Consider the following 72,089-nt stretch of genomic DNA (forward strand, 5'->3'; position numbering starts at 1 on the left):
GAAAATGCAAAATTCTCAATATTATATAAGGCAATACACTTTTCATTGGACGGATGCTTTTAAAATGCCGTGACCTTTCAAATTACAATATATAAAATTCCCTATAAATGTATAGTTTCTACACATGGAAAAACAAAAGGGTCTTTGAATTTGAGTACTGAATGATTGTTTTGACTAACTCACTAGCATGTATATTATCCACTCTTTAATCAATACTTAACAGGTTATTTTAAAATGTAAAATATAGCTTAGCAAATATCATAGAATATCTTGATACATTTAAGAGATGCAAACTGTGAATCTGTTACTGTTAATATTTATTGTATCTATATGGGAAATAACAAATAAAAAAATGCAAAAATAACTGGGGAGACAAATCAGTGAGTAAAGGAAATTGCTACACAAGCAAGAGGACCTGAGTTTAAATCCCTGTCAACCAAATAAAACTTCAAGTGTGGATTGAGAACCCTTAACCTGAGAGCGAGGAATGGGCTGTGAAACAGGGACAAGATGATCATCAGAGCTAAGATGATCATACATGCTGGCTAGTTGCAGTTCCAACTTCATTGTAAGACCTTGCCTCAAGGGAATGAAACAGCAGGCAAACAGCACGGCATTGAATGTCTTCTGCTGGCTTCCGTAACACACACACACACACACACACACACACACACACACACACACATCTAAGCATATACCATCCACGCAAAAGAAAAAAAAAAGAACAATGCAATAGACACAGAAATCATTCATCTTATTTTTAACCAATTTTTATTGCTTTAACATTTATTTATTTATTTTTGAGATAGGGTTCATCAATGTCGTACTGAATATCCCGGAGCTCACAATGTAGACCAGCATGACCTCTAACTCACTGAGCTCCTCCTGCCTCTCCCTCGCACACACATGATTAAAGGCATGTACCACCATGCCAAAGCCTGAATTTATTTATTTTAAAAGTCAATGTAAAGAACCAAACTGATAAAAAAGATTGATACATTTATAAATAACCACTATCAACAGTTTGATAGACTTAATGACATAAAAAACGAAGAAGTAAAACTACTGAAATAACAACAACAACAAAACAAAAACAGAGTCTATGTAAAAGGACATTTGCTTCCTAAAGAATCTTTTCTTGAAATTATCTTTTCAAATTTGAGAGTATAAAAGGAATGAAAAAGTTAAAAATCCCACTTTGGAAATGCAGTACAAGTTGCTGAAGTTATGATTCGGTGACAGAAATAAATGCATCTAAAAGTGTGTGAGTATAATTATGTGCCACAGGTAGTAAATGTCATCTTATGTTTCAGTGATTTTATGGATATCAAGCTCATCTGTATGCTATTTCTAATAGCAGTTTTATGACCAAACTAATAAATATAGGAAACTGTTCTGATTTTAATAATACATGGTTTCTTATGGTGGTAGTTTATTTTGGCTAATGTAAAATGATAAATCTGAAGGCTAAGGTTAAAGCAAGCCTTGAAAATAATTTAAAATATGGAATGAAATACTTGTCCTAGATCTTCCTAAAGTCATTGTTGCATTTTTTGAAAGTATACTTTGGGGGTTTCTTTTCCACTTCAAAGTTAAAGCCATTAAACTTACTGTTCCGTGTAATAAATTAATAAACAAGAATAGATTAGCCAAATGATATGGAGCATTACCTTCCTGCCGTTCCTCTCACTCTCATCTTGTTCATTGTTGTTTCTCTCTTGGGAAGTAGTGGAAAGTTCTATTTAAATTTAGATTGAATAAAGTGCTCAGTAAGACATTTCAGGATCCCAAAAGGGTGGTGTGTGGTACAGAAAGAAAAAAAAAAAGTAATGATTTTTTTCTCCTGAAATGCACTGGCCTGTGAGTAGCTTTGTTGAGTATGGCTGCCAGTTAACACCGGCAGTGACTGATCTCCTGCCAGAGCTGAGAAAGCAACCCAGAAATGATTGCACTAAACATCAACTTTCTCTTGTGTCTCAGCGAACTCGAAGATTGACCTTCGTTGTGAGTCCCTAACTTTTACTTGAAGAGAGTAATCACATTTGTTATTTGTCAAATGGTGAAAAATCATCATCAGCAATTACTAAGTCCCTTTTCTTGTGCTGAAAGTTCTTCCTGGTACTCTAGTCTCACTGTGACTTCTACTTGAACGCATTTAGCCACAATGAGAAGGTCAACCCTTGCAGTCTACAGCTGGGCTAAGTTGAATGAATAGCCAATAGACCATCAGGCCAAGGCAATAAATATCAACTCAGAAAGCTCCCAGTTCATCAGCACAGGTTGTATATTGGAGGTAGGCATAAATATGAGCACCTGACGTAGCACTGATATCAAATAAAATAATAATTCTACTCTGTCACTTTGCTCTCTACAGGATGTGGCCCATGAAGCAGCAGAACTTGCACACCCTGTTGAAGTTAGAATCATTTGGTTTGTGTTAATAAAATGTCTCAAAAATCTTCAAAAGTTAACCTTCTAGGAAACATTTAAGCTGGTAATATTCATGTGTAGTTTAAACGACTGCCATGAGGTTCTTTATGCTTACCTCTCTGTGTTCATAGATACGCAAAGTCTCTTCCAACCATGTTCCAGCTTCCTTATGACAATCATTGGGATTATGTCATACCTAAGAAACAAATTTACATCAACGCATAGGGGGAAAAAAGAGTTTGAAGTTTGAACAATGATGATGGTGTTTTCACACACACAGTATATTTTCATCAAGTAAGAATATTTATTTACTTATTTATTTATTTTTACTTTTTTCATAAGCAAATGCAAGCAAAAGAATCACTGGCCCACAGAAATAATATCCTTCTTCTTCTTCTTTTTTTAATTAGGTGAAAACCCAGCAACTTTATAATTCAATTGTATTCAAGGGCTACTCGGTCTTATAAAAGATATCTTATGAAAGATAGTCCCAAAGAAAGTCTCACTTTCTTCTGCTAGTTACAAAAATGCTCTCAGTCACTTGTTCAGTGAATATTTATGGACCACCTAAAGCAGAGAGGAATCATTCTTAGTACTGAGGGAAGGAAAGTAGCAAATAAACACTCAGCCTTCAGGCAGTTTACATTCTAGAGCAGCGGTTCCCAGTGCTCCTAATTCAAATAGAGCAGCAATGACTACGGTTGAGCAAGTGTCTGTGTGGCGGGGTGGAGCTGCCTTTGGCTCTATGTCCAAAAATTGTAGAGCTGGGTCTTGAGGTAGATGGGTCCTCACCTTTCTGAGGGGCCACCGTAACAGCTCTGCAAGTTTGCATTCCCACCAACCATGCATGAGTGTTCCCTCTTCACACTATTATAACCAGCAGGAGCTGTCACTTATTGATAGTAGGGATTTTGATGAGTGTAAGATGAAATCTCAAAGTAGTTTTAGTTTGCATTTCTCATTTTACGTTGAGGTATTTTATTCATTCATAGTTATTTTTTAATTAATTATTTTTTATTAATTACAATGTACTCATTTTGTATCCCAGCTGTAACCCCCTCCTTCATCCCCTCCCATTCTCATCCTTCTTCCTTCTTCTCCCATACCCCTCCTCCAATCCACTGATGGGGAGCTCCTCCTCCCCTTCCCTCTGACTCTAGCCTATCAGAGCTCATCAGGACTGGCTGCATTGTCTTCCTCTGCAGCCTGGTAAAGCTGCGGCCCCCTCAAGGGAAGGTGATCAAAGAGACAGCCACTGAGTTTATGTCAGAGACAGCCTCTGCTCTCCTTAAGTATGGATTTATTTGTAATCTTCCACTGTAGAACTGAATTTGACTAAAAAGATTTGTTGAAAATGCTGTCTATTTTCCAGTGTGTATTTCTGGGTTTCTCAAAACACAGGCCTTCATAGGTGTTTGGATTCATTTCTGGGTATTCAATTCAATTACAGCATCACCATGTCTTTGTGCCAATACCATGCTCTTTTTATTATTACAACTCTGTAGTACAACTTAAAATCAGAGATAGTGAAATCTCCCACAGGTCATTTATTTTTCAAGATTGTTTTAGCTATTCTGGGCCTTTTCTGTTTCTATATGAAGCTGAACAATTGTCCTTTCAAGGTCTGTGAAGAACTGTGTTGGAATTTTGATGGGGATTGTATTTAATCTGTAGGTTGATTTTGGAAGAATGAACATTTTAACTATGTTAATGCTACTGATTCATGAGCATGAAGAGATCTTAACATCTTCTGATATCTTCTTAAATATCATTATGGCCAACCTTTGGGCAGAGTACAGGGTATCTTATAAAAGAAGTGGGAAACAGTAAGATCTGGAGAGGACAGGAACTCCACAAGGAGAGCAACAGAACCAAAAAATCTGAGCACAGGTGTCTTTCCTGAGACTGATACTACAACCAAGGACCATACATGTAGATAACCTAAGACCCCTGCACAGATGTAGCCCATAGTAATAGGAACAGGGAATGTCTCCGACATGAACTGATTGGCCTGCTTTTTAATTACCTCTCACTGATGGGGGAGCAGCCTTACCAGGCCACAGAGGAAGACAATGCAGCCATTTCTGATGAGACCTAATGGACTAGGATCCGAAGGAAGGAAAAGAAGACCTCTCCTAACAGCGGACTTGGGGAAGGGTATGCATGAGGGAGGGATTGGGATGGGAAGGGGGGGAACCACAGGGGTATACAAAGTCAATAAAATATAATTAATAAAGAATTAAAAATATATCATTATTCAATGTCTTGAAGTTTTCATCATACAAGTCTTTTACTTGCTTGATTAGCGTTACTCCAAGCTATTTTTGTATTATTTGACATTATTGTGAAAGGTTATTTGAGGTTAGCATAAATAATTAATATTATCTGCAGTTATTGTTTTGCTGATTTCTTTCTCAGTCCATTTGTCATTTATATGTAGGAGGGCTACTGATTTTTGAGTTAATTTTATATTAAGATACTTTAGTATAAGTGTTTATCAGATGTACAAATTTTCCAGTGGAATTTTATGGTCACATATATATTATCATATCATCTGCAAATAAAGATTCTTTGATTTCTTCCTTTCCAATTTACATTCTCTTGATCTTCAGTTTTTCTAATGGAGTATTACTCAGCTGTTAAAAGAAATGAAATCACTAAATTTCATAAATGGATAGAACTAAGAAATAATGATCCTGAGTGAGGTATCCCAGACTCAGAATGACAAACATGGTATGTATTCATTTATATGTGGATATTAGCTATTAAGTCAATGATAACCAGGCTACTATCCTTAGAATTAAGAGATCAGGTACAGAGCAAGGTATTATAGGTGACAGACTTATTTAGGAATGGGAAATAGACTAGAGAGTTATGTATGGAGAGCTGGAATGGAAGAAACAAGTAGGGAAGGGAAGGCCCACTCTGTGAAATGTAATTCATTTCACTGCTTATGTGACCAAGAACCAGAGACAAAGTACCTACATATCAAGGATAAAAACAAGTACTACTGTTAAAAACAAAAACAATAATAACAACTATAAAAACATAGTAATAAGCCAGGCATGGTGGTGTGCACCTTTAATCCCAGCACTCATGAGGCAGAGGCAGGTGCATCTCTGCAAGTTTGAGGCCAGCCTGGTCTTCAAAGCAGGTCAAGGACAACCAGTGCTGTTACAAAGAGAAATCTTGTCTTGAAAAAGCAAAAAACAACCAAAACAAACAAACAAACAAACAAAAACATAGCAATAAAATGACTCCTATACTCATAGATCAGTGCCTTGTTTAGTATCATCAGGGAAGTTTTTGTTTGTTTGTTTGTTTGTTTTTGTTTTATAGCAGATGGGAAGAAATACAGAGACCCATAGCTGGACATTGTACAGGCAGTGAAACACATTGGAACACTCAAACAATAATGGGATGTATTAATCAATATCCACCCCCCACTCTCATTGGGATTCAGGGAAGACATGGCAAGAAGAGTTAAGAGCCAGAGGCAATGGAGAACACCAAGAAAGCAAGGTCCTCTAAATAAATATGGATGAAGGTCATATAAACTCACAGAGGCTGAGGACGCATGTACAGGGATTACACAGGTCTGCATTCTGCTTGCACATTATGACATCCACTTTATTGTTATGAGATTCCTGAGAAGGTGAATGGATGGGTCTCTGACTCTTGTGAATTCTTGGGCTCTTTTTCTTCTCATTGTATGTCTTGTCCAATTCAGATACATTAGTTTTTGTCTGATCTTATTGAATGTTTTATATAATACATAATTATATGTCATACTATATTATTATATATTATTCTTTAGAAGCTTGTCTGTTTTTAAATAAGACACAGAAATGAAATGGATCTGGATAAAGGGAGAGATGTACATGAACAGGGAATAAAGGTAGGGGTAAACAGGAAATATTATGTGATAAAAAATTCTATTTTCTATTAAAGAAAGAGATGTCCATAAATATACAGGAGGCATACAGAACACCAAATAGACTAGACCAGAAAAGAAACACATCACGTCACATCATAGTCAAAACACTAAATCTACAGAACAAAGAAAATATATTAAAAGCAGCAAGGGAAAAAGCCCAAGTAACATATGAAGGTAGACCTAACAGAATTACACCGGACTTCTCATCAGAAACTATAAAAGCCAAAAGGGCCTGTGCAGGTGTCAGGCAGACTCTAAGAGACCACAAATGTCAACCCAGACTACTATACCCTGCAAAGCTTTCAATCAACATAGATGGAGAAAACAAAATATTCCATGACAAAACTGAATTTATGCAACATCTACACAGCAAACCAGCCCTACAGAAGATACTAGAAGGAAAACTCCAATACAATGAAAAAAACTTCACCGAAGAAAACAGCATACAGATAAAATCCTAACAAAAATTAAAAGAAAACAAACAATAAAGCATAGTAAGACCACCGACTCCAATATAACAGGAACTAACATTCATTGGTCACTATTATCTATCAATATCGATGGACTCAACTCTCCAATATAAAGACACAGACTAACAGAATGGGTGCAGAAACAGGATCCAACATTCTGCTGCATCCAAGAAACGCACCCCTGCAACAAAGACAAACACTACCTCAGAGTAAAGGGTTGGCAAAATGTCTTTCAAGCAAAACGGACCCAGAAAGCAAGCTGGGATAGCTATCCTAATATCTAATAAAATAGACTTTCAACCAAAATTAATCAAAAAAGATGAGGAGGGACGCTACATTCTCATCAAAGAAAAAAATCCACCAAGAGGACATCACAATTCTGAACATCTATGCCCAAATACAAGAGCGCCTACATTCATAAATGAAACATTACTAAAACTTAAATCACACATTGATCACAACACCTTAATAGTGGGAGACTTCAACACCCCACTTTCACCAAGAGACAGATCATCTAGACAGAAGCTTAATAAAAAAATAAAGGCACTTACAAAGGTCCTAAATCAATTGGACCTAATAGATGTCTACAAAACTTTCCACCCAAACTCAAAAGAGTATACGTTTTTTTCAGCACCTCATAAAACCTTCTCCAAAATAGATCATATAGTTGGTCACAAGACGGATACAAGAAGATTGAAATAATCCCATATATTCTATCTGACTACCATGGACCAAACCATTCAATGGAAAAAAGACAGCATCTGCAACAAATGGTGCTGGTCCAACTGGATGTCTACATGCAGAAAAATGAAAATAGATCCATATTTATCACCCTGTACAAAACTAAAGTCCAAGTGGATCAAACACCTCAACATAAAAACAGATACTCTAAATCTATTAGAAGAAAAAGTGGGGAACAGACTAGAACTCATTGGCACAAGAAACAATTTCCTGAACAGAACACCAATAGCACAGGCTCTGAGAAGCAACGATCAATAAATAGGGACCTCATGAATTGAAAAGCTTCTGTAAAGCAAAAGAAACTGTTGTCAGAACAAAATGACAGCCTACAGACTGGGAAAGGATCCTCACCAACCCTATATCTGACAGAGGGCTGATATCCAGTATATATAAAGAACTAAAGAAGTTAAAAAGCAATAAATCAAGTAATCCCATTAAAAATGGGGTATGGAAATAAACAAAGAATTCTCTGTAGAAGAATATAGAATGGCAGAGAACGCTTAAATAGATGCTCAACATCCTTAGCCATCAGGGAGATGCAAATCAAAATGACCCTGAGGTTTCACCTTACACCAATCAAAACGACTAAGATCAAAAACTCAAGTGACAACACGTGCTGGAGAGGTTGTGGAGAAAGGGGAACCCTCCTTCATTGCTGGTGGGAATGTAAACTAATACAACCACTTTGGAAGTCAATCTGGCAATTTCTCAGACAATTAGGAATAGCGCTTCCTCAAGACACAGCTATACCACTGCTAGGTATATACCCAAAAGGTGTTCCAGTACACAGCAAGGACATTTGCTCAACCATGTTTGTAACAGCTTTATTTGTAATAGCCAGAACATGGAAACAACCCAGATGTCCATCAACGGAGGAATGGATACAGAAAGTGTGGTATTTTTACACAATGGAATACTACTCAGCAATCAAAAACAAGGAAATTATGAATTTTGCAGGCAACTGGTGGGATCTAGAAAAGATCACTCTGATTGAAGTATCCCAGAAGTAGAAAGACAAACATGGTATATACTCGCTTATACAGACCTATAAGATAGGATAAACATAAAGAAATCTGTACACTTAAAGAAGATAAACAAGAAAGCAGACACGGGGTAAGATGATCAATCCTCACTTAGAAAGAAAAATGGGATGTGCACTGGACATATGATAAGAGTTTACCACAGAGGGCCTCTGAAAGACTCTACCTAGCAGTGTATCAAAGCAGATGCTAAGACTCATAACCAAACCTTCGGCAGAATGCAGGGAATCATATAAAAGAAGGGGGAGTTAGTATGACATGGAAAAGATAGGAGCTCCACAAGAACCAAATATATCTGGGCACAGGGGTCTTTTCTGAGACTGACACTCCACCAAGGACCATGTATGGATGTAACCTAGAACCTCTACTCGGGTAAAGCCCGTGGTAGATCAGTAACGAATTGGTTTCCCATAGTAAGGGTAACAGGGACTATCTCTGACAGGAACTCAAGGGCTGGCTCTTTGACCTCTCCACCCCCTTGAGGGAGGGGCAGTACTGCTGGGTCACAGAGGAGGACTTTGCAGCCAGTCCTGAAGATACCTGATAAAACAGGGTCACATAAAGGAGAGGAGGTCCTCCCCAATCAGTGGACTTGGAAAGGCGCAGGGAGGAGATGAGGGAGGGAGGGTGGGATTGGGAGGGAATGAGGGAGCGGGATACAGCTGGGATACAGAGTTAATAAAATGCAACTAATAATAAAAAATAAATTAAATTAAATTAAAAATTTTTCATAAATGGCCTCATAAAAAGGAATTAATATGGACAATTGATATAAGAATATGTGACAACTCCAGAACTCAGGATAAAAATTAATATTAAACCTCCCCAGCAAGCAGGAACACCTGAGTTCAGATCCACGGGGCCTGTTTAAGAGCCCAGCATGGTGACATTGCATCTGAAGCCCCAATGGAAACAGAACAAAGGTTCTTGGAGCTTGCGTACCAGTTAGACTAGCCAAGTGAAGAGCTGCCGGCTTCATGATAACCCCACCTCGTGAAATAAGATATAAAGTGACAGAGAAAAACAGCTGAAATACTCTAGCCTTCTCAGGCCCCTCCACACAGGTGTGTGCATTCATGCCTGCACACATTCCCACATACAAAAACCCACCACACACATATAGCACACACTAAAACAATGTAAATAAATAAAAATAAAATTTTATAATTTGCATACAATAGTAGTACATACACATGAAATTGATTAACACGTAGATCATCACTAAGTATGTTGAATGTTGAATAATTGAAATGTCGTGCACTATGTATGATTGTGACCTAGTAGAATCACTCTGGAAAACATTTGCCTAACGCAGAATATGTACTCCAACTTCAGACTAGCAAGTTCATGGTCACGGCATTTCTCCAAAGTCATGGATGTGTGGTCTTAGCATATACGCATGAATCTCCATGTTCATACTCTCTTTTCAAAGAATTGAAAACGTGTCTCTCCATAGTAGAATGAATGAAATTTGATACTTTCAGGTAATTGAATACTAAACAACAGCGTTTAGAACCATGTCTCATGAGTCATTGATGGTGTGAGCCATGTTTTTATGATTTCTAATATAAAGGGAGCTTTTTAAAGTTTTGAAGCATTGAAAAATGTATCTACCTGCACAGAATATGCTGTGCAGACTTGTAGGTGCACCACCAACCTAAAGGACTTTGTCTCTTCAAAGATAACACAGATTAGCCGTTGTTAATACAACAGTAATACGTTATCAAGGCAAACAACAATATAGATGAATAATATAGATACAGTGTTGTGAGAAAGGCAACAGAAATTTAAGACAGAAGGCATTTAGGACTGTTCAATTTTGTGCATATGTGTGTATTCAGTATGTGCGTATACATATGTGTATATACATACCCAGCGATAATTAAAGAAGAAATTATGAATATGAGGAAAGACTAGGGAGAGATGAAAGAAGTTAGAACAAGGAAGGGGGTGTCTATAGTGTAAAAAGTCAAGGAATTGCTTCTCTTGCTGGTGGGTGATCAGAAAAGTATAATGCAACAGAGATTCTGGGATGTGGACTAATATGATACTGCATTCACCTAACAAGAATTCTTCCACTATAAAGCTGGTGAGATAGCTCAGTGGGTAAAGACACTTGCTGCTCAGCCTAGTGATTCCAATATGACCCTCATTTCCAGGACAATCATGGCCCCATAACCATTCAACTTCTGGGACACACAGAGTTGAAAAAAAGAACCGATACCTCCCAGTGGTTCTCTGACCAACATGCAAAAGTAAACACACACACAAATAATTTTTAATTTAAAATTTTAAAAATAATGTACTGTTATCTATGTATAGGCATATTTTTTACAATATGGAACTTAAAAAAATGAAGTAAATTATCATAAAACTTAGCCAAGACATACATCATAGAATTATTTTAAATAGATAATAATAAAAATAATTTTCCAATTACAAATCTTTTCAAATACAATTTACCCATAAAAAGATACTTTTACCCATACTATGTAATCTATACAACCATAAAACAGTTTGTAAAGGACTGTTTACCATTATAAAAAGATGGAAACAGAAACATAACAGGTTAAAAAAATAAACCCTCCAGTTCCAGGAATAAATTATCTCTTTCGTAGTTCTTGGCCAGTGAGGTCCTATAGAGCCCTGAGCATTATTGGATATGTATGATGTACCTGCCTAACCTGTAACCTTGATAATAGGTCCCTCTTACAGGAGACATCACAGATTTAAGCCATCCACCACATAAAATATGAAGCTGCTACTCACCTGGAAGCATTATCCCTACTGGTTATCTTTCACAGTACCAGGATGCATTATGCAAGCAACCAAAAGAGAAAAGTAATCACTAATCTTATGTTGTGGCTGTGTATCGTGCAATCTACAACAATGACGAACCCCGCCATGTTACTATCGATGCAATAGTAGCATGAATGTCATGGTGGGTCATGAACCAGATTCAGATATGATGTAAGACCTGCTCTGCAAGTTGCAAACCATATCTGGAACTGATATTGTTGTGGCCAAAAATCTGTGACTAAAGGTTGTTCTTTCTAGAGAAAAGCCTGCTGCTATCACTGCTAGTGATGCTGACCTCAAGTGGTTCTTATACTCTCTCTGCCTCGCTTCTGCAATGTGATAGAATCTCAGTCAAGGTGGAGCACACAGCAGTCACTTGTTTTAAGATTCTTGAAAAGCCATGAACTACTGAATTAATTCATTTGCTGCAAAGGGAAGTGAACATTCTATAATAACATAAACATACACCGAGTCTTCAGCTGACAGGAATAATCGCAGAACTGGTGCTATTTTTTTTTTTGAGATTGTTAGTGTACTCTGTTTATTATTGTTGTTTGTTCTATTGCTTGTTTGCATTTTTCATACAGCCTTATGTTTGTTGGCTTCCTTCCATACATCATGTTTCTTTCTTCTGTCAGTACCTTATGTTTGTTTGTTTGTTTGTTCTGTTCACACACTCTTAAATACAATTTGATTTCCAAAGAACAAAGAGTACTTTTAAATTTGCACTGCATTAAGTATTCCTGGAAAAGTTTGCAGTGAATGCTTTAATTTGTGCTGATCTCATACTGAAAGGGCTTGGGGAGACACTTAGAAAATGCTGCTAGTATCCACAGCTGTAGGGGTGCTCTATAAATATAGCGCTGCTGGTCTCTCGGCATACAATCCCAGCCTCAAAGAGATCTGAGGCTTTACCGTATCAAAGGTATCACACTGACATTGTCACCACTATTCATTTATAAGTATCATACGCCCCTGGGGGTGATGGATGACTTCCCTCTCTTGCTGATAAAAAGAAGTTGACATTGCTTTATTATCTCCTCAAGGTTAAAAATCAATGATTTACCTGTGAAAACATCTGTTTGTGAGTGTGTCTCTGCTCCTCTCAGGGGCCGTATTTACATGCTGAGTTTTAAGCATGTCAAAATGTGAAGCTTAAGTTTCATGTGGCCCATTTTCTTTTTAAAGATGCCAGAATGGTTCTCTATGAGGAAGAGATGTCAGCCTATATTCATGCATTTGATCCAGTTGTAATGAGAATGAGTAAGATTTCCTCTCCTAAAAATTAAAGACTAGCATCTCACAGCTAGAGGACTGGAGATAGTAGTCCTGATTTTAGATATTAGTATTGCTGTCATATGATGAGTGTGGAGTAAATGGCAGTCAAGGGGATTCACACACAGAAAACTTCATTGTGCGCAGGCAGCAAATGAAGTCCTGAATGAATGTGTATCTCTTGATTCAACGTCTCAGACTTACGGAGTGGCAAAGCTTTTTTTCTGAATGAGGGACAGAGAGATGGCAAAGTTTTCCTCTGGTGACTTCAAGTGTTGATAGTGTGTGCAGAAAATGTCTACGGTAGTTTTCCCTCTGAAGATGTTATGGCATGAAGAGTGCACTTTTATGGAACAGCTCACTTGCTGTGGCTTCTTTATTGAGAGCCTAGCCCACCAATTCCATTTTTTCTGTTTCTGTGTCTCAGTGTGTCTCCCTTTTCTTCCTTCCTTCACAGCCTGCAATTAGGTCAGTTTCTGGAACTGTGCAAGCATGTAGCAGTTGTGGGTATTTTTGAAGAAACCTATGGAAAAAATGAATAATATCTCATGGAAAGATTTGAAATCTTTTCATATTGAGATTATTAATTTCTACTCCCTCAAAATAACATAAAATAATGTACTGGACATGTGTGGTGTCTTAATGAAAGTTATTCAGTGCAAGAGAGGATATCTATGCTTAAGAACCCACTGTCACCAAAGTCACACAGAGGACAAAAGCCAACGAATGGGTATTTTGTGCATAATCTTCATGATGTCATGAATTTTCAGAATAAGCACTAGAAATTCGGTAGGGAAAGACCAAATACTTCTCCACTTAAAGTTAGCTTTTTACCAAGGCTTTTGACTTTGGAATTTCCATCTTCCACACTACCCCACCCCTAGACCTTGGTATCCTCTTTGGCTAGCCTACACCCACATCTACTATCAACAAACCCTGAAACATCTGAGAAAATGCCTAGAAGCAAAATTCCTCTCTCCATCTTACTGCTAACAAATCACTCCATCTTCTTGTAAATTACTGCTGGCACCTAGAATCATACCGTTAAAATATGGTTTCATACCAAAAGAACTGCACTTCAATCCTATTCCTCCAATGACTTCCTGTCTCATTTGGGGAAAAGTTTATGTTCTTACTCTGCCACTCTGCCACTATTTCTGTTTAAATGTTCACTCTCTTCTCTGTGGTTATATACATAATCTGAAGAGGTGATTTGGATTTTGTTTTGGCACTTCTTCTGAGGCTTAGCTCTATAGAAGGTGTCACACGATACTGAGAGAATTAACCATGTTTAAAGACCATCACCTCATCAATATGCTCCACTACAAAGAAGAAGAATCATAGCAAAATACCTGGGAAAGTCGAACAGAAACTGCAGTTGTTTAGGGCCATTTGTCTTTGCAAACAGACAGAAGGTACTTGTTCATGTTTAATGTAGCTTTCTTATCACTCAGATTGTTTACAAAATCAGCAGTTTATTTTTCAGGCATACTTGTATTTAATACTAGATTAAAATATTTTTAGAACACTCTGAAGTACCTTTAACCCTTGCCTAGAAATTTTTAGGATGGTGTCCCTTGGCTCATTTGCTTATCATTCCATCTCCAAAATTTGCAGATTTTCTCTTTAGACATGTTATTTAGTCTCAAGATGTTTCTGTTTCTTCTTCAAAAATACTATGAATAATAGAAATTTCACTGCACTAAGGACTTTGAAATGAGTTAGATGTGTGGAACATATACTTGAAAGACAGCAACAAACATTATCTGCTACTACCATATTACTAACTGAATTTATTTCCACCCAGATTTGCAAATTTAAGTACGCGAGGCAAGAAAGCAGGTGAGTTTATTGGCAGCTAGAGTGTTCTATAAGCCCATTTTGGATTTGAATATTTGTGACTTATCTAATTATTCAGTAAAGACAAAGAAACCTTCAGCAGCATACAACCATCTGCTTAATTAGTTCAGCAGCAAGTTTTCCATGTTAATGTGGCTTGGATGAGAGGATAGGCTGTCATTTGGGGTTTTTTAAGCTCACCCTTATCCAAGGTTTTAAATAAAGGGAGATTTCTCTCCTTGTAAAAGGGAGCAAAAGTGAGAACATAGAGTATGCAGGCTCAAATAGGACATGATTGGTGAAATCTGGAAGCCTGTTTAGCATAGAGGATCTGTCATTCCCCTTGAAAGGCAAGAGAGGATGAGGACTCACCACTTGTGCTCACCAGTCATCATTGTTCATGCCCTACCCTTACATGGTAGAAACAGGTTTGGTATGTTCATGTGAATTGGGTAAAAGCAGGATCATGGGGTGAAAGGAATTCCCCAAACAGAATCATAGACCAAGGTGATAAGAAATTCCGCTTCATACTGGTAGTCAGGATAAAGAGATTTGTTCAGTGTAATGACAGCTACTGTTGGCATTTGGGACAAGGTTCTGAGAGGAGGAAGCAAGGCCAGAGTATAAGTGGCATTTGTAAATTTCCATATGAGTCAGAAATTGAAAATTATTCCTACAACTTGCTCCTGAAATATGTTATAGAAAAGGGTATTTAAAGGTAATTTGGATTTTAAAATTCCCCTAAGAAATTACCAGGGAGTCAATTACAATTGTAGAATGAAATAGAAAATAAACAGAAAGAGTGAAACACTAATGCAAGCTTCCAAAGACATTTAGTGCTATTCCAACTCCTCACATAATGATAAATTTTATTGCCCCATAACTCTTATTTATTAAATTTTTTTTTTGCGTTTCAACAGCTCCAATGAGATGCAACTTTTTTTGTTTTTATGTTGGTCCAGGGAGCAGTAGAGGCCACTATACTCATATAACATATTAAGCATGCCATCACTTGCACATCAAACTCTAATAAATTTCTCTATTTTTGAGATTTAAAACAAATGCAAGGCCCTGAAAGGTTAGAGCAAATTCGGATCTTAAAGTTTCAAGGGGGAGCCTATTGCTGTGTAACTTGTGAAGAGTTTTAACTAGGAATGAGCAATATTATCATGTTAACTTTTTGAGATTCGTGTCTATTAATGAAACTCTGAAAGCAGACTCTGCAATTTTATGAGTTAGAAAAACCAGAATAGCGATGATGTATGTCAGGTGTAGTGCAAGCTTAAAGAAAAACAAACAAACAAAAACAAACAAAAAAACCTAGTTATTATAATTTGGAGTCAACTAATTTATGATTCCCATATTTGGAGCTATAGGTCAATTTTTTTCTTCCATAAAGAACTAGATTTTTAAAAAAACAGTTAAAGTGTGATAGAAATGCATGTTTGTTTTCCAAACATTAAAGCATAGAATTGTGGAAAGGATTGTGGAACACAATCCTGCCTAATCAAACAAATAGAGGTAAGAATTAAGTTCAAAATAAATTGGACATTGTGGCTCCCAAATATACTTTGAAATATAATCTTGTACAAGTGAATCTGTACATGCTCAACATAACCAATTCAATCAGTAAAATCTTCATTGCTGAGAGGTTTCCTTGCACTGTTTGTATGTTTTTGTACAAAGACCACAACAGGAAAATTTTCACTTCTAAACATCTAAGGACATATTATCTATGGGCTCTGATCAGTACAATAAATCTCCAGAAGATATTCTTGAATATCTTGACATAGAGGATGCAACACCTCTCATTTAACTTCCGCACTAACTTTTGAGAGCCATTCTTAGGTATCCTTTGCTTATTGTCAGTTTGACAGTCTTAGGAAGCACCCACAGAAGAGTCATGTAGTGTTTGTCCTCTGACTATTCATTCCATTTAGCACAATGTGTTCTATTTTTCTCTATGGTATCAAAACAAAACAAAATAAAACAAACAAACAAACAAAAAACCAACCCTCTTTTAAAAAACAAATGATAATCAATTGTATGTAAATAACAATTTTTTCTGTATATATTAACCACATACTCATTTACATACTTGGGTTTTTTATGTATTGGTTATTAGGGATAATACTGATACTGAGATGAAAATGCAGAATGCAAAATATACATATGAAGAGTCATGTATCACAACACGATATCTAGTATCATCCTCAATTATGATAATGTGTTTTACCTCTAAATCCATGAACAAAATTCCCCATTCACGTATTAGGTAAAGGAAAGCCAGAGCAATTATGCAGGAAGAGAGATAAACAAAAAACAAAACAAAGCAAAGAAAAAAAAACTTTCAAATTAAAAACCTTTTTAAAAAAAATTGAATCTGATTGGCATGTAAAATAAGTTTATATATGCTTATGAATAATGAATACCCAACAGTCAAATGCAAATAATTCCATTTTAATGCCAGAAAAAAATGAGAATATGTAGGATTTAATTTAACCAGAAAGGTAAATACTTGTACACTGAAAGTTATAAATATTGATGAAAGAAATCAAAGGAAAAATAAATGAAATGACAAACATTCATGGATTGATAAATTACTCAAAGTAATTGACTGATTTAAGACTTTTTATTTATTGTTTTTTTGAAGTCGAAATTGAAACAAAATTTATTTATTTATTTATTTATTTTCTTCTCAATGCAGTTTATTCAGGAACCTTGAACAATCTTCTGACCCTGGGGAAAGCCAGCCCACAGCTTAAATAGCCTCTGGGTAGCCAACCCCAGCGTGCCTCGTGGGCAATGCAGGTAGGTCCACATACATGGAAGCAAACCAGATCCTCGGCCTTAGCCAAATGTGGAGTTGTTCCTGACAGAGAGCACTCACCATCGGGAAGGTGGAAGGCGGAAACCAGCTCCTTCTTTAAGGCGCTGCATTCCGCAGCTCTCTACAGTTCCCCCTTTTTGTTTTAGACGCATCAGGCAAGAGTAGAGGTCTGATCTCTGATATTAGAAATAAATTGGGACTTTGTACTGATGTTCATTTAGGTGTCATCCACCCAAAGAGCATCAGACCCGTCCGATACCTTTTTCTCACAGGCAGGACCTGGGGCATCAACCGGCATGCAATCAGACATGCTCTTCTTTGGGTCGAAAGCAGCTGACCCTGAGTGCAGTGCTTAGCCTCGCATCCTGAGCGTAACATTTTAGCTTTTTATGGTAGCCAACCATGCTTGGGGAGACTGTCCTGCTTCAATGGCTGTAAAGGCCTCAACCCTCCTCCACTGCTTGTGGGAATGTAAACTTGTACAGCCACTCTGGAAATCAATCTGGCGCTTTCTCAGACAACTAGGAATAGCGCTTCCTCAAGATCCAGCCATACCACTCCTGGGCATATATCCAAAAGAGGCTCAAGTACACAAAAAGGACATTTGCTCAACCATGTTTGTAGCAGCTTTATTTGTAATAGCCAGAAGCTGGAAACAACCCAGATGCCCCTCAACTGAAGAACGGATGCAGAAATTGTGGTACATCTACACAATGGAATATTACTCAGCAATGAAAAATAAGGAAATCATGAAATTTGCAGGTAAATGGTGGGACCTGAAAAGGATCATCCTGAGTGAGTTGTGCCAGAAGCAAAAAGACAAACACGGTATATACTCACTTATATAGACATACAACATAGGACAAACCCACTAAAATCTGTGCATCTAAAGAAACTAAGCAAGAGAGAGGACCCTAACTAAAATGCTCAACCCCCATCCTGAAAGGCAAAGAGGATGGACATTCGAAGAAGAAGAAAACAGGAAACAACCTAGGAACCTACCACAGAGGGCCTCTGAAAGCCCTACAGACTATCAAAGCAGATGCTGAGCCTGATGGGCAACTGTTGGGCAGAGTGAATGGAATTTTCTGTAAGAAGTGGAAAATAGTAAGAGCTGTAGAGGACAGGGCCCCCACAAAGAGAGCAACAGAACAAGAAAATTTGAACACAGGGAACTTCCCAGAGACTCATACTCCAACCAAGGACTATTCATGGAGATAACCTAGAACCCCTGCACAGATGTAGCCCATGGCAGCTCAGTCTCCAAGTGGGTTACATAGTAATGTGAAGAGGGACTGCCTCTGACATAATCTGATTGGCCTGCTCTTTGATCACCTCCCCCTGGAGGGGAGCAGCCTTACCAGGCCATAGTAGAGGACAATGCAGCCACTTTTGATGTGAACTGATGGACTAAGATCAGAAAGGAGAGGAGAACCTCCCCTATCAGTGGACTTGGGGAGTGTGGCATGCATGCAGAAAGGGGAGGGAGGGTAGGATCGGGAGGGGAGGAGGAAGGGGCTTATGGGGGGATGCAGAATGAATAAAGTGTAATTGACAAAAAATTTAAAAAAAAAGAAAAGATAATTTAAGAACCTTAAATGACTTTCAAAAGTGGAGGAAAACATGGAGTTAGTCAATTTACATGGAGCACGTCTCACCCCTGGGGGCAATGGTCTCCTGAACCTACTCAGACCTCAGACCTCGGACACCACCACTGCTAGTTCTAGAACTGATGCAGGATGTTCCAACGAGGGGGTTAAGGCTTCTCATAATATATCCTCTAAGTCCACACCTGTTTGTTTATAACCCCCATTTTTATTCATTGATAGCCAGATAGAGCCAAGTAATTGTGGTAATGATACTTGCTTTTTTGCCAAGTGCTGGAATGCTAGTGAATTTAGGTATGCCCTGGTTACTCGCATGCCTCACTGGGTGCCTGTGCCCATTGATGCCCCTCACGCTATGACTCTCTTCAGACAGAAAAGGGATCTTGGAACTACAGCCACCATTGTTACTACCATCTCATTGGCGGCTGTTGGAGCTACCACTGGGGCATTAGCCATGAGTCGTACTGTGCAGACTGCTCAGACCCTGAATAATCTTTTAGCCAATGTAGCTCATGCCTTAGATGTACAAAAAGGAATTAATGCTCAACTAAAAGGAGGCTTGATGGTGTTCAATCAGAGGATTGACCTCGTGCAGGAGCAAATTGATACCCTTTGGCAAATCACTCAACTTGGCTGTCAATGAGAGTATGCTGGACTTTGAGTCGCTAGCATACAACATGAGAATTTTTCCCGTGCTGCAAATCTGTCTAAACAATTGTCTAGCTATATTTTAGGTAATTGGACTGGAGAATTCGATACTACGATGGAGCAGCTGAGAGTGGCCATTGTCACAGTAAATTCTACCAGAGTGGACGCAGGACTAGCCACAGGATTATCATCATGGATTGCTGCAGCCATGAATCATCTGAAGGAATGGGCGGGCATGGGAGCGTTAGCAGGCTGTCTGGTGTTGGTCTCTTTGGTTTGCCTGTGGTATAGATTTAAGTCTTTTTAAAGCTTTTCAAAGGTATAACTTTAGAAACATCAAAGCACTTTTAGCATTCATATGGAATCAGCAAATATATAACATATAAACACAATCTTATTAAAGAAGAGCAAAGCTGGAGTCATCAAAATCCCTCATTTAAGGGGTGTTTCATTACACATTATATAAAATAATTTAATGTCTATCACACGTCATTTAAGCTATTTATGTTTTTAGACACTTATTTTTTCCACTTATGATCTCATTTTTTTCAGTCTTAGTAGTTCTACAAATATTAAAAAAGATATATTTACAAGAAAATACCTTGAATCCCAAACTGAGAAGACTCCCTTTCTTTTCCACACAATGTGTTATGTTTGATCACCTCCCCCTGAGGGGAAAGCAGCCTTACCAGAGCATAGAAGAAGACATTGCAGGCAGTCCTGATGAGACCTGATAGGCTAGGGTCAGAGGGAAGAGGAGGAGGACCTCCCTTATCAGCGTACAATGGCAGGGTTAGGGAGAGAAGAAGGAAAAAGGGTGGGATTGGGAGGAGACAGGGAGGGGGCCACAGCTGGGAAACAAAGTGAATAAACTGTAATTAATTAATGAATAAATAAAAGAAGGATTAGCTGAAGGATCACCAATGGCAGAAGATCCCATTTAAATGACAAGGCATTTAAATCAGAGAACAAATACTGATACTTTGTATTATTAAAACATAAGCTTTGTTTCTATGAGATGAAGAACCAATGAGAGCTCCTGGAAACCTGCCCTTGCAGACTGCAATTACTTATGCAATTGTTTGTCACTTATTTTAATCTTTTGGCAGACACACACTACACTGGGATATAGTAAATTCTAAAATTTAAATATAAAAGACATTGAAACCCAGTACTATTAAATACCTGTGGCTAAAAGAGGAAGTAGTGTGAGAAATATTTAAAAGTAACATGTTAATTGAAAGGCAATATGCAGTTTTATACAGCCTGGTGACAATAACCACTAAAAGAATTACATAAAAATGAGAAATTTGGGGCTGCAGACATGGCTCAGCAGTTAAGAGCAATTTCTGCTCTTGCAGACTACACAAGCTCAGCTTTCAGCACCCACATCAAGAAACTCACAACTGCCTGTGTGTAACAACTGCAGTTCCAAGGGAGCCAACAAATTCTGCACTGTGCAGAAACCCACATACACCTAGACCACACAAAATTACACAATCACACACACACATAAACATGAAAATAATAAAATATTTTCTAGCCAAGGAAAAATTTTAACTTTAAAATGTAAACGATTATCAATGATTGCACTAACATGCTGAAACCTAAATCTTTTCATTTTAACAGTCCTTCAATTTTAAAATATTCACAAGAGTATACTTAGTGTCTAAGTCTAAATATACACTGTTAAGATTCAATATTGAAATATTCAATATTGAAAAGTTCAAATGTACTTCTCATAAAATTCAATATTCTGTTTGGCACTGATAGACTCTCCTGTTTTGTTTTTGTTTCATGTCAAATCAAATCAACATGCATAAACTAAATTTAAATACAGAAAAGGGCAATACAAAACAGCCTTCCTCAAACTTTTGTGTAGATAAGCCATTGGTACAGTTAGTGTCTTTCCATTGACCTGCAAGTGATAAAATACATAGGTAATAAATACTGATAACTTGCTTCATCAAGGACTAAAGGAAAATTTAAGATTTTCCTTCTAGGAAATAAAAATTGTGGAGTTTCTCTAGAGAGAAAAATGTATTTTCGTTAATAGAGAAGCAGAGGTGACACTGAGTATGTCAAAGTAATGGGTTTAAAGACAATACTGAAAACTGACAAAATCAAGAATTTATTTCTAACATAGTATTTTTATTATAGCCCAAACTGGAAGGGGGGGCTTTCAAAAGTTTCAAGATATAATTGTCATCTGAATTATTTAACCACCAGGAACATGAAGAATGAAAAATACTTGTGTCTTTAATTAAAAGCTAATTATTTTACTTAAGTCCTATTTCCATTATTGACACTTAATATAAGTGTATTCATCAGACTCTGACTATAGGTGACATCAAGTTCTGATTATGGTCTTAAACTTACTTTTTTTTTTTTTTTTTTTTGTCTTACCTGAGCCAATCTCTGTGATTATGCCACCCACACAGGATGAACAAAATTGTTCTTGGGTGCAAGTGGCAAGTTATATATAAGAACAGGAAACAAAAGAGTCCAAGAATACTCTTGAATTTACAAAACCTATGTGTTTTTGCAAATTGATTTCCATTTACAAATTGCCATCATATCTGCATTTGTGCCTTTATGTGGGTTATTTTTAAATTCCTTTGCGATCAACTAGGCATCTTAATATTTAAAGTTTGCTTAGGAAAAATTCCTATAATTAACTAGTTCAAATTCCCTACTGAGGTAATTAAAATTATCTTCATCAATTGTGTTTGATGTTCATTTAGTCACTGTGACTGGCTCTCTTTGAGCAAAGGGGAGATTGTAAAAGCTTGTCACTTCCTATGACACACGTTATGATGAGTATATGTCCTGTATACATCTGAATATTATTGTTTAAGCTTCCATAGTTTATAACATTTTTAAACAAAATCTGAATTTATATATCCATTAACAATTTTATTTTCTTTGGGGACTGTTTCCTGAAATTGAATTTTTCCTTGGAGCTTAATCTAGTCTGTTCTAAAGCCACATTATTAATTAGTTACAGTAGAGATATAATGCATACACAAGACTCATCAGCAGTTTATATATATATATATATATATATATTAGCAATGCCCAAGCTGTATCTGCATATACAAACAGGGGAGGAGATTCCTGCTCTCTCTGTTTCAACTTAAATCAGTTACATTTTCACTTTTTTTTTCTTTTAAAAAAAATTCTTCAGCACTTGGAGGATTCTTTTCTTACAAAATCTTAAAATTCTGAAAAATGTAATACACAGACTTACAATTTTCACCTGTTAACCTGTGATTCACAAAAAATACAGTGGGTTTTATGGTAATTACTTACCTTATTTTTGTGTATTTTTAAATTTTTAATTAATTATTATTTATTACAATTCATTGTGTTCCAGCCATAGTCATCTCTCTCATGTCCTCCCAGTCCTACTCTTCCTTCCTCTTTTCCCTTTATGGCTCCTCTCCCTAGTCCACTGATAGGGGAGGTCCTCCTCCCCTACAATCTGATCCTAGCCTATCAGGTCTCATTAGGACTGTCTACATTGTCTTCCTCTGTGGCCTAGTAAGGCTGCCCTCTCTTACCCCAGGGGTAGATGATCAAAGAGCTAGCCACTGAGTCCATGTCAGAGATATCTCCTTCTCCACTTACTAGGAAACCCACATGGTGAATGAGCTGCCCATGGCCTATACCTAAGCAGGGATATAGATCCTCTCCATGCATAGTCCCTGCTTGGAGAATCAGTCTCTGCAGAACCGCCCAGAGCCCATATATTTTAGCTCTGTTGTTTTCCTTGTAAAGCTCCTGTCCCCTACAGGTCTTTCTATCTCCCACTTCTTTCATAAGATTCCCTGCCCTCTGCCCAAAGTTTGGCCAGTAGCTTCAGCATCTGTTGGATACTCTGCTAGGTAGACTCTTTCAGAGGCCCTCTGTGGTAGGTTCCTGTCCTACAGAATTCCTTTTTTTTTTTCCTCATTGGAAACCCATGCAGGTAAAATAAATTGTCCTAAAATATCACAGGTAGTAATGAGTTAATTTGAAGATAGGAATATTGAATGGAAGAGTTGTGTCCACCTTGTTGTTCACATGGTCCATAGTGTCTACCAAACAAATCAGCACCAGGTAGACACATAGTATAAGGTATATGGGCATAATTACCTGTAAGCTATAGAACAACACTGTGGTATGTCCATATTAGAAATAGTAAAAGCCAAGATGACCAAAAACTACAGTAGGAATATCACTGGTTCTCCAATAGCTAAAAATCTATTTATTGAGACAACAGCTTCTAAGTTGAAAACACTTTTATTGGAGGAATTTATGTAGCCAGTGACAATCTTATACACCTTCCAATGACTTAACAATGATTGAGAGTTTATCATAAAACTTTATACCTGATATAAAAATTCTACCTGAAGAACATCTTTTCTGTTATCATATATTCAGTAATATTAACTGTAATTAGCTGAAAGTACAGAGAAAGGAGACGAGGACAGGTGCCCCTTGTGCTTGGAGACTATGAACTTCTTGGGATAAATGAGGAAAGGCTTGGGGTAAAGCATTGTCCAAATCAGTGGCCGAGAAGCATGGTTGTGGAAAAGGATTTCTGTTGGAAAACAAGCCACAGAGTAATACCTGGGCCAAAATGACAGTCCCTACATGAATACATGAATAATTCATAGGAAGGATTCGCCATGCTTGTTTTGGCACAATTTTCTAATGCTTTCAGGCCTTGACCATTAAACTTGCTGTCATGCCATACTAGAATATTGCCAGTGTTTCTCTACACAAAGACCAATCATTCCCTAGAAAGTCACCCACAACTGCACTCCTCACCTAACTTAGTAACATTCAAAATAAATTTTCTACCCTCTGCTTCAAGGCTCTATTTTAGTTATTTCCCATAGTAAATGTACCTTGAGCAATACTCATGTAAGTGATCAGAACAGTTTGGGTGTAATTTACAGTGTATTCCCATTCTTAGAAAGAATCAGTCTTGCACAGACAGACAGGTAATTGTTGCAAATATAAACATGAAGAAACTTAAACATCACACAGATAGGGGTATTTCTTCATCTTTCATCAAATTATAGCACCTATAATGTTTTCAGGTACCTGGATGGGTCACAAACATAATTTTATTCTTAAAAATTAGTCCACAGAGTCTTGTGAAACCTCAGCCAACTAAAAACAGGTCACAGTAGATCATAAACCAACTGAAAAAGGTCATTGAGGGACTGTCATTAAAGGATAGTTATAAAGTGCAGAACAGAATGAAGGTAAACATCAATATATTGCTTAGACATGAATATGTGTTTATTTCTGAGATACAAAAAATAAAATTAAGTTATATAAAATTATGGGGAAATCACACTTCAAAAATTGCAATAATTTAAGGATCAAAGAAGTAAAAGCTGAAGTGATAAAATAGATCTAACATATTTGAGATAATAATTTGTGTTCAATTGCATTAAAATAGTAGAATCTCTTCTAAATATTTTTAATTCAGAAATAAAGTGAATCTTCACATAACATTTTTCTCCAAACCAGAATTTAAACAACAAATAAAAATGTTTAGATTATATAAAAATGTGCTTTTAAACATCCTGAAAGTATGTTCATGATAAATTGTGAAACGCATTAGAAAAATGTCATTTGTTATTAAAAATATTTTAATCCATTAAACTCAATAGAACAAACTGAACAGTTGATCCTTTCCTCAGCAGAAAGCCTTAGCAGGATTACAGAAAGTCTCTCCTGTCATTTAGATATTCATTTATGATGGATAATTAGTCATTAGTTTTTAATCAAGGTTGAAAGACAGACATATATAAAAGTGAAGTCTGAATGAAAGCCAACTTCCAGATGAAACGTTGAATATAAAAAGTGTTAACCAGCAATAAAAAAAAGACCTTGTCATGCTTGGTTCAATAAAATGTTTATGACACAATTATTGGCTCTTCTCACATACTGCAAGAAAAAAAATATGGCTGTAGTTTCAAGAAGATTTTGACATTGAGTCCTCATCAAAATCTAAAAAATTTACAAAGAATGTTAAGTTTACAAACTGAAAGTTAATAAAACCTTTACATTAACATAATAAATCTTAGAAGAGAAACTTCACACTGAGGTTAGGTTACAATTTAAGAAAATGTGTTTATTAAAGTAAAATGTTTATCTACACAAATAACAAAAGTGATCACACAATCAAAGTGATATTGAATTCAGTTATTTCTTATGAGCAGATGGGATAGCTTTTCTTTTTCACTTTAACAGTCTTTTTATCATCATCATCATCGTTAGTAGTATTTACAGTTTATTAACTTTGTATCCCTGTTGTAGCCCCTCCTTTTTCTTCTCCCAGTCGACTCTCCCTCCCTCTTCCTCCCTTATCCCTCTTCCCTAGTGACTGATAGGTAAAGGCCTCCTCCCCTATTGTCTGACCCTAGCCTATCATGTCCCATCAGATCTGCATGGATCCTTTTCCTTTGTAGGATGACTAGGTTGCCCCACCAGGAAGAAGTGATCAAGGAGCAGGCAACTGAGTTCATGTCAGAGACTCTTTTCTCCCCTTGTTAGAGCACTCAGATGAAGACTGAGCTTTCTATTGGCTAAATCTGAGCAGGGGGTCTATGTCCTCTCTATGCAAGATCTTTTGTTGATGCATCAGTCTCTACAGTCCCGACTTGGGCCCAAAATTTTTGGCTTTGTTGGTTTCCTTGTATGCCTCCTGCCCCTTCAGGGTCCTTTTATTTTCTCCTTTCATAAGACTCCCTGACCTCTGTGGAAAGTTTGGCTGTGAGTCTCTGCATCTAAGCTCCTGCTGGCTAGAGTCTTTCAGAGGACATCTGTGGTAGGCTTCCCTCCTGTTCCCTCTCTTCAACTGCTTCCAGTGTCTATCCCGTTTTCCTGTCTAAGTTAACTATCCTCCCTAAGGTCCTCCTTGTAGTTTAGCTTCTTTTGGTCTGTAGATTGTAGTATGGTTATCCTATTTTATATGGCTAATAACCACTCATAACTGAGATTATACCACATGTGTCTTTCTGCTTCTGGGTTACCTCTCTTAGGGTGATCTTTTCTAGCTTCATCCTTTAGCCTGCAGATTTCATGTTTTCCTTGTTTTCAATTGCTGAGTAGTATTTCATTGTGCAAAAATGTACCACAATTTCTGTATCCATTCCTCCATCTAGGTTGTTTCCAGCTTCTGGCTATTACAAATAAAGATGCAATGAACATGGTTCAGCAAATGGCCTTGTTGTATGGTTTAGCATCTTTCAGATATATGCCCAACTGTCATATAGTTAGTAGTTGAAGTGGAGCTATTCCCTATTCTCTTTTCAGAGAAAGAGCTAGATTAATTTCCAAAGTGGTTGTACAAGTTTACATTCCCACCAGCAGTGGAGGAGAGGTCCACTTTCTTCACATCCTCTCCAGCATGTGTTGTGACTTGAGTTTTTGATCGTAGCCATTCTGCTGAGTGTGAGTTGGAATCTCAGAGTTGTTTTGGTTTACATTTTCCTGATGACTAAGGATATTGAGCATTTTTTTTTAATTTTTATTAATTTATTTTTTATTAATTACAATTTATTCACTTTGTATCCCAGTTGTAACTCCCTCCCCTCCCAATCCTACCCTTCCTCCCTTTTCTCCTCCCTTACCTCTCCCCCAGTCCTCTGATAGAGGTGGTCCTCCTCCCTTCCACCTGACCCTAACCTATCAGGTCTCATCAAGACTGGCTGTATTGTCTTCCTCTGTGGCCTGGTAAGGCTGCTTCTCCCTCAGGGGGAAGAGAACAAAGAACCAGCCATGAACTTCATGTCAGGGACAGCCCCTGTTCCCCTCACTAGGGAGCATTCTTGGACACTGAGCTGCCATGGGCTACATCTGTGCAGGGGTTTTAGGTTATCTCCATGCATGGTCCTTGTTTGGAATATCAGTCTCAGAAAAGACCCCTGAGCATTTATTTGTTTCTCCTCCACTGGATATTCCTTTGTTGAGAATTCTTTGTTTAGCTCTGTATCCCTTTTTAAAAAATTATTATTATTCATGAGCATGGAAGATCTTTCCATATTCTGCTATCTTCTTCAATTTCCTTCTTCAGAGACTTGAAGTTGTGTTTTTTTTTTTTTTTTCCTACCAGTCTTTCACTTGTTTGGTTAGAATTACACCAAGGTACTTTATGTTATGTGTGGCTATTGTGAAGGATGTTGTTTCTAGTATAATTCATTCTATAATTTTGCTTTGAATTTTGTTTCAACTCCTAATGTAATTACAGCATAGGTTAAAGACATATTATAATTAAAATAATTCAGAGACCTGGATAGTACAAACTTTATCAAGTCAGTCTTCATTGCCACCTTTAACATTGATGAACCTGACCTTCTTAAAACCTATATAAGATTTCATAATGATATTTGACTTTCTAAACATTTTTTAAATAATTCACTGTTGTCACTGATCCTGTAAGAATCTCCAATAGTATAATACGCTCAACTCTACACTCTACATGCACTTACTATTTCTTTTGTCTTCTTCATGTCTTAGAAAACAAATGGAAAATTTTTGAGCCTTCTTAAAAGAGGTACTTGATCTTGACTGCTCACACCAATGGTCGTGTTAGGATTCAATCACCACTGTGCCTTATTTATTTAGGATCAGGAAAGCCTTTTCTGGAAAGACTTACGTTGTTAATGAGGTCTGTATCCTGAGCTGTTCTCATCTCATGAGTAGTGTCTATGAAACATATGAAGCTAGTCTATAACTCAATCAGTACTGAAATACTTGTAATTTTCTTCCTTAAAATAAAGTACAAGATTTTATATTCTTCATTATGCTAGAGTTCATCACACAAGATTATATAAAGGATAGAACTGTATCTTTCTAATCCTGGAAAATAATGTCAGTGTTATCATTGATATTAAAAGATCAAAAGTATCTAGATTTATCTGCAAGGATACTGAAAGAAAGCCACAATCTAAACATCTTTCACTATAAAAGTTTTTTTTTCTCTTGTGATAGATCTAGATGAATGGACTAGATTAATAGTGAATCAGAAGCACTGGGCAGTGGTAGTGCATATGTTTGATCTCAATGGGAGACGGAGATAGGCGGATCTCTATAATTTGGAGGCCAGAACGGCCTACAGAGTGAGTTCTAGGACAGCCAGGACTACACCAAGAATCCCTGTCTTGACAAACTGAAAAAACAAACAAACAAGCAAGCAAAAGAAAGCCTCCCAGAAATTTACAAATTACATTGACTTTTGTCTTCATTAGCTCAAACCCAGGTGTTGAGATCTAATGATATAAGAGGAGGAGGGACAATAGAAAAAGAAGATGACAGAGAAGTGGTTCAAAATGATGGTTGTTCATCTCTGATCATCAGAATATGGGGTTAAGCAGTTGAGTAATGTCTTATTTGACAAAATAAGCCTGATCATTGTCTTACAATTTGTTCTTAAGAAAGGGACTCAGTTGACCCAGCACTCTGATCTTTAACCCTACAATAAATTCAAGAATTCACAGATGTGTTATTAAAAAGGAAGCTAGAGGAAGTGGACCACCAAATGGTAAGATACAAAAGAAAATAGTCAGGTGCAGTACTTGAATACATGCTACTCAAGAGTACAAACAGGTAACGAAATGTGGACATTTGTTATTAGTATAAATAGAAAAGAAAAGGCTACAATTAACTGGACCCTTTGAGCGCACTCCAGAAGGGTAACTGTTCCAATTAAAGACATGCTGTGCATCGTTCTCTTGCACTGTAGTTGTATGTCATGCCATAGGACACAAAGTTTAATTTTGTTTTGTGTTTTTTCAGTAAGTCATAATTAAAACAATTTTCTTCCTCTATTTACTTTAGTTACACCAATTCATCTAATAGCAACTACTGCTTAGAAACCTCCTGCTGATTTGCTGAAATCTGTACTCCTTTAATTAATCAATTTATTCACTTTACATCCACTCATAGGCCCTCCCTCCTCTACTCCCATTCCTATCCTCTCTTTACTTCCTACTTTTCCCCCTCCCCTACATCTCAGATAAGAGGAACAACCCCTCTACCAACTCAGATCACATGAAGTCACATCAGAACTTTATACATCTTCCCCTGTGACCTGGTGAGGCAGTCCTACCAGGGGGAAATGATTGAAAATTGGTAAAAGATTCCTTGTCAGAGACAGCCCTCTCTTTCCTTTCTAGGGGACCCACAAAGCATTGTGTACATATGTATAACTGGCCTAGGTTGAGTCCATGCATGGTCCTTGGCTGTTGCTCCAAAAGTCCCCTGGACCCAGGTTAGTTTGCTCTGTTGATCTTTTTCTAGAGCTTCTGTTTCCTCTGGGTCTTTTGATCTTTCCTCCTTTCTTCCACAAGGCTCCCTGTGCTCTGTACAATGTTTGGCACTTTCTTAGAAAATTGGGAATAGCTCTACCTCAAGACCCAGCTATACCTCTCCTGAGTATATGCCGAAAAGATGCTCCACCGTACAATAAGGACATTCTCTAAACTATGTTAATTGCAGCTTTATTTGTAATAGCCAGAATCCAGAAATAACCTAGATGTCCTTCAACTGAAGAACGGATAAATAAATTGTGGTACATTTACACAATGAAATATTATTGAACTATTAAAAAAAAAAGGAAATCATGAAATTTGCAGGCAAATCAATGGAACTAGAAAAGATCATCCTGAGTAAGGTAACTCAGACCCAGAATGACAAACACAGTATGTATTCACAGATAAGCAGATATTAGCCACATAGTAAGTTATAAACATACTACAATTCATAGATCCAAAGAAAGATAAGTAACAAGGAGGACTCAAGGGAGGATACTTGAATTACCACTCAGAAGTGGAAATAGAATAGATAGCAGTGGTTGAAGAGAGGGAACAGGGTTGGAAAATGAATGTGGAGAGAAATGGAGGTATAGATCATTATGGGAAGAGGGGGCGGGAGGACACAGAGCTTACAAAGAGAAGAAAAACCATGGGTGGGGCCATATATGAAATAAGCTGAAGACCTACAAGAGGTTAGGCTCCTGGGAGGATGTGGAGGTGACTCGAGCTGAGACTCTTGTAGCAGGTGTCACAGAGACAGAAAAAGCCACCCACTACTTAGGCTGGACTCGTAGTGGAGGAAGGGAAACATCAACCCAACCACAAAAACTTTGACCCAAAATTTACCCTGCCTACAAGATGTGCAGGGATAAGATATAGCAGAGATTGAGGGAATGTCTAATCAATGCCTGGCCTAACCTGACACCCACCCAATGGGAGACAGCCAAACCCTGACACTACTAACAATATTATCAAACACATTAACAATATGCTTGTAGATAGGAGACTAGCACAGCCATCCTCTGAGAGGCTCCAGCCAACAACAGATTAACACAGATGCCGAGAAATCAGTATTCTCAATGAATGTTGTTTCTCTCTTCTATGCTAGTTAACTGGCTACATCCTAGCACTTTATTGGTATTGCCTTTCAGCTTTGATTTTCGTCTTAGGAAGACCCCATAGGAGGCATTGAACACGAACTGAAACTTCATCTCCATTTCAGGTCCTCCGCCATAGCTTATCGGGCTTCAGCACTTCCTAGGGCTTTTAATTTGGTTTAACACATCACAGTGACACATTACACTTTAAGTCTGCCAAAAGACATATGGGATACACATTTATTTATTTCTTACTCCTTCTCTGACTATAGTTAATAGGGAACAACTCTAATTGAGAATAGCTCTTTGATCCCTTGTAGCATATTGCTTTGATAGAGTTTATAATAGCTGTTAAAAAGGAAGCTGTAAAGACACAGATCTTAATAAAAACAGCTCATATGGTTAAACATTAGGTCAGTTCTTCATTGACTGTTAATAATTGTTTTTCCCATAAAGTTATTCTTGGATCTGAGATTTAACAGGATGCAGTCAATTTATTTTATAAAAATTCTAGTTATGAAGACATTTGATACTGTCATTATTACTGATATAATGAATAAAAGATACAACCCAACTGTAAACACTAATAAAGAATTTTTGTGCCATGTGCCAAAAGAAAAAAAGCTTACTTTTTCAAATTGTTGGAAATGGGTAGAGCTTATGTATGAGGTTTACCTTTAACTGTCAAATGTGCAGAATCTATAATCAGTAGGGAAGCCTTTCAATGAGAGATTCTCCTAATTTGGTTGACCTGTGGTCATATCTGTGAAGGATTATCTTAAGTTAATTGATTTGGGAAGACCCAGTCTACTGTGAGCAGCAGCATCCTCTAGGCAGGGAATCCTGAACTGTGCAAAATTTCTAGCTGAGAAGAAATCTAGCTAGGCCAGCCAAGCACACAGATCAGAATGCATGCATTTGTATCCCTTGGCTATTGATTGCCTATGTATGAGAATAGCTGAAGTACTTGCCTTGATAAAATAGGCTGCAACCTGAATTTGCAAAGAGAAAGAAACCCCTTCTTATTGTAAGTTGACTTATTCATAGCCCCATATAATAACAACAGAAATGTTATAGGACACTAAGTAACTAGCATTAGGGTTTGCATTTGAAATATTCACCAGTGGTTCATGTCCTGAAGCTGTTTGGTTCTGAAATGGTAAAAAAAAAAAAAAAAAGAGAGAGGTTAGAAATTTCAAGACATTAGGTTTTATTTATTTATTTTTTATTTTAATTATTTTTATTAATTACAGTTTATTCACTTTGTATCCCCCCTGTACCTCACTCTCTCCTCACCTTCCAGTCTCTCCCTCCCTCTTCCCCACCCATGTCCCTCTCCCAGTCCACTGATAGGGGAGGTCCTCCTCCCCTTCCCTCTGACCCTAGTCTATTAGGTTTCATCAGGAGTGGCTTCATCTTCTTCTTCTGTGACCTGGTAAGGCTGCTCCCCCCTCAGGGGGAGGTGATCAAAGAGCAGGCCAATCAGTTCCTGTCAGAGACAGTCTCTGTCCCCATTACTATGGAGACCACTTGGATACTGAACTGTCATAGGCTACCTCTGTGCAGCGGTTCCAGGCCATCTCCATGAGTGGTCCTTGGCTGGAGTATCAGTTTCAGAAAAGACCCCTGTGCCCAGACTTTTAGGATCTGTCGTTGTCCTTGTGGAGCCCCTGTCCTCTCCAGGTCTTACAATCTCCCACTTCTTTCATAGGATTCCCTGTCTACCTCGATACCCTGCAGGGTAGAGCCTTTCAGGATAATCATACTAAAATTTGCACAAAGGAAGCTACTAAGGAAGGAGGACTCTGGCTAAGATGCTCAATCCCCATTTAGAAAGGCAAAGAGGCTGGACAATGGAGGAGGGAGAAAACAGAACAGGACAGGAGCCTACAACAGGGAGCCTCCGAAATGAGGTTTCATTGAGAAGTTTGTATTAGTGATGGTTAGTCCCTGAACCCTTCTCCTCTCCTGGTATCTTTCTCAGTCCCTTCTCTTTTTGCTCCTCTTGTGGGCAGCCATGAGGTGAAGAGCTTTCATGTTATCACTGATGCACCAGAAATATCAGTGTTATGTGATCATGCACAATAATGGCTGAAAAGGGGTGCCAATCTTTCCTCCCTAAAGTTGACTATCTTAGCTATTTTGACACTGTGACAGAAAGCTGACAGAAATATAAAAATTGTTAGCATGAACAAATAAAATGTTTGTTCAAGGATTTCATAATAGACATTAGTTTGGAGTTGTATAAGCTGGTGATTTGGTATATGCTGCTGCTGACCTTTTATTTAATGATAAAGCTATAGTCCATAAAGTAGAGATAACACAATTAATGTAGGTAAAAACTGTGGCCCTCTGTCTGCAGTACAACAGATAACTAGGTAATCAACCTGAGGATGAGATCAATGCAATAGCAACAGGGCATGTGTGGGCTGAATATCAGTCTCTAGGTATATAGCAATTGCTACAATGACAAAGACTGTCATTTTTATCAAGAATGGAAAAACAAGCTGGCATTTCCTATCACTTCCTCAACAAAGAAGACACTGTAAGGTTTTGTTTTCCTCACAGTTGTTGCTAGGTCCAGAATCTTATTTCCTCTCCAGATAGCCAGAAACAACTTTGATTCACAAGTAAACACAATTTTATATTTTAGATAGACATTTAAGTTCTGTAGCAAGAACATGTAGAGACATTACTTCATTAACAATGGGTCCAAAACACACCACAGTATGTAGTAGTTGTTCTCCAAATACATGACTACCTCCATCCTAAACTTTTAAAGAATAGAATAGTTCAATTCTATATATTTTATTATTTTAAGATTGTTGTTTCTACATAATAAAATAGTAAACTTGTCACAGAAAGATGGCACTTAACTTATGTCTTCCTTTTCTCACATATTAATTGGTAAGAGACTTCTCAAAAAGTACTTGCCCCACACTTAGATTACAATAATAGATTCTGGTCTCTATTCTCACTCAGTATCAACCCCACCCTTCTCATACTTCTGAGTTTGGTCACAGTCATTGCTCTTTATTTGTTGGCTCATTTTTGTTTATTGAACTTTTTGTTATTCTTTACATAGCACCTATAATAAACATAGGTTCTAACATGGTACTTGAACCTCAGGTTAAAACTATATGCATTATCCATTTAAGAAAGCTATGCTTCTCTCAAAGGCATTTATTGAATTTCAATCTTCAAATGTGTAAGTCTGTGTCAAAAAACCTTTATAATTTAACATATTCTTCAACTTATGTATTTAAAAATATATCCCCACACATAGATTTTTTTCATGTAATAATGAATGGCTGTTTATCAAATATGAAAACTTGTGGAGGAGCCATGCTAATCCCTGTATCTGTCTGCTTTTAGTATATGGGCTGCTGTAGCAAACATGAAAATAAAGATATATGATTAAGCTTTATAGAAATTTACTAGATTGTAAGTTAATGTTACACACACAAACATAGATATAAATGCACATAGGCACACACAGATGTGCACAAGTATGATCAGAGATACTCTGCATGGGTGGACTACTGCTCCCAAAAGGCATGGGTTATTTCAAGGAAATGTAAGTTCTATGTAGTGAATACCTCCATACAAGCTATTGGGAGGGCAATAGGACCCCTGAGGTACAGTAGACAAACAGCCTATTGCAAGACGCTATTCTGAATACACTAAACCCTTCAGTTTTAGAACATAGGAAACTCCATCTCTAATTGAGGAGGAAAGTCTCTTCCTTCTACCTAGCTTCCAGAGTGCTGAAAGGTGCTATGCAAGCAGTTGGGGGAGAAAAGACACATGTGATTTGCAGTGGGTTGAATAATAATGACTCCCGTATGTTAAGTATTTGAATGCTCTGTCATTAGGTAGTGGTGCTTCTTAATGGCGTTGTTGGAGGAAGTGTGTTCTGGGGAATGAGCTTTAAAGGCCCAGGACACCCAGTGTTTCGCTCTCTTCCTGGTGCCTAAAGACCTGGTTATAGAACTCTCAACTTCTCTAACCTTGTCTGCCTACATAGTGCCATATTCCCAACCATGATGGTGGTGGACAGAACTGTCAGCAAGTTAAATTAAATGCTTTCCTTTGTAAGAGTTGCTGTGTTCATGTTTTGTTTTTTTTTTTCACAGCAATAGAATACTGATTAAGACAGCGTCCAACTCAGCACTGGTTCCAGCATACTACATTTTCTTTCTTTCTCTCCTTGCATACTGCAGTCTTGGTCTGCAGAGCAAGTTGCACGCTTCTATGAAATAAATGGGAGCTGTTATGGAAGTAACCAGATTGGATTTACTTAGGCCTGCTTCACAGGAGGGATTTCATGTCTGGTACTATATTGTCAAAAGTCCATCAGTAGGCTCATAGGCTGTAAGTGAGAACCTACTCTTACCAATTTACTAAATGCTCATGTTATCAAGTTCGAGTCTTAGCATTTGCTTTTATGCACATAGATGTATGCCTCTCATAACCTTGTGCTAAGAAGCTTTTTTTGCCATTGTGTAGTAGTCAGTGCAGAGACTCATTACAGTTTAAACTTAGTTACCACAAATGCTCAGCCATAAACGTTTCATCTGTATCAAAGTTCTCCCACAATTAAAGGCTCAGGGAGGAATGTCCCAGAGATGTGGGTAGAAATAATTTAAGAGAAAAAGATGTTGAAGAGAGCTGTCCACTGTTGTCTTTTATACATGACATGAGCAAGTTACACATCAACTCTCAATATCTGTTGTTGATTGCATCAGACCTGCACTAGATGCAGTTAAGCAATTCCAGCAATGTTAGGATAAACTTCTAAAGACCCACACTAACTTAACTTAAGGGCTACTGGCAATGGAGAGTTGCTGAGGGATGGAGATTAACCTTTCTTTGGGAATGTGGACATCGAAATGGCATGTTCTGTGGATGGTCTCACACCAGTCCTTGCATGGTTAGCACTAATTGAATTCAAGTGACTATTGATAACATTTTTAAAGAGGATCTGAAGAAAGAAGGGAGACAGATTACTGGGTCCTGAGGTTCTTAGAAGTAACCCAGTTATCCTACCACATATGCCTGGAATATTACAACATAGAAGGAACGCAAGGACAATACCTTAAAATAGCCTTTATGAATATGATAGAGGTTTTAAAGGGGAACTTCATAAATCCCTTAAAGGAATCTAGAAAAAAAAAAACACAAACAGTATAAGGAAATAAGTAAAATTGTTCAAGACCTTAATTGGAAATAGAATCAGTTAAAAAAAAAAGTAAGGTAATTCTGAAAGTGAAAAATTTAGGAACTTTAGCAGGAAGTACAGAAGCAAGGTTCACCAGCAGAATACTACCAGGCAACAGAGGAAGACAATGTACCCAGTCCTGATGAGACTTGATAGGCTAGGGTCAGATGGAAAGGGAGGAGACCTCCCCTATCAGTGCACTGGGGAAGGGGCATAGGTAGAGAAGAGGGAGGAAAGAGGATATTGGGAGGGAAAGAGGAGGGGGGCTACAGCTGGGATACAAAATGAATAAATTGTAATTAATAAAAAATTGATTTAAAAAAGAAAAAGAGATGGAAGAGAGAATCTCAAGCACTGAAGATACAATAGAAGAAATGGATATATTGTTCAAAGTGAATCTTAAATCTAAAATTTCCTGACATAAAACATCCAGGAAATCTGGGGCAATATGAAAGGACCACACACAAGAATAATAGGAGTGGTGAAAAGAAACAAAACACGGCTTAAAAAGCCCAGAAAATGTTTTCTTTTTTTATTTTTTTCTTATCAGTTACATTTTATTATTATTATTATTATTATTATTATTATTTGTTAACTCTGTACCCCAGCCGTGTCCCGATCCCTCATTCCCTCCCAGTCCCTCCCTCCCTCCCTCATCTCCACCGTGCCCCTTTCCAAGTCCACTGATAGGGGGGACCTCCTCCCCATTCATCTGATCCTGTTTTATCAGGTATCTTCAGGACTGGCTGCAAAGCCCTCCTCTGTGGCCTAACAGGACTGCTCCTCCCTTTGGGGGTGGGGAGACCAAAGAGCCAGTCATTGAGTTCCTGTTAGAAATAGTCCTTGTTCCCCTCACTTTGGGAAACCAGTTGGTTACTGAGCTACCACAGGCTACATCTGAGCGGAGGTTCTAGGTTATATCCATACATGGTCCTTGGTTGAATGTCAGTCTCAGAAAAGACCCTGTGCCCAGATATATTTGGTCCTTGTGGAGCTCTTCAACAAATGGTGCTGGACCAACTGGATGTCTACATGCAGAAAAATGAAAATAGATCCATATTTATCACCCTGCACAAAACTAAAGTCAAAGTGGATCAAGGACCTCAACATAAAACCAGATACCCTAAATCAATTGGAAAAAAAAAAGTGGGGAACAGCCCAGAAAATGTTTTCAACAAAAAGATAGAAGAGATTTTCCTAACCCAAAGAGGTAGATCCCTATAAAGGTACAAAAAGCAAATAGAACACCAAATACACCAAATAGATTGGACCCAAAAAGGAAGTCCTCTGAATACATAATGATCAAAATATTAATCATACAGAAAAAAGAAAGAATATTAAAAGCTGAAAGAGGAAAAGAGCAACTAATATATACAAGCAGAACTATTAGAATTATGCCTGACTTCTCAGTGAAGACTCCAAAAGCAACAAGGTTCTGGACAGATATGCTGCAGATTCTAAGAAACCACACAAGCCAGCCCGGATTACTATACCCTGCAAAATTTTCAATCACCTTTGACGGAAGAAGTAAGATATTACATGATAAAGTCAAATTTAAACAATATCTGTCTAAAAATCCAGCCCTATAAAAGGTACTGAAGGAAAAACTCCAACCTAATGAGGTTACCTACACACATGAAAACACAGTAAATAAATGTCCTCATGTCAGGAAAATTAAAACAAGGAACACACCACCACCACCACCACCATTACTATAACCACAAACAACATATCTTAATATCAGTTATCTCAGTTCCCAAATATAAAGACACAGAATAATAGAATGGATGTGAACACAGTATTCATCCTGCTGTTGCATCCATAAAACACACCTCAACATCAAGAACAGATATTACTTCAGTGACAAAGGGTTGGAAAAGATATCCCAAGCAAATGGACAAAAGTAAACTTTAAATAAAAACTAAAATTAATCAAAAGAGATAGAGAAGGTCACTTTATAGCCATTGTAGGAAAAATCAACCAAGAAGATATTCCAGTTCTTAACATCTATGTCTCAAATACAATGGCACCCAAGTTTGTAAAAGGAACACTACTTCATTGACTCTCACCTACTGACAGTGGGAGACTTCAGTCCCCCACTCTCACCAATGGACAGGACATCCACACAAAAAATAAACCAAGAACTACTGAAGCTAACACATATTACAAAACAAATGGACCTAAGAGATTTTTACAGAACATTTCACACAAATTCAAAAGATATACATTCTACTCTATTCCTTATGGAACTTTCTCTAAACTTGACCACATACTCAGATACAACAAGTCTCAAGAGATAAAAACCCAGTGCATCCTATCAAACCACTATGGATTAAAGCTGGATATTACAGGACAGACATGAGAAGGAGAAAACGGGAAACAGGACAGAAGCCTACCATGGAGGGCCTCTGAAAAACTCTACCTAGCATTATATCAAAGCAGATACTGAGACTCATAAACAAACTTTGGGCAGAGTGCAGGGAATCTTAGGAAAGAAGGGGGAGATAGTAAGACCTGGAGAGGACAGGAGCTCCACAAGGATAGCAACAGAATAAAAAAAAATCCGCCTTCCACCTTCCCGATGGTACTCTCTGTCACGAACAACTCCACATTTGGCTAAGGCCGAGGATCTGGCTTGCTTCCATGTATGTGGACCTATCTGCATTGCCCACATGGCACGCTGGGGTTGGCTACCCAGAGGCTATTTAAGCTGTGGGCTGGCTTTCCCCAGGGTCAGACAATTGTTCAAGGTTCCTGAATAAACTGCATTGAAAAAAATAAATAAATAAATAAAAAATCTGGGCACGGGAGTCTTTTCTGAGATTGATACTCCAACCAAGGAACATTCATAGAGATAAGCTAGAATCCCTGCACAGATGTAGCCCATGGCAGCTAGGTATCCAAATGGTTTCCCTAGTAAGGGGAACAGGGACAGTTTCTGACATAAACTCAGCGGCTAGCTCTTTAACTGTCTCCCCCAGATGGGGGAGCAGCTTTACCAGGCCACAGAGGAGGACAATGCAGCCAGTTCTGATAATACTGCATAAGCTAGGGTCAGAAGGAAGGGGAAGAGGACCTCCCCTGTTCATGGACTTGGAGAAGGACATAGGAGGAGATGAGGGAGGATACAGTTGGGAGGGGCAAAGGAAGGGGGCTACAGCTGGGATACAATAAACTGTAATAATATAAATATAAAAAATAATTAAAAAAGCTGGATATTAAAAACAGAAACAACAAAAAGCTTGCAAAGTCATATAAACAGAACAAATACTGAATGAAAATTGCATCAAAACAGAAATAAAGAAAGACATTAAAGACTTTCAAAAATTCAATGAAAATGAATGCACAGCATTCCCAAACTTATGGGCTACAATGAAAGTGGTGATAAGAGGAAAGGTCATTTCACTCTGTACTTATATAAAATAAACAAAGCTATCTCATACTAGAAGCTTAACAGAAAATCTGAAAACTAGAACAAAAAGAAATCAGCTCTCCTAAGGAAAGTAAATTGCAAGAAATAGAAACAAAAAGAACAATACAAAAAAAGCTATAAGATAAGGGCATGGTTCTTTGAGAAATTGAACGAGATAAACAAACTTTTATCCAAACTAACTAAAAGGTAGAGAAGGAATATACAAATTAAAAATAAAATTATTTAGAAAATGGGACATAACAGTAACCAAAGAAATCCAGACAATTATCAGAACATACTTTAAAAACCTAAACACCATCAAACTGGAAAATCTAAAAGAAACAGATAATTTTCTCAAAAGGTACCCCTTACAAAAGTTCAATCAATATCAGTTAAAGAATTGAAATATCCTCTAAAGAAATATAAGCAGTCACGAAAAGTTTCCAGGATTCTACCAAATTTTCAAAAAAGAATTATTACCAACATTGCTCAAATTATTCCACAAAGTAGTAACAGAAAGAACATGGCCCAATTCACTTTACGAGGCCACAGTTATCATGGTACCAAAACCATATGAAGACTCAACAAAGAAAGAATATTAAAGACCAATTTTTCTTATTATTATATACTCAAAATACTCAATAAAATATTTGCAAACTGAATATAAGAACACATACTAAAAGTCATTCACCAGGACCAAGTAGTCTTTATCCCAGAGATGCAAGATAGCTCAATATATGAAAAATCAGTAAGTATAATCCACCATATAAACAAACTGCATGATCATCTCATTAGATGCAGAAAATGTTTTCACAAAATCCAGCACACCCTCATGATAAAACTCCCTGAGAGAACAGGAATACAAAGGATGTACCTAAATATAATAAAAGCAATTTACAGCAAGCCAGTAGCCAACATCAAATAAAATAGAGAGAAACTCAAATCCACTAAAATCACGGACAAGACAATTTTTCACTCTCCATATTTATTAAATATAGTACTTAAAGTTTTACCTAGAGCAATAAGGCAGCTGAAGGAGATCAGAGAATACAAATTTTAATGGAAGAAGTTAAAATATCAAAAATGTATAAATAACTCAAGAAACTAGATATGAAAAAGCAAATAATGCAAATAAAAATGGAGAAAACATACCTAAACTGAAAATTATTAATAGAGGAATCTCAGGTAGCTAAGAAACAATCAAAGGTTCAACATCCTTAGCCATCAGAAATGCAAATAAAAAGTACTTTAAGATTCCATATGTCAGAATGTCTAAGATCAATAACATAAGTAACAGCTCATGCTGAAATGGATGTAGAGCAAGGAGAACAGTCCTTCATTGCTGATGGAAGCTCCAACTTATACAGCTTCTATGGAAATCAATATGATGGTTTTTCAGGAAAATAGGAATCGATCTACCTCAAGACCCTGCTATATCGCTTTTGAGCATATACCCAAGGGATATTCCTGACTACCACAATGACACTTGCTCAGTGATGTTCATTGCAGATTTACTCATAGTTCACAGCCAAACCTGGAAACATCCTAGAAGTTTCTCAGTAGAATGGCTAAAGGAAATATTGTATATTTGTTCATTTCATAGCCAGAAACTGGAAACAACTTCGATGTCCCTCAATAGAAAAGTAATTAAAGAAAATGTGGCATATTTACACAATGGCATAGTACCCAACTGTTAAAAGAAATGAGATCATGAAATTAGGATGCAAGTGGAAAGAACTGGGAAATAAAATCACCCTGAGTGAAGTATTCCAGAGCCAGAATGATAGGGACAGTATGTGCTCAGTTATAAGGGGATATTAGCTGTTAAGTAAATGAAACCCTTGCTACTACATTCCATAGTCTCAGAGAGGTTAGGTACAGAGGAAGGGTCTATGCAGTATGCACATATCTCCCTGGAAGGGGCAAAAAGAAGGGATTTTCAGGGCAGACTGGGGGTGAGTGTGGACAAAAGTGGGGTAATGCGGTGGGGAAGAATGGGGTGGAGTGTAAAAGTGAGTGGAGAGACAGCTGGGGTTGGTTTGGGGGATAGTTAGAAGGTGGTGTGGAAGTCTACTGCAATTGAAACTTTCTGGAATCTTTGAAGGTGTTCCTAAAGATCTCTAGTAATGGGGGAAACAGAGTCTTAATTTGCCATCTCTTGTAGCTAGGTAAAGCTTCTAATGCTAGGACTATGTTACAGTCAATTGAGTTTTTGGACAAAAGGATCCCATGGAAATTCAGCACACAGACCTGGCTGTTACTAAGACAAAAGTTTGCTCTCAACAAGCTGACAAAGGGGCCGATTGCCAAAAACATCCACATAACTTTTTTTATGTCTTTCTCTTCTTTTCTTTTTTATAATTTATTCATTGTTTATCCCAATTGTAGCCCCCTCACTCAACTGCTCCCAGTTCCATCCTTTCTCCCTCTTCCCCCTGTCTCTTTACCCTAGTCCACAAACGGGGAGTTCTCCTTCCCTTCTATCTACTCCTATCTACTTTTCAGTTTAGGTATCAATTGTGATCAGGATTGCCTTCTTCTGTGGCCTGGCAAGTCTGAAACACCAGGGGCAAGTGATAAAAGATCTGACAACTGAGTCCATGACAGAAGGAATGCCTTCTCCTCTCATTCAGGGAGCCACATGGCTACATCAGAGCAGGGGCTCTAGGTCCTCTTCATGAATGGTTGGTTGTATCAGTCTCTACAGGACCTCATGGGATCAGATATGTTAGCTTTGTTGGTCTCTTTGTGGGTCTCCTGTACCCTCTGTGTCCTTCTACCCAACCCTCTTCTTCCAGAAAACTCTCTTTCAGCTCTGTCCGAAGATTGACTGTGAGTCTCAGCATCTGCTTCTATACCCTGTTGGGTGGAGCCTTTCAGAGGACCCTCTATAAAACCTCAACATACTTGGTCTTCAGGAAATGCAAATCAAGACGACTCTGAAATTTCATCTTACATGTCCATCTTATGTGGATCAGAATGGCCAAGTTCAAAACCTCAAGTGACAACATATGCTGAAGAGGAAGTGGAGAAAGGGGAAGCCCCCTCTATTGATGATGGGAGTGCAAACTTGTACACTTTGAGAATCAATCAGGCACTTTCTCAGAAAATTGGGAATATCATTACCTTAAGATCCAGGTATACCATTCCTGGGCATGTACCCAAAAGATTCTCCACCATTCAACAAGGACATTTGCTCAGTCATGATCATAGCAGCTTTATTCTTAATAGACAGAATCTGGAAACAACCTAGATGTCCCTCAACGGAGGAATGGAGACAGAAATTGTGGTACATTTTTAACACCATGGAATACTACTCAGCTATTTAAAACAAGGAAATCATGAAATTTGCAGGCAAATGGTGAGAACTAGAAAAGATTGTCCTGAGTGAGGTAACCCAGAAACAGAAAGAAACACTTGCTATATACTCACTTATAAGAGGATATTAGCCATATAATATAGAATAACCATAATAAAATCTACAGACCTAAAGAAGCTAAAGAAGGAAGACCCTAGGGAGGATGCTTAAATCTCTTTGAGAATGGCAAACAGGTATGTGCCTTTTATCCCTGATCTCTCCAAGACTTGAAACATGAGTGGGTGTTGGACTTTGTCAAATGCTTTTTTGGCATCTAAGGAGATGATCATGTGGGTTTTCTCCTTCAGTTTGATTATGTGGTGGATTACATTGATGGATTTCCGTATATTGAACCACCCTTGCATGCCTGGGATGAAGCCTACTTGGTCATGGTGGATGATATCTTTGATGTGTTCTTGCATTAGGTTTGCAAGGATTTTATTAAATATTTTTGCATCAATGTTCATAAGAGAGATAGGACTGAAGTTCTCTTTTTTTTTGTTGGGTGTTTGTGTGGTTTAGGTGTCAAGGTGACTGTGGCTTCATAGAATGAGTTTGGTAACGTTCCTTCTGTTTCTATTTCGTGGAATAGTTTGGAGAGAATTGGAGTTAGCATTTCTTTGAAGGTCTGGTAGAATTCTGCACTGAATCCATCTGTTCCAGGGCATTTTTTGGAAGGAAAACTGTTGATGACTGCTTCTATTTCCTTGGGGGATATAGTACTATTCGATCTTTCTAACAGATCTTGACTTAGTTTTGGTAGAAGAACTCTATATAGAAAATTGTCCATTTCTTTTAGATTTTTGAATTTTGTGGCATATAGGCTTTTGTAGTACGACCTAATGCTTGTTTGGATTTCCTCAGTGTCTGTAGTTATGTCCCCTTTTCGTTTCTGATTTTGATGATTTGGATAGTCATGCTTGTGACTTCATGGTGTCCTCACGCCTACCTGCTAGTCTCTTTGGTGAAGGAAGATATTCTGCAGGCTACCAAAACAAACATAGACAACAACTTAGCCTCAAAACCTTTGATCTACAATCAGTCCTGCCTGTAAAATGTGCAAGGGAAATGGAGGCACAGACTTGTGGAAGTAGCCAATCAATGTCTAACTTGACCTAAGGCCTAATCCACAAGAACTAACTCGTACCTGAATAATGAGACTACAGAGCCCAGACAGCTAGAATAAAACCAAACACTACCTGTATTAAAAAAAAAAGTCAATGAAATGATTACTCGTGATATTATGCTTTTCTCATAGATAGGTGCTTTATCTAGTCATCATCAGAGAGGTTTTCTCCTGCATCAGGGAGGGACGAATACAGAGACCCACAGCCAGATAGCATGAGGACAGACAGTCTAAATTATGGGTCTCCATCAAATCATCTCCCTCTGAGTTCATGGACTCCTGAAGAGAAGAAAGAAGAATTTTTTAAGCCAATATTTACTGGAGATAGTAGAGACCCAGAGAACGAGACCCTGTGATCCACAAAGGAAGGAGTATATGAACTGACGGAGACTGAAGCACCTAGGACAGGATGCACAGGAGTTTGCAACATGTCCACTGCACATGTAATAGCTACTTGTTTCATACTATTATGGAACTCCTGAATGTGAAAGCAAGTGGGTCTCTGACTCATTTGCTTCCTCTTGGAACCCTTTTCCTCCTGTTGGGTTGCTATGTTCAACTTTGATATGATAGGGCTTTTGTTTTTCATCCTATTATATTTTATTTTGTCATGTTTGGTTGTTATCTCTTAGAAGGCCATTCTTTTCTAATGAGAGACAGAAAAAGAATGAATCTGAAAAGTAGGAGAGATAAGAAAAAGTGGGAGTAGTAGAAGGAGGGAAAACTATAATCAGGATATTTTGTATAAGAAAAGAGTCTATCTTTTAAAAAAGAAAAAAGAAAGAAAATGAAAATCTAATTTATGACACTGGGATACAAATATTAATCACAAAATACTTTAAATAGTCCTAGATTGTGAAAAACTTGAGTAACTGTCTTTGTCACCAGAAGTTTGTGAACTCATTACAACTGTTCAATAAAATTGATAAAGTATATATATACATATATATGTATAATAGATGCATATGTAGTATATTTTACATATATGTTATATAGCATATATATGTTGTGTATGAGCAACCTGTTATTAGATCTACATTTGAACATCAAAATAAAAGTGTTGGGGGTTCATCTAATGCTAATTACTGCACTCAAGATCTGGTTACTGCCCACCGGATACTAGCATCTTTGTTTATGCAAACCTGCCTAAAACATTATACCTGATTGGGCAGTGCAGAATGGGGTAGGCGTGGCTAGGTTCCCGGGATTCTGAGGACAGAAGAGTAATGAGAATCACTGGACTGACTGATGGGAAGAGAGGAAGAAGGAGGACACATGATGGGTTAGCTTGGAGAAGAAATCTTGTGGAGCCGAGAGGAAGGACTCCAGTAATGGTGGCGAAAGGCCCAGATGAAGAATAAAAGCAAGTATTTAAAAGACTATGGCTGGAAGATAAGATGGTTAAGAAGGATGGTGTCTGGGAGATGGGTGGTAAAATGATTTAGACAGGGAAGATAGGAATATCTGCCTGACCTTAAGGTAAAAAAAGTCAATTACAAAATCTAACAGGTGTCTGTGTCTTATTATTTGTAATATCAGATTAAATAATAATGCCGTGGTAATCTTAGGGCTAATAATAATAAACATAATGTAGACCAACACTCATCATTATATATTTACTACAACAGAAAAGTATCAAAATGCTGCATTTCAAAGTTGGTTAAGTGCTTCATTTCTCAACAAAGTAATAATTCTCAAATGTGAGCAAAGGGGTAATCCAGTAAAAGAATCCGTACAGGTCTAAGTCTTATAGCTGTAAAATTGCCTAGCTAACTCCCATAGTCTACTAACTATTCAAATTACAATGTGCAAATTGACCAAATATCAAAGAATGGCCATCTCTAAGCCAATATATACATTACATTACTTTATTTCAATTAAATTATTTAAGATAAAAACCTAATGTATGCATGTATGTATGTATGTATGCACTTATTTATTTATTTATTTTATTTTTGCTCTGAACTAGGTCGTCTGTTCATTTGGTAAATACTAACCCAAGAGTCACATTCCATTGTGGGTGCTAGCATCGAATGCTGAACATGCCATGCTAAGAAGTTCTACCCTTGCTCTAAGGAAGGTTCCATTTCAGTAGATATGTGTGGTGTGGGAATTTGGAATCAGAGAAATTCCATGATCTCAAATATGTATTTTAACTATTGTTTACTAATGAGATGATGGGGATCTTTACAAGCCGCTTCTCTTAAGGGCTATACAAAGATTTTTTTTTGGATTATAACAGCAATTTCATTATCTTGAAACCTTAGTTATATTAGGGGTGGGAGAATTTAAATAACTTTTTCAACAAAGAAGTTGTTTTCCTCTTTAAGAGCCATACATCCTCAAAAAACAAAGTGTTCAGATTACGAGATTGACCTACTGCCTACTGCACTAAGGAGGCCTGCTCTTTGATCACCTCCCCCTGAGGGGGAGCAGCCTTACCAGGCCACAGAGGAAGACAGTGCAGCCACTCCTGATGAGACCTGATAGACTGGGATCAGAGGGAAGGGGAGGACTGGGGGAGGGGCATGGGTGGAGAAGGGTGAGGGAGGGTGAGATTGGGAGGGGAGGACAGAGGGAGCTACAGGGGGGATACAAAGTGAATAGATTGTAATTAATAAAAATAAAAATTAAAAAGAAAAACCCTAAGTATTCAGTCCTTTAATGTATCACAGTATCAAGATAATTTATACATATGAGCAGTGAAAATATAATCAATAGAATTCTAAAAAAAAATCAAAATTTTAAACCATATAATAAAAATGTACAAAAGCTCTTTTTTTGCTTATTTGAAAAATTGAAGCCAGCAAATACTGAGTTTGAGGCCAGAATGGGAGACTTTGAAACTCTTGCCTAAAAGTAATTTTTTAAAAGGTGTTGGGATGTAACTGTATGGGTACAATGGTTTCCTATGAAGTTAAAGGCTCTGAATTCAGTCCCTAAGATAGTACATAAAATTACATAAAAAGTACTATGTGACCTCAATCTTATCCCCAAGAAATGTTTACTGTATGCAAACCCCTATGTGTCTTTCAAACACATAAATGAGTGTAGCACTATTGTTTCACCTTGATCAAGATAACTACCATAGTTGGAAGATTTCCCAATTAAATAGAAGGAATGTTGTCAACATTCAAGCCACACTAAGATATTCACAGCTCAATCATTGGCTTCAGGACAGAAGTACAGCAAAAGATGCTATCTGACATATCCATCACAACATATACTTATATGTCACATATAATAACCAGAAACAAGCGGCTGTCGTTTCTAGGCTCTGTCTGCCAGCTCCTGCCTTACTGTCTCTGGCATCAGAATAGGAACATATTATCACCAAGAGATAGCACAGTGTCTAATAAAGTTCTCTCTAAGTTTCCCTTTTCATTACTTTATGTTGATTTTTATTTCTGAAACTGATAGCAACATTGTATTAATGCACTATGTTCTCCCCTGACCAAACTACATGTGGCATAACAAAATACAATTTAGAAAAATAATGCTTGGTGTGGGTAGGGTCTGCCAGCCAGAAAGACAACGTACATTTGTTTTCAAGCTATGGCTTAAAGCTGTATCCCCAGGCATGCAATCTTTTGCATCAACTAATTCTATCTCATTACGAGTTAAATTCCTGAATGAAAGACATGAGTGTGCTCTTTTGCTTTGAGTAGTGGAGAATTAAAGAACTGAGAATATCATTTAGAACAAGTTAGAATAAGAGAAATTATGTTTGTAGTTCCCATGCCATTTTATCTATTTTTTAAAAGTCATTTTACTTGAAATCTTATGTCACCATTCCCTCAGGCAATACTTACCCAGGGAAAAGTCCCATCCAAGGCTATCTTGGTCCTGTGACTCTTCCCATCTGCCCAAGCAACTCCTGCCTTAACAGGCAATATATCTCCTGCAAGCTTAAGTCTCTATTTACACAGATCAGTTTTAATGGCTATGTGACAGGCCTGGTGCTATGCCCTAGACAGAATATTCCCAGATGTACTGCATGAAATTGACATTTTCAAGCTTCTTCAGCAGGTTATAAAGATTTTATATAAATGGAAATTTCCCTTCCTTAAGTGACATTCTAAATGTTATAACCGGCTTCTGCAGGTACCAGATGAGAACTTTCTTTATTCTGTCTTGTGAAATAAGGAATTATGTCAAAATGGAATTCCTAACTTCAGTGTTTCTATTCTGTTCATTAAAAGTAATTCTCCACTGATTAAGTATAAACATAACAAAATTTATGATTTTCCTTCTCTATCTTTCTTTGCTGTCATTTATTATCAACCTCCCAAGCATGTAATATATAATTTAAATTAATTATATGAGGAACTCTTATTTGTGAATAAAATGGATAAAACAGCAAAATGAAAGTTCCACCAACGGTTTGCTATAAATGCATATGCTTTCACTCAAACCGTTTAAATGAACTTTTCCTATTTCCACTTGCAAGCCTTATTTAAAGGGATCTTAACTCTCAGAAATTAATATAAGCAGCCTTTAAACATCATGTGGCTTAGCAACAAAATCATTGCATGTTTGATTCTTGGTGATTCTGTTTCTCATAGTAGCTCTTTGGCATAGGGTTTATGATAACACCTACTTCCCATGATGACCCATAAGTCATTTATGCAAAAGTACCTGGCTCATCTTTTAAGAAAATCACTTCAGTTTTCCTAGGAGAGTTGAATCTTTAAAATGAGGTAAGAGGACTTCAGGTGTATTAAAGGCAAATTAAAGGGAAATTTGTCTTTACATTCAAATTGCTGAGGTCACCAGGGTCATCCAGTATGTGCACGGCATAAAGCTTGAAGAACCAGTCCTCTACTGACTGCAAAATTTACTCAGAGAATTATCTCAATATCCGCTTTTACTCTTTCTGATGAACAGAGTAAAATCCAATTAAAAATTGCCAATATTTATGACCTCAGGGATAAAATATTACTACTTATTGTTTTCTAAGAGATACCATTGACCTGACATATTTGGAGAGTTAAACAGAGACTTCCAGGGTTTCAATATATAAGATCTCAATGAGTTATTTGATGTTTGCTCTAATAACACTCTGCTATATAAATATCAATAGCACTTTTTAGGCCTTTAAATCTAAAGCGTTCTTTTCACTACTAACACAATGTAACATATTTAAGACAATTTAAAAATCAATAATTTCATCCAGTACTAGTTTTGCACAAATTTCATAGTACACTTTATTTTTTTCATTTACTTTATGGGTATGTACTTTACTTGATGTTCTGGCTAAAAATATGCCTATGCATTAGATGTATGCTTGATATTTCTAGAGTCCAGAAGAGGATCCTGAATCCCTTAGAACCAGAATCAGAGATAATGTGAACCTCCATGTTGGTGCTTGGAAGCAAAGTCTGGTCCAGTAAGAAAATAAGAAGTGCCCCTAACCCCTTAGCCACCTCTCCAGCTCCGTCCCACAGTGCAATTATTCTTAGGGAGAAGGACTGAGCTTGAAATACAACCATCTGCTTAAATCTCTGGAAATAACTGAAACAGGTCTTAGAAACAAGATAATGTCACCCATTCCTGTAATCTCCCAAACTAGGACGCTGAAGCAGTCAGAGCACAAATTCTATGCTAGCCTAGATTACATAGCAAAGACTTTTCCAAAAGAAACAAAGGAAATAAAAAAAACAACAAAATGTCTTACAAAAGACCAAAGGTAGGCAATGCCATGCTGGACAGAAAAAAAAAAAAAAGTACTAGGAAGATATAACCATACATTATCTCTACTTATACTACATGCCATATTTACCAAAACAATATGGTGCTGGCACCTAAAGAAATCCATAGCTACCAGTCCATGTAATGACATAAACCTGTCACTAGTGACTGTGGGAGGGATATTTATAATGAGTTGACTGTGGGAGAGATAGCTATATCAATGGCCTTCCCATGTCCAAGGCTCAGAGAACAGAAAGAGGTAACAGGAAGAATATAATAGCCTAGAAATTAGAAGGGATGGTGTGAAATGCTGTCTTCTGGACATGCCATAGCTGTGACACATATCATCTCTCAGTAGCTGGCTTTATCTGAACTAGCCAGTTAGATATGATCACCTTGAGTGAGGTAACCCAGAACCAGAAGGACATATATGGTATATATTGATTTATTAGTGGATACTAGTCATATAATATAGGATAAACATACTAAAATCTATAGCTCTAAAGAAACTAAACAACAAAGAGGACCCTGGAGAAGATGCTTAATCCTCATTCAGAAGGACAAACAAGATAGACATTGGAAGTAGACGAAGACAAGGAACAGGACAGGAGCCTTTCACAGAGGACCTCTGAAAGACTCTACCCACCAGGGTATCAAAGGAGATACTGAGATTCATAGACAAATTTTGGGCAGAGTTCAGGCAACCTTATGGAAGAAGAGGGAGATAGAAAGACCTGGAAGGGACAGGAACTCCACAAGGAGAACAACAGAGCCAAAACACCTGGGCCCAGAGGGGCTGTAGAGATCAATACTCCCAACCAAGGACCAGGCATGGAGAGGACCTAGACCCTTGTCAAAGGAAGCCCATAGGCTTCTCAGTTTCCAAGTGGGTTCCCTAATAAGGGGAACGAGGGCTATCTCTGACATGAACTCAGTGGCTGGCTCTTTCATCACCTCCCCATGGAGGTGTATCCTTGCCAGGCTACAGAGAAAGATGATACAGCTAGCCTTGAGGAGACCTGATAGGCTAGGGTTAGATGGAAAAGGAGGAGATCCTTTCCTAATAGGGGACTAGGGAAAGGGCATAGGGAAAGAAGAGGGAGTGTGGGTGGGACTGGGAGGAGATGAGGGAGGGGGCTGCAGAAGGGATTCAAATGAAAAAAATAATAATTTTTAAAAATTCCATCTTGAATGAGAGAGTGCTACAGATGCCTCACACCTCATTGAGGCACTTTTGACAGTTGATGACTACTTGATGACAGGTAGTCATGCTTCTTTTTTATCTTTTTCTTTTCTTTTCTTTCTTTCTTTCTTTCCTTCTTTTAGTTCTTATCCTCCTCCTTCTTTGTTTATATTTACTTTTGAGAACCTTACCTTCTAAGATGCTGAGTTTGCACACCAGCCTAGCCTGGTGAGCTTTTTCAGTACCTTGTCCACCTGTTCCGTCTCCATGCTTCTCGGACTACCTCTAGTTACACAGATCCTCTAACAGCCCAGTCTGCTGAGCTCCCCAAGAACCTCACCCTTCCCTTCCATCTCTATCCCTGTACTACCAGGCCTAACTGTGGTAGCTCAGTTGACCCAACCTCTTGAATTCCATAGAACCTCACCCACATGCCTTATCAACACACTCCCAAGCATATATCTAGTTATGGAACTCAAACAGCTGCCCATACTAAAGCAAGCTACAAATTACATCAGACAAACCACTAACAAAAGAAGTTCATATGCCCAGATAACATCCCAAAATCATAGCCATTATGAAAGACAGTCTGAAACCCTCAAGCCCATTCTTCTTACAAAAGTTCTCTAATGAGAATTACCTAGATGAACCCCAGGACATAGAATTTAAAAGAACAATCATACATGCCATCAAAGTACTCAAGGAATCTAAAGAAGGCACAAGGAAACAGTTCAATGAACTCAGAAACAATAGGAATAAACTCCTGAGTAAATCCCAACTAAGCACAAGCACATAGATGAATGAAATAATGAAGACAAGATGACATTTGAAAACTAAATTTAATAAAGAGATGACAATGTTTAAGTAAACTTAACCAGAAAAACTTAGCAACCCTATTAAAAAACTCAGAGAAAAGCCTTACTAGATGAAGGGACCAAATGGAAGACAAAATATCAGAACTCAAAGAGAAAAAGAATTAGACTGCCTGATCAAATAATATATTAAAAATTTAAACATGTGGAAAGAACATCCAGGAACTTTAGAACACACGGGGGACCATATCTATGACTTATCTTCTCATGAAGAATCCAAAATCAGTACCATAGACCAGATCTTCAATAGGATTATAAACTTTAATTTTATTGATGTTTACTTGTATATGTGTTTGTGTATGTGCATACATGTACAGATATTCATAGATACCAGAAGAGGCTGTGCAAATACCTGAACTGGAGTTCCAGGAAGAGTGTCAATTTCCTAAGAGTATGTGGCCAGTGATAGGTTGGCTATGCCTCAGTGGATGGCACGTACCAATGTGCACATGGGGATCACTAAGCAGACTGAGGGCTTCTTCTTAAAAATGAGGGCTCGAAGATGGGGAGAAGTTTGGTGAGAGACAGCAGGAAGTACAGAAGGTTTTAGGGTGTGTGTGTAAGCAAGATACATTGTATACATGTAGGGAAAATTTAAAGAATAAATAAAATAATTTGAAAAAGCAAAGAAAACTAGAATCCCATCCCAACTTCCTGTTCCTCTTCCTTGTGCCCCTGTGTAAGAGCTAAGGAGAACCTATTCAAGCATAATGGTAGACAAAGCTTGGTCACTAAGGAAGCAGTACTGGCAGGTGGTAGAATATTCAAAGGGTGAGATATTCAGAAGGTCTCCACATCACTGGGATGAGCCTGTAAATGGGGACTATACTGCCTCACCACCAGCCTGAAGTGAAAAGCCCAATTGGTCATGGCCTGAACCCTCCAATCTGAGAACCATAATAAATGGTTATTTTCCCCTTTTTCCATCTTTATATAGTACCAAGTATTTCTAAAAGTCAACCTTACTCCCAGTTCTTGAATTTTTAACTTCATGTGAAAATGAAAATTTTTTTTTTCTAGAATCTCTGAATTTGTCTGCTTCTGGATTGTTTGAAAAGAAAAAAATTCAAATAATATATTATGTAATATTATATTTAATATATCCTTCACCAGGGAGGCAGAAGCAGGTGGATCTCTGTGAGCTTAAAGCCAGCCTGGTCTACAAAGTGAGTCCAGGACAGCCAAGGTTACAAAGAGAATCCTGTGTAAAAAAAAAAAAAAAAAAAAAAAAAACAAGAAAAGATCCCTTCACTATAAAGATTTAGGTGGTCTACAGAATTTAGACAGCAGAGATGTGTTCTCAGAAACTTCATCAACTATGACACTGGGTCATAGACAGAGGGATACTTATGAGGGTGCTTGAAGGTTGTTATAAGTTAAGAAGCTTATCTAGTGACAAAACAAAAAAGGTAATATCTAGTCTTTTCGATGGACGAAGGGAAACCACCCCTAGGAAGGTGCTGAAGAAAGGGTGAAAATGAACACAGCGACCAACAAAAAGTACACAGATTTCAGGTGCAGGAACTATACCCAGAAACAATTAGCTTTCAAAAGTTCTTTTCCAGCTGTCCCCCAAAGGTGACTTAAAAATACTATGTTATGAAGGGATATTGGGATATTTATTTCCTTGAAAGGTAAATTCTCTTGATATGCAGGTAGTTGTTTCGCTCCTGAAGCAGCCCCTGTGCCCCAGACTACACAGACCATTCAGTCCTTCACAGAGGACGTTTTCCCATACACACTCCAAATGTAGTCATTAGAAGAACTGGCAAAAAAAGGATCAAAATCAAAAATGGACAGACTTTCTCTAGAGAGCAAAACAGGAACTACCCCAAGGAAATTTTGCACTGCCAACATTTTCTCAGCAGGGTGCTGTAATTCCTGAGGGCAAATAAAAGCTCAGTGTTCTTTTTTATTCTGTTTTCTAGATGAGGTTTCTAATTGAAGTTATTCAGTTCACTTCCCGTTATTATTTGATGTATATAGAAAGGGAGTAAATACTGCATCTATTAGTTTATAGGTCATCAAAATACCAGGAAGTACATCCTGAGTGAATGAATCGCCGCTCAGAGATCCGACACGGAAGATGTAATGACTGGATGTGGCTTTGTTCTCAGTGATGGTTATTGCTGCATGGCTTTCACGTGGGGAGGAAGAGTGTAGCCACAGGGATCAGTGGCTTTGGAGGCCAAATGAGTCAATACAATTTTCAATGCTACAATTCTTTTTTAATTTGAATCTTATTATATTAATTACAGTTTATTCACTTTGTATCCTAGCGGTAACACACTCCTTTACTCCCTCCAAATGGCATTCTCCCTCCTTCATCTCCTTCCATGCCTCTCTCCTCTCCAAGTTCACTGATAAAGGAGGAATTCCTCCCTTGCCATCTAACCCAAGCCTATCGGGTCTCCTGAGGAATGACTGCATTTGTCTTCCCCTGTGGCCTGGTAAGGCTGTTCACCCATCGGGAGGGGGTGACCAAAGAGCCAGCCACTGAGTTCATGTCAGAGACAGTTCCTGTTCCCTTTACGAGGAGACCAACTTGGACACTGAACTACCATGGGCTCCATCTGTGCAGGGGTTCTAGGTTATCTCCATGCATGTTCCTTGGTTGGAGTATTAGTGTCAGAAAAGACCCTTGGACCCAGATTTCTTGGTTCTGTTGCTCACTTTGTGGAGCTCCTGTCCCCTATCTTTCTATCTTCTCCCTTCTTCCATATGATTCCCTGCACTCTGACTAAAGTTTGGCTATTATTATCACTATCTGCTTTGATAACCTATTAGGTAGGGTATTTCAGAGGCCTTCTGTGGTAGGCCCTGTTCCCTGTTTTCTCCCTCTTCTGATTTCCATCCAATTTGCCTTTCTGAGTTAGGATTGATCCTCTTACCCAGGGTCCTCCTTCTTGATTAGCTTCTTTAGGTGTACAGATTTTAGTATGTTTATCCTATATTATAAGTCTAATATCCACTTATAAGTGAGTATATACCAAGTATGTCTTTCTGCTTCTGGGATATCTCACTCAGGATGATCTTTTCTAGATCCCACCATTTGTCTGCAAATTTCATGATTTCCTTGTTTTTAATTGCTGAGTAGCATTCCATTTTGTAAATGTATCACAATTCCTGTATCCATTCCTCTGTTGAGGGATATCTGGGTCGTTTCCAGGTTCTGGCTATTATGAATAAAGCTGCTACAAACATGGTTGAGCTAATGTCCTTGTAGTATACTTGAGCATATTTTGGCATTTATATGCCTAGGATTGGTATAGCTGGATCTTGAGGAAGCATTATTAATAATTAAACTGAAAAGTGTCCATAAAGCAAAGGATGCTGTCATCAGAACAAAATGACAGCCCACAGACTGGGAAAGGATCTTCACCAACCCTATATCAGAATATATAAAGAACTCAAGAAGTTAAAAAGCAACATATTAAGTAATCCAATTAAAAAAATTGGAGAATTTTCTGCAGAGGAATATCGAATGGCAGAGAAACACTTAATAATGTCCGTAATTAACAAGGAGATACAAATCAAAACAACCCTGAGATTTCACCTTACACCCATCAGAATGGCCAAGATCAAGAACTCAAGTGACAACACATGCTGTAGAGGATGTGGAGAAAGGAGAACCCTACTGCATTGCTGGTGGGAATGTAAACTTGTACAATACTAGAATTATTAATTCTTAAGGGGCCATTGTTTATATCATCAAACTACTCAAATATTTATATCCAGACTTCCTTGCTGTTCTGTGGACAAACCACAAAGTTTGAAACAGTATAATTATTTTAGCTCATGACCCATTAGTTAAAGTTTTAACTCCTGGGTGAGCTTACTCCATTACCAATTGTTTGTTTATGCTCTTCTGATCGCTTTTCATCTCTGCTGAAAAATAGATGATATGCACAGTAGCAGACATCTGAGTGTCTTAACCTGGTGTTTCAAGTAAGGATGGCAGACACTCTACCTTCAGTGAAACTTATACCTCTAAATCATGACACAAGACAAATATACTTTAAGCCACACTCTGTATCTTGATTGCAACATGCAAACTACAAATATTGGTCTTCTGCAGTTTGTAATAATCATTTATTTCCCAACTCAACACAAAAACAAACTACCAAGAGTTCCACAGATAAATATAAATAACCTCAGAAGAAATACTGAAATTTCATCACACATTGCTTGCAAGTGTGTCTGTCAAGTAAAGATGCATTGAATATACAACAGTGGTTCTGTGAAAGCACATTGTTTCTGGATATCATAGCCATCTTTGTTTGTAGATGTACACTCATGTTCACTCAATACCCAAACCTCTGAACATTGTGATTCAGACTATGAACCCATTATAATGAAACACTCGACTGTGTGGTGAGATGTTGTTGCTCTCTGTGTGTATGTGTGTATGTGTGTGTGTGTGTGCTATTAAAGTTACATGACACGAGATTTTTAACATTATAGGCTTCTAGCCTATTGATGAAATACTGTAGGTACCTGCATTCTCCATGTCTGTTACCACAGCGGAATGGCAATCAGTGAGTGGAAACTGATTCTTTGGGAATATCATCTGCAACATTAGAAGAGTTGCTGAATACATTACTAGCTAACATACCACAGACATCAGTAACTTAATGTGTGGAGAGCTAAGGAGTGAATCTGATGCTCCTTCTTCCTCCTCCTCCTCCTCCTCCTCCTCCTCCTCCTCCTCCTCTTCAGCTGCTGCTTCTATTTCTGCTTCTTCCTCCTCCTCTTCCTCCTTTATCCTCCACCTCACTTTTCTCTTCCTCCTCATTTTCTTTCTCCTCCTCTTCTTATCCCAAGAATTTTAGCTTTCCATTTCTCTAGGTAAGGCATGAAAATTTAATTTTTCCCGTTTTCTAATGAACTTAAGGATTAACACAATTGCATGTAAAATTACTTTTCCTTATAGTTCTGGTACTTTTTTCTTAATTTTTTATTTCTATATTAATTACAGTTTATTCATTTGTATCCCAGCTGTAGACTCCTACCTCATTCCCTTCCAATCCCACCCTCGGCTCTCATCTCCTCCCATGCCCTTCTTGAGGTCCACTGATAGTGTAGGTACTCCTCCCCTTCCATCTGATCCTAGTTTATCAGGTCTCATGAGGACGGGCTACATTGTCCTCATCTGTGGCCTGGTAAGACTGCTCCCCACTCAGGAGGAGGTGATCAGAGAGCCAGCCACTGAGTTCATGTCAGACAGTCCCTGTTCCCCTTACTAGGAAACCCACTTGGATACTGAGCTGCCATGGGCTACATCTGAGCAGGGGTTCTAGTTTATCTAGGTTATATCCATGAATGGTCCTTGAATAGAGTATCAGTCTCAGAAAAGACATCAGTACCCAGAATTTTTGGTTGTGTTGTTCTCCTTGTGGAGCTCCTTTACTCTCCAGGTCTTACTATCTTCTTCTTCTTTCATAACATTCCCTGCACTCTGCCCAAACTTTGGGTGAGTCTCATCATCTTCTTTAATACACTGTTGGGTAGATTCTTTCAGGGGCCCTCTGTGGTAGGCTCCTCTGGTGTTTCTTCTTTTCTCCCTGTTCCAATGTCCATCCCACTTGTCTTTCTGAGTGAGGATTGTTCATCTTACCCAGGGTCCTCCTTTTTGCTTAGTTTCTTTAGGTATACAGATTTTAGTATGTTTATCCTATATCATACGTCTAATATCCACTTATAAATGAGTATATATACCATGTGTGTCTTTCTGCTTCTGGGATACCTCATTCAGGATGATCTTTTCTAGATCCCACTATTTGCCTACAAATTTCATGATTTCCTTCTTTTTAATTGCTGAGTATCATTTCATTGTGTAAATGTACCACAATTTCTGTATGCATTCCTCAGTTGATGGACACCTCAGTTGTTTCCAGGTTCTGGCTATTACAAATAAAGTTGCTACAAACATGGTTGAGCAAACATCCTTGTTGTGTATTTGAGCACATTTTGAATATATGCCTAGGATTGGTATAGCTGGATCTTCAGGAAGCACTGTTTCTAATTGATTGAGAAAGTGCCAGATTGATCTCCAAAGTGGTTGTACAAGCTTATATTCCCACCAGCACTTGAGCAGGGTTCCACTTTCTCCACATCCTCTGCAGCATGTGTGGTTACTTGAGTTTTTTTTTTTAATTCTTTATTAATTACACTTTATTCACTTTTATCCCCTCTGTGGTTCCCTCCCTCCTCCTGTCACAATCCCTTCCTTCCTCCACCCTCTGCATGCATGCTCATCTACAAGTCCACTGATAGGGGAGGTCTTCTTTTCCTTCCTTCTGATCCTAGTCAATTAGGTCTCATCAGGAGTAACTGCATTGTCTTCTTCTGTGACCTGGTAATGCTGCTTCCCTGTCAGGGGGAGGTAATTAAAGAGCAGGCCAATCAGTTCATGTCAGAGACAGTCCCTGTTTCTATTACAATGGAACCCACTTGGACACTGAACTGCCATGGGCTACATCTGTGCAGGGGTCTTAGGTTATCTCCATGCATAGTCCTTGGTTGGAGTATCAGTCTCAGGAAAGACCCCTGTGTTCAGATTTTTTGGTTCTGTTGTTCTCCTTGTGGAGTTCCTGTTCTCTCCAGATCTTACTGTTTCCCACTTCTTTCCTAAGAGTCCCTGCACTCTGCCCAAAGGTTGCCCATAAGTCTCAGCATCTGATTTGATAGTCTGCAGGGCAGAGCCTTTCAGAGGTCCTCTGTGTCAGGCTCCTGCCTTGTTCCCTCTTCTCTTCTTCTTCTGATGTCCATCCTCTTTGCCTTTCTGGATAGGAATTGATCATTTTAGGAAGAGTCCTCCCTCTTGATTAGTTTCTTTAGATGTACAGATTTTACTAGTTTTATCCTATATTATATGTCTATATAAGTGAGTATGTAACGTGTGTGTCTTTCTGCTTCTGGGATAGCTCACTCAGGATGATCTTTTCCAGATCCCACCATTTACCTGCAAATTTCATGATTTCCTTGTTTTTTTTATTGCTGAGTAATATTCCATTGTGTAGATATACAACAATTTCTGTACCCATTCTTCAGTTGAGGGGCTTCTGGCTATTACAAATAAGGGTGCTACAAACATGGTTGAACAAATGTCCTTATTGTATACTTGAGCTTCTTTTGGATATATGTCTAGGAGTGGTATAGCTGGATCTTGAGGAAGTGCTATTCCCAGTTGTCTGAAGAAGTACGAGATTGATTTCTAGAGTGGTTATACAAGTTTACATTCCCACCAGCAGTGGAGGAGGGTTCCCCTTTCTCCATAACCTCTCAAGGATGTGTTGTCACTTGAGTTTTTGATCTTAGCCATTCAGATGGGTGTGAGGTGAAATCTCAGGGTCGTTTTGAGGTACACCTCCCTGATGACCAAGGACGCCAAGCATTTCTTAAAGTGTTTCTCTGCCATTCTATATTCCTCAACTGAGAATTCTCTGTTTAGCTCTGTTCCCCATTTTTTAATTGTATTACTTGATTTGTTGCTTTTCAACTTCTTGAGTTCTTTATATATTCTGAATATTAGCCCTCTGTCAGATGTAGGGTTGGTGAAGATCCTTTCCCAGTCTGTTGGCTGTTGTTTTGTTCTGATGACAGTGTCCTTTGCTTTACAGAAACTTTTCAGCTTCATGAGGTCCCATTTATTGATTGTTGCTCTTAGAGCCCGTGCTGTTAATGTTCTGTTCAGGAAGTTTTCTCCTGTGCCAATGAGTTCTAGGTTCTTCCCCGCTTATCTTTTAACAGGTTTAGTGTGTCTGGTTTTATATTGAGGTCTTTGATCCACTTGGACTTTAGTTTTGTGCAGGGTAATAAGTATGTATTTATTTGCATTTTTCTACATGTAGACATCCAGTTAGACCAATATCATTTGTCGAAGATGCTGCCTTTTTTCCATTGTATGGTTTTGGCTTCTTTGTAAATAAATAAATAAATAAAAATCAAGTGTCTGTAAATGAGTGGGTTTATTTTTATTTCTGGGTCTTCTATTCGATCCTATTGATCCACCATTCTGTTTCAATCCCAGTATCATGCATGTTTTATTACTATTACTCTGTAGTACAGCTTGATATCATGGATGGAGATACCTCCAGATGATCTGTTGCTGTGGAGGATTGTTTCGGTAATTCTGGGTTTTTTGTTTTTCCATATAAAATTGAGAATTCCCAAGTTTGCGGCTGCAGCACCACAGAGCTGATGTATTGTCTACATTTGCATTTCCTCTGGCAGGCCAAAATCTGAGAATAAAGAACAGAGGCATCCATTGTGCTTTCTAATTAGACCTGCTAAAGATTGGGTGTGCCTTCAAGTGAGTGTGTGCAGAGCCCTAGATCCAAGGTTCCTCTATGCTAGTAGCCAGACATCAGATCCCTCCCACCCACACCCTCACAGTCGGCAAAATACTGATTCTTGGGAAAGTATTCTCAACATTGAAGCCCCTTTTCTGCAGGTCTATCAGTCAAGTCCAGGCAAACAACTCTTGGGGCCAGACAGATATGAATACCAGAAGGACAGTATGACAGGCCTGTAGGTCATTAGGGTATTCAGGAAACCTGCACATGCACACTGAGCCAGTGGACATCGCCAGTACCCACACCCACTACTGCACTGCAACCCCCTCCTCACATTCCAGGTATATACACTCACTAGCACCCTGTCCTTTAAGACATACTTCCATGCACACTCACATGCTTGCTCACCCACACTTGTGCATCCATGCCTGCAGACCTTTCTTCCTTAAGTATAGCTGAAACACCAATGCACACTCTCACATCAGTGGACCACTCTCATCTTTCTAAAGAATACTCCAGACACCTGAAAAAGGCAGACCCATTCTGAAGTACAGACTCTAGGAACAAACAGTGAAGGTAAAGGATAAACAGATGGCCAGAGGTCACTGTAAGAACACACCAAACAAATATTTGGACATCTTCTGTGGGGAGGTGTCAAGAGTCAAGGTGACATTGAGTTCATGTAAGAAATAATCCCTGTTCCCCTTACTAGGGTACCAATTTGGATACTGAGCTACCATGGGCTATATCCAAGCAGGGGTTCTAAGTTATATCCATACATGGTCCCTTGGTTGGAGAAACAGTCTCATAAAAGACCTCTGTACCCTGCTCTATTTGGTCCTTTTGGAGCTTCTGTCCTTTCCAGGTCTTACTAACTTCCCCTTCTTTCATATGATTCCCTGCACTCTGCTGAAGGTTTGGTTATGAGTGTTTTTTCTTTGTTTGTTTGTTTGTTTTTGGGATTTTTGTTTTTGGTTTTTTTTTATTTTATTAATTACACTTTATTCATTTTGTATCCCCCCATAAGCCCCTTCCTCCTCCCCTCCCGATCCCATCCTCCCTCCCCTTTCTGCATGCATGCCACTCCCCAAGTCCACTGATAAGGGAGGTTCTCCTCTCCTTTCTGATCTTAGTCTATCACTTCACATCAAAAGTGGCTGCATTGTCCTCTACTGTGGCCTGGTAAGGCTGCTCCCCCCTCAGGGGGAGGTGATCAAAGAGCAGGCCAATCAGATTATGTCAGAGGCAGTCCCTCTTCTCATTACTATGTAACCCACTTGGACACTGAACTGCCATGGACTACATCTGTGCAGGGGTTCTAGGTTATCTCCATGAATAGTCCTTGGTTGGAGTATGAGTCTCTGGGAAGTTCCCTGTGTTCAAATTTTCCTGTTTTGTTGCTCTCCTTGTGGAGACCCTGTCCTTTCCAGCTCTTGTTATTTCCCACTTCTTACATAAAATTCCATTCACTCTGCCCAACAGTTGCCCATCAGGCTCAGCATCTACTTTGATAGTCTGTAGGGCAGAGGCTTTCAGACGCCCTCTGTGGTAGGTTCCTAGTTTGTTTCCTGTTTTCTTCTTCTGGCTTTCAGAAGCCCTCTGTAGAAGGTTCCTAGGTTGTTTCCTGTTTTCTTCTTCTTCTGATGTCCATCCTCTTTGCCTTTCAGGATGGGGATTAACTGTTTTAGGTAGGGTCCTCTCTCTTGCTTAGTTTCTTTAGATGCACAGATTTTAGGGGGTGTGTCCTATGTTGTATGTCTATATGAGTGAGTATATACCGTGTGTGTCTTTTTGCTTCTGGGACAACTCAGGATGATCCTTTCGAGGTCCCACCATTTACCTGCAAATTTCATGATTTCCTTATTTTTCATTGCTGAGTAATACTCCATTGTATAGATGTACCACAGTTTCTGCATCTATTCTTCAGTTGAGGGACATCTGGCCTGTTTCCAGCTTCTGGCCATTACAAATAAAGCTGCTAAAAACATGGTTGAGAAAATGTCCTTTTTGTGTACTTGAGCCTCTTTTGGATATATGCCCAGGACTGGTATGGCTGGATCTTGGGGAAGCGCTATTCCTAGTTGTCTGAGAAAGCACCAGATTGATTTCCAGAGTGGTTGTACAAGTTTACATTCCCACCAGCAGTGGAGAAGGGTTCCCCTTTCTCCACAACCTCTCCAGCATGTGTTGTCACTTGAGTTTTTGATCTTGGCCATTCTCATGGGTATAAGGTGAAATTTCAGGGTTGTTTTGATTTGCATTTCCCTAATGGCTAATGAGGTTGAGCATTTCTTTAAGTGCTTTTCTGCCATTCGATATTCCTCTACAGACAATTCTCTGTTTAGCTCTGTTCCCCATTTTTTAAGTGGATTACTTGGTTTTCTGCTTTTCAGCTTCTTTAGTTCTTTATATATACTGGATATGAGTCCTCTATCAGATAAAGGGTTGGTGAAGATTCTTTCACCACAAATGACATAAGGTACCTCAGAGTAACCCTAACCAAGGAAGTCAAAGAATGTATGAAAAAAAAATTTCAAGTCTCTGAAGAAAGAATTAGAAGAAAATATCAGAAGATGGAAAGATCTCCCATGCTCATGGCTTGGCAGGATTAACATAGTAAAAATGGCCATCTTACCAAAAGCAATCTATAGATTCAATGCAATTCCCAATAAATTACCAACACAATTCTTTACAGACCTGGAAAGAAAAATTCTCAACTTCATATGGAATAACAAGAAACCCAGAATTGCTAAAACAATCCTCTACAATAAAAGATCTTCTGGAGGTATCTCCATCCCTGATCTTAAGTTGTACTATAGAGCAACAGTTTTAAAAACTGCATGGTACTGGCATAGAAACAGAATAGTGGATCAATGGAACTGAACAGAGGACCCAGAAATAAACCCACACACTTATGGACACCTGATCTTTGACAAAGACGCCAAAACCATACAATGGAAAAAAGACAGCATCTTCAACAAATGGTGCTGGTCCAACTGGATGTCTACATGTAAAAAAAAATGAAAATAGATCCATACTTATCACCCTGCACAAAACTGAAGTCCAAGTGGATCAAAGACCTCAACATAAAACCAGACACATTAAATCGGCTAGAAAAAAAAAGTGGAGAATACCCTAGAATTCATTGGTACAGGAGACAACTTCCTGAACAGAACACCAACAGCACAGGCTCTAAGAGCAACAATCAATAAATGGGACCTCATGAAACTGAAAAGCTTCTGCAAAGCAAAGGACACCGTCATCAAAACAAAGCGACTGCCTACAGATTGGAAAGAATCTTCACCAACCCTTTATCTGGTTATGAGTCTTAATATCTGCTTTGATACATTGCTAGGTAGAGTATTTCAGAGGCCCTCTATGGCCTGAAGAGACCTGATAATCTAGGGTCATATGGAAGGGGAGGAGGTCCTCCCCTATCAGTGGACTTGGAAAGAGGCAGGGAGGAGATGAGGGAGGGATGTTGGGATTGGGAGGGAATGAAGGAGGAGGCTATGGCTGAGATACAAAGTAAATAACCTGTGATTAATATAAAAAAGAAAAAATTAATATAAAAATTCTGGACATCATGGCTTCACCAGCAATCTCCAAAATCAATGGGTATTTAAATTCATCAGAAACACAGGAAAATGATAAAGCTATGCTTATCCAGTTATTAGAGGCACATAAAGGGGAAACAAACAATCTCTCAAAGAAATAGTCACACAAGTGGAGGTAAATAAAGAGAAAATGAACAAAGCTCTCAAAGAAATACAGGCAAATACAGCCAAACAAAAAGAGGCACAATTAGAGGCACAATTAGTGGTGTATAGAGAGGAAACAAACAAAAAAATCTGAAGCCATCATAGAATGATAAGAATCCACATTCAAACAGATGAAGGAAATGGTGCAAAGCATGAAAACAGAATTAGAATCAATAAAGAAAACACAAACAGAGGAAAACCTGGAGCTGGAGAACTTAGAGAAAAGGAACCACAAAGGTAAGCATCACCAACAGAATACAAGAGTTGGAAGAGACATTCTCAGGTGCTGAAGATACAATTGCAGAAATCAATACTTCTCTCAAAGAAAAAATAAAATTGGAAAAGTCCACAAAACAAAACATCCAAGAAATCAAGGATGCCATGAAAAGACAAAAATCTAAGAATAATAGAATAAATGAAAAAGAGGATTCCAGGCTCCAAGGTCCAGAAAATATTTTCAAGAAAATCATAGAAGAAAATTTTCCCAACTTAAAGAAAGAGATGTTTATAAACATACAAGAGGCCTACAGAACACCAAATAGACTAGACCACAAAAGAAACTCCTCATTTCACATTATAGCCCAAACACTAAATCTACAGAACAAAGAAAAAAACACTAAAAGCAGCAAGGGGAAAAGACGAAATAACATATAAAGGTAGACCTATCAGAATCACTCCAGACTTATCAACAGAAACTATGAAAGCCAGAAGGGCCTGGGCAGATGTCAGGCAGACTTTAAGGGACCACAGATGCCAACCCAGACTACTATACCTAGCAAAGCTTTCAATCAACATAGATGGAGAAAACAAAATATTTCATGACAAAACTAAACTTAAAACAATATTACATAATTCTGGTGCTTTATATTGTGAAAGTTTTGTTTACTTTTCCTGTAGCTTCATGTACTTTAATGGGAATTTGGAAGCTTGCTGTTTTATTGTCTGGCTTCTCTGGCTAAACAGAAGATTCTCTGTGGAGGAAGTCCTTGTCTGTCTCTCTTTAGTACTGTCTCCAAATGGAGCAGAAGAGGCAAAAATAATTCTTCAATGCATTGGTCAGACTGGTCATTGCTGAAACAAAATAAAGTTGGCAACCTCCTGGAAGAAAAATGTTTTGTAGCTCATGGCTTCAGAGATTTCAGCTCTGTTGCCTATTTCTAGTTCCACTGTATAATAAGAAATCACATCAGAGAATGTCTAGTGGTGCCAAGTTACCCAAACTGTAGCACCTAGGAAAGAAAGTGAGAGGCTGACTGGAGATGAGGGATTTTTCCTTTTATTCCACCCACACTCCAGTACATGGAGTAACACATTTAGAGTCTTTCCTCTTTAGCTAGTCTTTGCTGGAAAAGCTCCACAAGCATATCCCAAGATATGCTCTAGGTACACTAAGTCCAACAAAGCTGACCAGCAAGACTAAGCAAAATATTTGCTTGTTCAAGACAATGAATGATTAGATGAGTCAAACAACTTGAGAAGCCCTAGAGAAATGGCTCACAAGTTAACACCGCCCTCAGCCAACTCCAGGATCCTGAAAGTTATATTCCAGCACATGCCCCCCCCACACACAATGAATTTGAGAGCCATTAGCTTTTTGTGATCATAAATCTTAGGTGTTCCATATATATTTGCCCTGTGTTATCATCACATACACCATTATCAAAGTTCATAAAAAAGGAAAAATTAGTATAAAAATGGACAATAGCAATTATTCAGATCACTGGAGTGTTGAAACTATTTTTACCATTGGAAAAATCACCAGCATCTGATTTGGAACAACCAAAGAACTATAGATGTTGACCAAATTTAGCATCTGGTTCCTTATTACTTTATTTACTTACATTTCTATAAAAATCAGCTGATATTATGTAAGAATATTTTCAACATTGCAAGACAATATAATTTCATACTTGAAATTTCAGGAAAATTATGTTGGTTTGATGATTTTATTTATTTAGGAACAGTGTAAATCTATGGACCTAACCTCAAAACTATCGAACAGTAGCTTCGACTGAGCAAAGACATCGTGACCCAATATTAGTCACTTTTAAACCAACTCAATATCTATGTGTCCTATAATCCATTTATACAGCCCAGACTAAAAATGAATAAATAATCCTTCTAAGAATGCTGTCTAGGCTAATAGATGTTGATTTATCAGATGGATAAGGGAAGTGAGCTTAAAGCTAATAGGTCTTCAAAGAAATATAATCTCCAGTACCAACAGTGTCCTAGCTAAAATTTAAGATATTAAGGGAAAAGATCAGGATGGAGGGTAGCACTTGTTACTGAAGATAGAAGTAATACAGCATAGACCCTTATGATAATTGTTAATCTTCATCTGCGTCAGATCAGGCCATCTACTCACAATACATTGGGATAATGTACCTACAAATACACACTAAATTATGAATGAGGTCAGCCAATCTACTTTAATAATGGTTTCTTGTTTTAACCTTCCCCCAATTTTTAGCATTTTTCATCAACTACCCAAACATTAAGGACATTTGCTTAATTAAAATACAGACTAATATACATAATCGCTGAAAGATTTGATACATCAAGACGTGAGTTAGCAAAAATAACCTCTGCCTGTCAGACAGAGGTTCTTTCCTTGAAGGCATCCACACAGGATCCAGTTTTCAAGTGTGAGAGGATGGATCAAACAGACCTGTAGGGAAAAAAAAAAGAGAAAGGCAAGTTTTAAAAAATTTTAAGGAAAATATCAGTGAAATTGTGGTTTATTGGTGGAAAGAAAAGCACATAAAAGCAGCTCTGAGCTGCTTCTGGTGATTACCCTTCTCTCTCCCTACCTCAGCTGTTTTTCATAGTGTTACACATGAAAGTCTTGAGGAAACCTCTAAATAGCTGTAGGTAGGCAGCCAGGAATCCAATAGTTCCTGTTAAGATAGAGGCCAGAAGAAATCTGAGGTGAATTGAAGTGATCTGCTCTTTACACAGAGTTGCTGGATAGATTAAGTGAGAAACTGCGAAGAATCTGAGAAAAGTCAGAAAACAAAAGCCGGAGAGTGTGGCTATGTTAACACAGCTATCATAAGAGCTTATCTCCAGAAGGAGAATTTGGTATTGATTTAAATGATCAGTACATTTATACCTTTATGCATTATCCTCATTTTAATTAACACTCACTGTGTAGGGAAAAAAACAAAAGACTTGGACAAGATTGAGCAAGTTATGGTTTTGGGACTAAAGATTTCTTAGATCTGGAATTTCATAGGTCTGGAATGACTCCTTGAGCTTAGTAGCAATTGGTCACTTCTATTTGAGACAAACCATAAAGCCCACACAGTGATCTAGTGTTCTCTGCATAAGCTTTTGTTTCTTCTCTTGAAGAGCTCTGGCTGGTGGGCTGGTGTCTGCAGGTTCTCATTCAGAATGACCTCATGACAAATTACTGGGTTTATGGAGTTTGTCTGGTGCACTCCAGCAACCTGTCTCTTTGCCCTACTCTTATTGTCTCTTTAGCCTCAGGCTCTCAGTGTGCATGGCTAGTCTATCAAAGCCTGCTCTCAAAAGGTGAGCACAGCATAATCATACTGAAAAGTATCTGACCCTGCCACAAAGTGAGTTATTTATAAGAACTCAGAGTTTAAATGCACTGCAGTCAAACACACAAAATTTGTACTGAAAGCCCTACAGTAGAATTTCAGTTTTCCCCAAGCTTTATCTTTCTTCTCTCAGGCCTATCACCCATTGACGCTCAACTTCTTTTTACATCATCAGCAGAGAATGCAAATGTTTCCATTTGGAGGAACTGGATTGTGGTTATGTATGATTGTGAATCCATATGTATGTTCAATTGGATGATGTGGAAAATGAGTAGTATGCACATATGTTGAAATGTTACTCTGAGTGTTAAGAGAAGAGTCCTTGGACATTTGCCAATATGCCATGTAGAGCCACCATCTTGATATTATAAAGTAACTTCAGCTTACATTTCCATCTTGAAAAACATGAAGAAAATATTTAAGTAAAATTTTACCGGAAAAAATAATGAAAGATGATGAAAAGATGTTCATAATACTGAGGGTTATCGTTTTCATCTTTTCCCTCAAGTCTTACTTCTTAGACATCGTGACATCTTCATGTCATCAGATTATAATCAATAACACAATCAATAGCATCGTCATTTACTCTATGTGCTGTCAGTGAAAAACATTCTTTTGGCTACAAATGCTCGGGAACAGATATCTATCTGCTCCACAAATTGCAAGGGGAAAAATTTGCCTGTGCGTCATTATAGCTACATTTGCAATACCCAGTTTGTCTGTTGTATAAGAAAGAGGTTAGCACAATAGTTTCTGTCAGTCCCAACTTTCTCTCCAGAGGAGGCACCCAGTAAATGTGTCACCAAGTGATTTCTATTTGCTGTGAGTGTTCAGAGGCTTTATCAGCAGCAGAAGCGCTGGAAATGCGGATACAACTGTCAGAGAGGAGGGGATGTCACAGAAATCCTCAGAATCTAAGTGAGGGCCTGGCAGCTCTGTCGGCTTAGCATTACGCTGGAAAATAAGAAGAGGCTCAATCTGCAGGCGTGTTTATGATTTTCTTATTAGATGTCACAAGTGGCTCAAATTTTTCTAAAATGTAAGAGCTGTATTGATGGGTAGCTATTCAAATTATAGCTAGTAACCTCTGAGGTAGAGACATACAGATAGAGGTGAGCAGAAACCACACAGAAGGAGGTCTGGAACAAAACTACCAAGATTTAAATCTGTGAACTTTGAGTTACCAGGTGAGGTCCCTTGAGAAAATCATTGACACTTATCAGCATAGAAAGTGTTTGCTTCGTACAGGTCTTGTTCAGAATACACAAGGTAATGTTTATGTAAAAACACTCAGATATTTACTGTTATATGGGGGTTTTTTTTGGTAAAAGGTTGAAAAATAATATTGGACCTCATTATATTTTTTTATTTTTTTTTACCTAGTTTCTCCAGCGTTTGTTTATTGTTGATACATGTGGCCTCTCTGATCACCAGCCAGCTTTTTTTGTTGTTGTTTTCGTCTCATTGTTCCTTAAATGTTATACCTTAAATTTGTTTTTTAAGCCAATTTATGTAGTAATATCTGGAATATTGAAATAAATAGACACACATTAGTGAATGCTCCCTATATGCCACAACCTCTTCTAAGTATTTTAAGTTGCCTTTTTAAAAATTTTCCAAAAACCTTATGGAGATCATCCATCATGGTCTGTTTTACTAAAGCTTTGTAATCTAGGTTGTTATCAAGGGGAGCTTGTAGTTCAGAGCTTGGATTCCAATCAAGGGCAACCAGGTACAGACCTCAGTCTGCTGCTGGTGGAGTGATATTAAAGGAGTAGGCGCCTGGGATGGAGAGATCTGAATAAGGCATAAGAGTGCCACCCAGTGGTGTAGCCATGAAATAGCGGCGAATTAGCCTGAAGCCTGGGGAACTGCAAAGTAATCGCACTAAAATTTGACAGGGGCTGTCTCTGGCATGAACTCACTGACAGGCTCTCTGTTCACCTCGCCCTGGTGGCTGCAAACTTGCCAGGCCGCAGAGGAAGATAATGCAACCAGTCCTGATAAGACCTGATCGGCTAGGGTCGAATAGAAGGATAGGAAGACCTCATCTATCAGTGGACTGTGGAAGGGGCATGGAAGAAGAAGGAGGGAGGGTGGAATCGGGAGGAGGTGAGGCAGGGGCACACACCCCAGATACAAATTGAATAGATTGTAAAAAATGATAATAATAATAAAAAAATAAAAAATAAATGCTAAAAATATTCCATGAAAAATGCTCCAGGGACAGGGTAGTGTCTCAGATAAAATTGTGCTTGGTACCATTGGGAACTGAGTTATCAACAAAGGCAGTAAAATATTGAGGAATCTGTTTTTACCTTTTTTTTTTTAATTTAAACTTAGGATATTGGTCAAACATGACAAGAGATACCTTTAAAAGTGAAGCTCTCCACAGAGGAGGGCTTTGCAGCCAGTCCTGAAGATACCTGATAAAACAGGATCAGATGAATGGGGAGGAGGTGCCCCCTATCAGTGGACTTGGAAAGGGGCACGGTGGAGATGAGGGAGGGAGGGAGGGAGGGAGGGAGGGAGGGAGGGAGGGAGGGAGGGAGGGACTGGGAGGGAATGAGGGATCGGGACACGGCTGGGATACAGAGTTAATAAAATGTAACTGATAAAAATAAAAAAAAAAAGAAAAAATAAATAAATAAAAAAAAGTGAAGCTCTTGTGTTGTTAAATATTTTTAACCTTAAAAGAATGCACATAAAAATCTGACAATTTATGTTCCAGGTACTGGCTCAAATGAACTGTGACACTGTAAGCTTTCATCTCTTTGTGTTTCTCTGCTGTGGGCAAGACTTTGAGTAATAGATTTCATTTTCTCATCAAAAGCTTCATTAGCACGATTTGGCATTAAACTCTGGAAAGAAATTAGAATATATTGATTAGCAATTAATAGGTGGAAGAGAGTGGATCAATGGGAAGCAGCAGGTGTGACAGAAGGGCAAAATGATGAAAGTCTAAAATCCTGAAGCATTTCCTAGCCAGGACAGTACTTGATGGTGAAAATGTTTGACTGTTCTCAATAAAGGAGCTATTTTCTTCCCACCACAATCTGGAAGAGTTATTTCTTTAGACAAAAAGCCAGTATCATGCCCACGTCCTGATTTACGGGCCTGCCAAAAAAAAAAAAAAAAAAAAAAAAAAACCTTGCGATACTTAGAAAGCAGTCCGAGTCTCTTAAAATTGCATAAACAACAGTTTTGGTAAGGTATTTCTCATTGTGGACTCAAAGTATGTAAGAGAGAAAATAGATAAATTGCCAAACCAGAGAAGCTCTTCCCAAAGGAATATGGGTAATGAGAGGAGTTTAGACAAACTTGGTAATCTTGAAAAATGCAGAGATTTAAGATAATAAACTTTCTTTGTTATTAATTAGATGGCCTTGTTATGGTTAAAAATCCATTTGGTATGATCAGCATAGTACTAGTATATCCCAAATATCCAAAAGAGGATGAGTAACTGCAAACCTCAACTTGTTTACAAAAGATTTGCCATACTGCTTTTACCTACTCAACTCTGGCCACCCTTTGTCTAAACATGCTTTTGTTTTGTATAATAATTCACAATGAACACAATACACTTCTATTCTAATAACTGCAAATAGTCATTATCAGTAATAGTTCATCTTTCTACTATCCAAGCTTTCATAGCAGCTATGTTTTGAAAAAAGTTTTAGTTAACCAACATGGTCTCCACTTGATTACATTCCCCCGGAGAGGGAGGCAATGCCTCTCACACATTATTGCTTGAGTAGTTAGCTCTTGTATCTACATCTGTGTTTTCAGGAATATATCAAGCACATAGGTGTCTAGCACAGTTGTTGTGTTCAAAGAATGTTCTATCTTTATCACATCAGTTCTCTTTTCTACTTCCTGCTGGTTAGGGTCATTAGGTTCCTTGGAGCCAGTCCAACACTCATTTGAGGAAATCTCCAACTTCTTGTCTCACAACAGCAACCAGGAACAGCAAAGGGTAAGCAGGAACAGCCTTGTAAAAAATTGTATTAGATTTAACATGAATAAAAGAACTGAAGCTCTTAAAAAATAAATAGCTTGACTATGGCTATTCATTACTAAGAAAATCAACATCTAACAGTCTCCAAAATACAGAGTGAATTGACACATAATGGGTGGATAGCTTATAGATGCAGCCAATGGAGGAAGTCATGATTTACAGGTAATAAAGGAAGACAAAACAAGGAAAATGAAGCTTAGATAAGTTGGTTGTTCAGATACAAGGACAATATTTACAGTTAAAATTAAGAGAAGCTAGAGAATATTACTCAGCAATGAAAAATAAGGAAATCATGAAATTTGCAGGTAAATGGTGGGATCTGGAAAGGATCATCCTGAGTGAGTTGTCCCAGAAGCAAAAAGACACACATGGTATATACTCACTCATATAGACATACAACATAGGACAAACCCACTAAAACCTGTGCATCTAAAGAAACTAAGCAAGAGAGAGGACCCTAACTAAAATGTCCAATCCCCATCCAGAAAGGCAAAGAGGAGGGACATCAGAAGAAGAAAATAGGAAACAACCTAGGAACCTACCACAGAG

Source organism: Meriones unguiculatus, chromosome 11 (genome assembly GCF_030254825.1).
Source record: "Meriones unguiculatus strain TT.TT164.6M chromosome 11, Bangor_MerUng_6.1, whole genome shotgun sequence".
In the NCBI taxonomy this organism is placed as follows: Eukaryota; Metazoa; Chordata; class Mammalia; order Rodentia; family Muridae; genus Meriones; species Meriones unguiculatus.